At 31.0% G+C, this 69,740-nt stretch overlaps 2 protein-coding genes across 2 annotated transcripts; one reads left to right on the forward strand and one right to left on the reverse strand.

Moving 5' to 3' along the window:
* Positions 1 to 5,563: 5,563 nt before the first annotated feature.
* LOC132760167 (uncharacterized) lies at positions 5,564 to 59,831 on the reverse strand. The gene is made up of 10 exons (XM_060752083.1): positions 59,501 to 59,831; positions 16,708 to 16,856; positions 16,359 to 16,497; positions 15,470 to 15,988; positions 14,946 to 15,088; positions 14,493 to 14,638; positions 7,534 to 7,708; positions 7,298 to 7,400; positions 6,189 to 6,278; positions 5,564 to 5,699 (listed from the first exon to the last, which is right to left on the reverse strand). Exons 1-10 carry the CDS (start codon positions 59,829 to 59,831, stop codon positions 5,671 to 5,673), a joined length of 1,824 nt encoding a protein of 607 aa, XP_060608066.1. The 3' UTR covers positions 5,564 to 5,670.
* Positions 5,891 to 7,342, forward strand: LOC132760174 (uncharacterized). The gene is made up of 4 exons (XM_060752090.1): positions 5,891 to 6,049; positions 6,325 to 6,430; positions 6,621 to 6,736; positions 6,994 to 7,342. The coding sequence occupies exons 2-4, from the start codon at positions 6,358 to 6,360 to the stop codon at positions 7,192 to 7,194; spliced, it is 390 nt and encodes a 129-aa protein (XP_060608073.1). The 5' UTR covers positions 5,891 to 6,049; positions 6,325 to 6,357; the 3' UTR covers positions 7,195 to 7,342.
* Positions 59,832 to 69,740: the final 9,909 nt, after the last annotated feature.

Genomic DNA, 69,740 nt, shown 5'->3' on the forward strand with positions numbered 1-69,740 from the left:
GAATATGACTAATTAAAAGTAACTGTTACAGTCAATCTATCTTAAATTGGTGACTTTGAATGAATGAATGTTTGTCCAAACGAGATGTTAATAATATGGTATTAGTGAAAAATGATGATGGAACAGAAGTATATTTCAAGCTACAACAATACCCAACAGACCACTTAAGATATCTGAATAATAATGCTTTGCTATGTTAGTTTTATATCTTTAGGCTAGTTAAATGTATATGAGCTGTCATACTTGTGCTTTGTGAAAAGTATTTATAAGAAAGTTAACTACCATTCCAAAACAGAAAAAAAGATAAAAAAATAAAATATAACCTTGCTATGAAAAATAAATAAACAATTGATGAGAAATAAATTGTTATTTCATGACACGTTATCTCATTAGGTTTAATATTTACTAATTTTATGACGTCATGTTTCTGTTCCATTTTTCTTTAAAAAATATTTTTCGTATCATAAATTCACGTTTAAGATTAAGATGTGTGTACATCGATATCCATATTACAACCATGATAGCAAAATACAAATTTATCACCCTCCTGTAAGAGAACATTTTAATATTGATTTCCCGTTGTCAGGGGCCAAAATGAATACATCAATAACTCATTTTGTCCCTTTATTTGTAGCCAGTATACGAGTATTTTGTATTACTTTTTTTCCGTTTTTTGTTTGTTTTTTGTTTGCTTGTTTTTTTTTGTGTTTTTTTTAATCGCTCACCCTTATATAACCTCTAACCTGCTTTGAAAATTCTATAGTGAATGAGTTATAAAACAGCCCAAATACTGCTGCGTGGATCGTGACTACAATTTTCATTGATAATTCTTATTTTACGCCTCGTCACTTCTTATCTTTTCTAATTCACTTCTAATATCTAGAAATGTATTATCAATTAGCTTTGATGTATGAAGTACTTTGATATTAGAGGGCTGTTTAAATGCTTCTTCGTTATGATATTAACAGCGTGTTATTCCATTAGTTGTATGGTATCGTTAGTTTTTTACTGAGAAAATTTAGAAACATATAATTTCTTTGAACAAAAAAGCAATCAATAGTTTAACAAACGTTAAAGTTAATCATCTGAAAAACAATATAGTGATAGTGAATATTAGTGATTGGAACAGCCTATTGACTTAATGAACACATAAAAATTATGGGCTTTCTAGGAATATTTTTTTCTTGAAAACTGAATAACTGTTTACTACATCATTGACAATGATTGTGCTGAAAATTACAAAATTCTCTGAAGAAGCGATTGTATGATACAGAGCCACAAGATATATCTTCTAATCTTATCGCATGCATGGACCATGCTTGTTTGACAAGTTTTTTGAAGTAAAATCCCGCTTATATCTGTTAGCAAGAAATTGTCATATTGTTATCATACATTCGTCCGCCACTTTAATTATAGGGATAGCATCCATTCGGTTATCAAGGGGTCTCTGGTTCCATCCTTGGAATTAGGATGGGGATCAGGCTAGGCATTTTAGCCAAAAATAAGACCCAACCTCAAACAAATTCCTTCAGAAAAGATATTTGCATATTTGTTATCTACTATATATGTGTTGCTACAGAAAAAAGTCTTCAAAAAAATTCGAAGTATAAAATGCTAAAAATGTCATGTTTTGAAATCATGTGTTTTCAATTAGAAAAACCTGTGAAATTAAATAACCCAGATATTCTACGCAAATATGATCATTAACAAAGTAACACATTAATACACAAACATGCTTTATTTAATCAAAATCACTTCAACCAATGTTGATTACATTCAAAAAGTCGCAACACTGCATAATCTATACATCATCATTTAGACTGGTATAAAACATTACCCCACCCACTAATGATAAAATATTTTTTTTTTACTTTTAGTCAGATTCCATTAAATATTCTTACAAGATAGCTCTACCAAGAATAAAGTTGTATGAATCTATCTAAATTCATATTATAATTCAAAATTGCAATACATTTTACACGAATAATTATTATTTATATACATTGTATTTGCATTTGTGTTCTGAAAATCAATCCTTCAAGTAAATATCTTACCAATGCTAAATTGCACTTACTTTACCATGGAAGTTTTGTAAAAAAATTTATTGTAAAATGACATTTTAAAATAAAATGAATCTTCTGAATGTTAAGACACTGAAAAAACACAATGTTATTTCATCATTTTTGTCACCGAGGCCCGACTATCCATATAGTCTGACAACGCTACACATGTATATATACATATTGCCCTGCCCTTGTTCAATTCTCAACTTTTCGGCCGGTGCTGTTGAAACCTTTAGCCTATACCCTTTTCACAGAGACACATTGTTTTGCATCTGTAAAATAAATGTTACAACATAATATGATAAATAAAAATTCGAACTATGCATTCTGCTTTTATAATAAAACAACTTCATGTCAAACTGAAACTGTAGGTACTATGAAAAGCAAGATAGCATTGTGCTTTTAGATTTATATTTTTATATTGAATTATCTACAAATAATTCATACATTAATGAGACACGTTTAGCCTCAGCAAAAACTTGCCCCAGCTTTCTTCTTCAGAAAATAGGTTTCATGTATATTGTTATAACAAATTTAAAGCGTGTAAATTTCCTATCGGCTGAAAGAAACGCTAAGTGTGAAAAATCATAATGTGCCATATAAGTAGGAAACACTGAACAAAACGGCACCTATACTGTCATACAGATAACTAAATTGGAAGTTTTGGTCGAGTGATTAAGGTCACTGACTTCAAAACACTTGCTTCTTACGGTGTTAACGATGTAGGATGTAGGTTCGAGTCCTGCCGGGGTTTTGGAATCTATTATCTGACATAGCTATCCCAAACTGACTTATAGAATATTGGTGGTTCTATGCGCTAAAAACAATACCTATGTCACACTTTTTCCTTCACCAGTAAAGCTTGAAAGTTATTATATGACCTGTAAAGTGTTGATGTGACATAAAAACAAACAAAACAAATCTCTGATCTTAGTAATTCCGAGAATGTAAGAAAACTGAATTCCCTTAAGAAAAGTTATATATGCAGTAGCACACAAAATTGAATCTGGTACACCAACTGTGTATTAAAGATATAGAGGGTTTTTCTTTGATTTACCTGTAAATTGCTTTTCAAAAATGCTGGATCTTTTCAAAAATAACTCATTTAACCTCTCCGAACTTGGATATATGGAAAATTCTTGCCACATTCAATTAACGTATTGATTTATGTTCGCCAAAATATAAAAGGCTGGACTCTCGCTAAATATTGTCTTCTGCAATCAACCATCCCATACTATGTTTAGCCCTTTCTCTGAAAATAAGATATATAAAGTCCATAAATCATTATCAAAAAGAGATTAAAAAGAAATAGTATTGAAATGATATAATATGATATAACAGGGAAAACGCCTGAGAAAATGTTGGTATGAGCAAACTCTTTTGTATGTGCATTAATTATAATCATGCTGTAAAACAATGATGTAAATTTGTGTTGATATATCAATTTCTGTTGTATTAACAAACCTGAAAGACACATTCAATTAGATATATCTACGTAAAAAGCCATTTTTTCTCTCGCATCCCATTACCCCTTGTGTAGAAGTCATGTGTCTATCCATCTTCTAACTAAATATACAACAATACAACAACTGTTCTATGATTGCTGACAACAACATGGAAAACATTACTATAAATATACATACAACTGCCACTGGTATCATGAGGGTAGATTATCAAGCTACACAAAGTTATAAAACAAAATCATTTTCAACAGATGAATGCAATATTTGTATATGATTATCAGTAACTCTTTTTAAATATTTTTGGAAATAATTTACGATCTACGATATTATTTTCAAAAAAGTATTCGGATAAACCATACATATCTAGCATTTCTTTAACATTTGATACCCATTTTTTTCCATTTATAACAATCAGATAAACTTAATTCATATGTCATCCGTAAAATTTAATTAAAATATTCTTACGTATCAATTTATATACAATGGGAACGACCGAGTTCGCCGTATATACGAACATTGCTTGTATTGGCTCTAACATTTAAAATTATTTCACAATATTTCAAGTGAATACGCTCAATTATCTTTTGATTTGCTATAACCCCATACTCTCAGATGCATATGATATGATTGAGCCTACAAAAAAATAAAATAATTGGCATAATAATTTGGGTTTTTAAATCCATGTCTTCTGTTAAGAAGTAAAAATAATGTATAAAGTTCCAGTAACAACTTCCTCATTAATAGGTAATAGTTTTAGCTTGATTACACCCTATTGGGTGTAATATAACATATAACATGCTTGAATATTATCATTTCGCTTAAAAATGCATTAAAATGTATTACAAAAAACGTTGTTTACATCAAGTTAACATATTATTTGTTTTAATTATGATTTCCACAATTCAAAAAACATGCCAACTCTTTGAAATAAGTCAAATTTAACATTTTAAAAATATCCCTAGATTTTCGTGATTTTGGTCACAACACGCTTCCGTAGAAAGAAAAAATTACATAACTTGTGCATACACATTTTTTTTAAATACTCAGTAAGATGTGTGGTTAATTCTGTGTCATTTTAGACAATTGTACAAAAGGAAGCAATGTAGAACAGTGAGTAAAAGATAAACTCTTTTTTAAGGATTACTTCATTCAAAATTGAGTTTAAAATCGCGAAATTATATGACACATTTTGTCATCTGCATAATCGATTGATTGGTGGTCAATTAAATCTATCTACTGACATATTTTCCCCTAATCTATACAGAAGAATATAAAAATGACTAAAATTACTCACCTTTGCACTTTGAATGCTGGAATTGAATTAACTTCAGATCTTTCAACGAAAATGTAAAAAGTGAGTCACCCAACTTTCAAAAAGAAAGTTTGGTGAATTTAAAAAAAAATTTAAATATGATTTTTTAAATAAATCTTTTTGACGATTTTTTGGATTTGCAAGGGGAAATTTTTTGAGGACTTTTTCTCAAAAAGTAGTAATTTTTTCTTTTATTTTAAACGGAAAACAGTTTTGAAGGAAAGTTTTCCCTTAATCGCTGGGGAAAAATTTTTCCCATGGGTATATATCTTTGAGCTATAAAAACCCCTTGGGCTAAAAAAGAACAAAAGAAAATGTCAAAAAGTTTTTAAAAAAACGACACGAAAGCCATATCCAATATACCCAACTATCCGCCCCAACACTTGAAACGTAATTGGAAACATAGACTCCGACATTTTTGCGCCCACACTTTAAAAAGTTGGAGGGGAAAATTAAATTTACTTTTAAAAAAGTCACCTGCATCTAAATAACTCTTATTTCTTCGTTTCGTAACTTGAAATTTCACTGGAGCCGTCCCGGAAGTGAATGAAAAAGACCGAACGAATTATTTTTTTCAAAATATTTGTTAATCATAATCAGCATCTGAAGCCGTCTAAAAATAGTAACAAACGTACAGTGTGTGTCCAAAATAATTTCCAAATTTTAAATTCATTATTTCTGAGGATACTTGTTACACATTTTTTCGCCAAATAGCAATTCGGTATCTTAAATATTGACTACAACTACACGTGAATTTCGTGCAGCTTATATACGAGGTGTCCATAATGGTAGGTTGTGAAATATGTTATACCTTCTTCCTTTGGTTACATCGTTAAGAATTATCGTCCTCACTACTGTCATCTGAAATATTTAATTCTTTGTATTTGCTTCATTTATTTTACATTATATAGAATTGCTTTTTCCTATAACAATAGCATTTTGATTCAAACAAACACAACAGTATTGTTTTGTTTTTTATGTAAATCATGTGTGTAGAGTATTAATTTACCTGTAAAAAAATACGTTTATCATTTACAAACTTTGTTTACAATTTTAAGGGAAAAACGTTCAACCCAGGAAAAAATAAGGTGGGGCAGGATTGTCGAGCCAAACACCATCATACCGGTAAAATAGTGACAACAAATTATCTGGAGGATGGCTGTGCAAGATCGAATACATTGAGCAAAAGGTTAAAAACAATTCAACAAAAGGTAAACAAAATTATTGTTAACAAGATTATTCTGTTTTCTTACTACATTTGTTGTATTACAATACATAATTAGAAGAGGCTTTAACAACATATATTATGCCTTAAAATTATAAAGAAAAATTATAACAAAAGTTTTATACCATCGGAAATGTAATTTGAATCTGCCTTTGAACTTTCTATAGAAGCAACCATTTCTTTATAAAATTGAAGCATTTCTTGTTTTGGCCGACCTAAAATGAATGTTTCTTTTAAACGATTATCTTTGTTTATTTTAAGATTAAACAATTGTCCAAATTAACAAACACTCAAATGCAGCTAACATACAAAACAGAGTCGGGACGGCAAGGGTGTTTGAGAACTGACAACTGGGAGGATAGTATTGGTAATTATAACTAATTATTCAAAAACTGATATTCAATGATGTTGATGAGGAGGAGGAGCATAAACATAAATATATTTTTAACATAGTATTTTTTATATTTCATAATTACATAATACTCATATTCAAATTAAAAATAAACATAATCTCAAAAGTAATATGATTAATATTTATAAAATTTCTTTCCCTTTAGACAACACAGATGTATCCAAGGATGTGAATACTCCTTCAACATCTCATGCAGATATTGATTTTTTGGTGTATCCTGACCCACCACAATCTAACACCAGCAAAGATGATGATGCTAGTGTAAGGACTTTTTGGTTTTTAATCAAATATTCTTGTATAATATATACATATTTTATAAGTTGTACATGTACATTTAGAAATTTAGTTCACAATGCAATTTTCTGTATAACCAAAACTATTTATAACATTTTATATAATTATGATTGGTTAAAAATAATTATTTATTATCTATTATAGTGATATGATGTCGATGTAAATTTTAAATATATATAAAATAATTGATGTGTGATAAACAGTTTTCATCAATATATTATCAGGCAGAAGAGGAGAATTGTAAAGTCTGTGGAAAAGAAAATATGAGAAAGGGGAAGAAAGACATCTGGGTAAACTGCGAGTTTGAATCGTGTACTTACTGGTGCCATTCCATTTGTACCGGGTTTGTTGTCAAAAAAGAAAGTGACTTAGATAAAGTGAAATTTTATTGTCCTCAACATATAAAATCATTTAAGAAAATTTAATATGTAAATGTTTAATGCATTAATAAATTATTATGAAATTCATTTTAATTACGTTTGTATTAAATGTGATTTATCTTTGAAACTCTTAACTTAAATTACTTACTTTTAACTTTAATCCACTTATTTTTAAAAACATATGCGTCTTCCATGTTGCCGTTTTCTTCAATTTCCTTGAGATCTCTCTCGATGATGTCATTCAACTGCTTCTTTAATATGAAATAATTTCATAGTTTATATCTCTATTATTTTTAAACATATCTGTGTTGCATAGGAATTCCATAATTTGAATTTCAATAATAGAAGGAAACAACAATTAAATATACTTTCTATTACACATACCTTTGTTTTACGTTCAATGGAATGAAATGTTGTTCTCTGCAACTCCGTGGTGAAAACTGGTGTAATTTGCGGATTTTCATGACAATTCAGGAAAGCTTCTATATTGACATTTATTTGATTTTCAAACAAATAAAGCTCGTGGTCCAAAATTTCGCCATTAACAGATGTATGTCGGCTAAAATTCACAGTAAATAAACTATTTATTATGTAATAAACTTAAACAAATTTGGTAATAAAAGTGTTATGTATGCAACATATTACATGTATATAGATTATATCTGACCAGTTGGTATTTCCAATATTGTCATTGTTCTATTTTTAGAACATAAACTACATGTATGTACTAGAACGTTCTTAACTGTTGTGGAAAACTCATGCATTATATTTAGATAGAAAGTTCTGGAATGATCTTTATTGTTGAAGTTGCTAGATTATGATTACTGTAGTAAATGGAAGACTATTCTAGAAACTTCTTAGTTAATATATATAAGGAGACATTTTTCATAACTCTTATCTTTAAGTCATCAGTTACCATTTTAGTCATCAGTGATCTTTTAAGTCATCAATATATTTGGAGTATTATTCAACTTGGAAATTAAGTGATTTATTGGAGCTTGGATTATTAATTATTCTTGTGGATTTTATTGTGGGAATTTATTCTAAAGTGTTCTTGGATTTAACTTGGATTTAACTGTGCTATTGAAAAAGGATCATTCCAGGATCAGACTAGACATTTGTAATTTTTATTTGGACTTCAGGTATTTGTAAAGATAATTTGTTATTTTATTTTTCTTTAATAATTTTTCTGTAATAAATTTGTTATTGTTACAAGTTTGTTGCTGGCTTTTCTTTCTCGTTACGCCTGGCTCGTAACAGAAATTGGGGGCTCGTCCGGGATTGAATATTTCTTTTTGGCTACATTATTGGAAATTATTACCATTTATTTTACATTTTATTATTACCGTATTTACTCATCTGAGTTGATATCATAGTTGTTCTATTAAGTGTACCTTTCATTTTGAAATTTTTGAAACACATCACTTTCTGAGTTTAAAACCAGCAGCAAGCAGTCATGTCTTTTAATTTAGAAAAGTTTGTAGCTGACCCTTCCCAGGAGGTATTAGATTTGGCTAAGAAAACTGATTTGCTCGATCTTGCAAAAAAGTATAATTTATTAGAAATTAAATCTTCAATGCGTAAACAAGAAATTAAAAATCTTCTGATTCATTATTTTGTGGATGAAGATATTTTTGGAGAAGATGCACTTTCTCAGATTGTTGAAAAGCACTCTGAAATTTCTGAAATAAAGATAAAAGAGCTTGAATTACAATTTAAATTTGAACTAGAAAAAATGCAGTTTGAAAAAGAAAGGGAAGAAAGACAGTTAGAAAAAGAAAGGGAAGAAAAAGAAAGGGAAGAAAGACAGTTAGAAAAAGAAAGGGAAGAAAAAGAAAGGGAAAGGCAGTTTGAAAAAGAAAGAGAAGAGAGAAAATTAGAAAAAGATAGAGAAGAGAGAGAATTTCAGTTAAGAATGAGAGAATTAGAAATCAAAGAGAGAACAAATCAGTTTGAACATAGAATAAATTCAAAATTTGATGTCACTAAAAATATTAGGCTTGTTCCACCTTTCCAAGAAAAAGAAGTTGATAAGTATTTTCTTCATTTTGAAAAGGTTGCTGAAAATTTAAAATGGCCAATAGAGCACTGGACATTACTTTTACAGAGCGTCTTAATTGGTAAAGCTCGTGAAATCTATACACAACTTACTGTCGAACAAAGCTCTAATTATGATAATGTAAAAGAATTAATTCTGAAAGGTTATGAGTTAGTACCAGAGGCCTACAGGCAAAAATTCAGAAATTCTAAGAAAGAAATTGGTCAAACCCATGTCGAATTTGCAAGAGAAAAAGAACAACTTTTTGATCGGTGGTGTCTATCTAAGAAAATTAATAAAAATCATGAAAAGCTCAGACAGCTCATGTTAGTTGAAGAGTTTAAACGTTGCATTCACTCTGATGTTAAATCTTTCTTAGATGAAAAACAGGTAGAAACTTTGGAAGAAACTGCCCGTCTAGCTAATGATTATTCTTTAACCCACAAAGTCTCATTTTTAAATAAAGGGAAGTCCACACCCTCACATTTTAATTCCAAGTTCAGTTCTGGTAATTTATCTGGCTCATCTAGTCAGTCAAATACTCCCAGACCAAAGTCATCTGATGAACATAAAGGTCATAATCCCTTATCTCGTCCTACATGCAATTATTGCAAGAAAACTGGACATCTTATTTCTGATTGCTTTACCTTAAAAAGGAGGCAACAGCAACGTGATGAGGCCAAACCCACAGGTCTTACCACTTCAAGGTCTGAACCTCAGTCTTGTATTGATAACAATGCAATTTTGAAGGTCAAAGAACCCAAGTCTGATTCTATAATGGAGATTTATGAACCATTCCTTTCGGAAGGTTCCGTGTCACTTATCGGTGATACTTGCCCACCTACTCCTATTAAGATTTTAAGAGACACAGGAGCTTCTCAATCTCTTATTTTAGCAGATACACTGCCTTTTTCTGAGAAGACTTCTTCTGGATCTAGTGTCCTTATTCAGGGTGTAGAATGTGGTTTTTCTAATGTCCCTCTCCATAATATTTATTTGTCCTCAGATTTGGTAACTGGGCCGGTGGCTGTAGGTATAAGATCTTTCTTACCCTTTAAAGGTGTTCATTTATTGCTAGGTAATGACTTAGCTGGAGATAAGGTAGTGGTTAATCCACTTGTAACTGACACTCCTTGTGTGGATCAGATACCTGACCCCATTGAGCAGGAAATTCCTGACCTTTACCCTTCATGTGCAGTTACTCGAGCTATGGCTAAGAAGGCCATTCAAGAAGATAATTATTGTTCAGATATTGACTTAGCTGATACTTTTATAGGTCAGTCTTTTGATAATGAAATAAATTTTTCTCACACTCCTACTCTGCCTGAAACTCAGACAGATTTTTCAATATCTGACTTTTCTACACCAAGATCTAAAGATCAAGGTCATGACACGCTGTCAAGGTCACAGCTTATCCAGGAACAACAAAATGATCCTGAGATTTCAGTCCTTTTTCAAAAGGCTTTTAGTGAAGATGAAGCTTTACAAGTCCCTGTTTGTTATTATGAAAAGAATGGGATTTTAATGAGAAAATGGCGACCGCCCGATGTCCCTGCTGAAGAGGAGTGGACTGTTAATCACCAAATTGTGGTCCCTAAATCATATCGCCAGGAAATATTAAGCTTGGCTCATGAAACACCCATGGCAGGTCATTTAGGTGTTAATAAAACCTACCATAAAATTCTCAGTCATTTTTATTGGCCTGGCCTTAAAGCAGATGTATCTAGGTACTGTAAATCTTGTCATACTTGTCAGATGGTTGGAAAACCTAATCAGACAATACCTAAAGCTCATTTACAGCCTATTCCTGTATTTGATGAACCTTTTAATAGAGTTATTATTGACTGTGTAGGTCCATTACCAAAAACTAAATCAGGTTCTCAGTACTTATTAACTATAATGTGTGCTTCTACGCGCTTCCCTGAAGCTATTCCTTTAAGGAATATTAAAGCCAAAACTATTGTCAAGGCTCTTGTGAAGTTTTTCACATTTGTTGGTTTACCTAAGTCAGTACAGTCTGATCAAGGGTCAAACTTTATGTCTGGTATTTTCCAGCAGGTCATGCACGAGTTAGGTATTACTCAATATAGGTCTTCAGCCTATCACCCTGAAAGTCAAGGTGCTTTAGAAAGATTTCACCAGACTCTGAAAAATATGATTAGGTCATATTGTTTTGACACTGAAAAAGACTGGGATGAAGGCATCCATTTATTGTTATTTGCTGTAAGAGAATCTGTTCAGGAATCTCTTGGCTTCAGCCCTTTTGAATTAGTATTTGGTCACACTGTCCGAGGACCCTTAAAACTTCTAAAAGAGAAATTCCTGTCTGAAGATAACATTTCTTTAAATTTGCTTCAGTATGTATCAGATTTTCGAAATAGGTTGACTAATGCATGTGAGTTAGCTAGACTTAATTTAAAATCAACACAAAGTAAAATGAAATCAAGGTATGATGAGAATGCTCAGGAAAGAAGTTTTAACCCTGGTGATAGAGTACTTGCTCTTTTACCTATAACTGGAAAACCATTACAGGCCAGATACTTTGGTCCTTATACTATTGAAAAGAAAGTCAGTGATCTTAATTATATTATTAATACTCCTGGGAGGCGAAAGCAAAAACAAATGTGTCACATAAATATGTTAAAAGAATATTTTGACAGAGATAGCAAAATTAGTAAACCTATATCTTTTGTAAACTCTGTTCCACAAAATCAATGTTCAATTGAATCTAATAGGTGTGAAAATTTTGAAAAGTCTGATCCTGGTTCAGCGAAGCTTGAAAACTCTGATATTCTGAAAAATCTGGATGAAAAACTTGCTCACTTAGAACCGTCGAAACGAGATGAACTGAAACAGCTTATTTATGAATATGAACACTTATTTCCTGATATTCCCACACGAACTGACAAAATACATCATGACGTCATTCTTGAAAACTCTGAACCAATAAAACAGCATCCATATAGAACAAATCCTGTAAAACAAAAGTACCTAAGACAAGAAGTTCAGTATTTATTGGATAATGACTTTATTGAACCAAGTCAAAGCAATTACAGCTCTCCATGTATTCTGGTACCGAAATCAAATGGAACATATAGAATGTGTACAGATTATCGTAAAGTGAACTCTGTAACAAAAACTGATTCATTTCCTATACCAAGAATTGATGACTGTATTGACAAAATTGGAAAAGCAAAGTATGTAACAAAGTTTGATCTTCTAAAAGGATTCTGGCAAGTTCCACTTACTGATAGAGCTAAAGAAATATCAGCCTTTGTAACACCAGACGGCTTATATCAATATAAAGTCATGCCATTTGGTATGAAAAACTCACCAGCAACTTTTCAGAGGCTTATAAACATGGTAATATCTGGTCTACACGGATGTGACGCATACATTGATGACGCAATCATCTACTCTGATGAATGGGAGGAACATCTCACAACTATAAGAGCATTCTTCGACCGACTTAGTGATGCTAAATTGACAGTTAATCTTGCAAAAAGTGAATTTTGTCATGCAATTTTAACATTTTTAGGACATGTAGTGGGACAGGGTAAAGTAAAACCAATAGAAGCTAAGGTCAAAGCTATCTCTGAATTTCCTGTGCCAACTTGTAAAAGACAACTGATGCGATTTCTTGGTATGGCAGGGTATTATCGTAAATTTTGTAATAATTTTTCGGTTATTGCAGAACCATTGACAAATTTGCTAAAGAAAAGAAACAAATTCATTTGGAATGACAAGTGTCAAATGGCATTTGACAGCCTTAAAGCCATACTTAAGAGTGCACCAGTTCTCTTGGCACCAGATTTTAATAAAAACTTTAAGTTAGCTGTAGATGCTAGTGACATAGGTGCTGGAAGTGTATTGATCCAAGAAGACAACAATGGTGTTGACCATCCTGTTTGTTACTTTTCTAAAAAGTTTAATGAACATCAGAAAAATTACTCTACTATAGAGAAAGAGTGCCTTGCTCTTATTCTTGCTATTCAGCATTTTGAAGTTTATCTAACTTCTTCAAAGTTGCCTGTTGTTGTCTTTAGTGATCACAATCCCCTCACTTTCTTGCATAAACTTAAAAACAAAAATCAAAGGTTGTTGAGGTGGAGCTTATTTTTGCAAGAATATAGTCTTGACATTAGACACATTAAAGGGAAAGATAATTTGATCCCTGATGCACTTTCACGTGTCTAAAACTGTTATTTGCAGTATTTTAAATTTAACATTTATATGATATGATTGATTTTTTTTTGTTGTTGTTTGCTATTGTTTGTAATAGCATTTATATGATATGATTGGTTATGTTTTTGTTGTTGTTTGCTATTGTTTGTAATACACATATATATGAATGTATAAAATTGTTTAACATTTCTCCTATGTTATTTGTAAGTTACATTGTTTGAATTTATGTAAAAGAAATATTCATTTCATTAATATTTCTTTTTCTTGAAGAGGGGAAGTGTTATGTATGCAACATATTACATGTATATAGATTATATCTGACCAGTTGGTATTTCCAATATTGTCATTGTTCTATTTTTAGAACATAAACTACATGTATGTACTAGAACGTTCTTAACTGTTGTGGAAAACTCATGCATTATATTTAGATAGAAAGTTCTGGAATGATCTTTATTGTTGAAGTTGCTAGATTATGATTACTGTAGTAAATGGAAGACTATTCTAGAAACTTCTTAGTTAATATATATAAGGAGACATTTTTCATAACTCTTATCTTTAAGTCATCAGTTACCTTTTTAGTCATCAGTGATCTTTTAAGTCATCAATATATTTGGAGTATTATTCAACTTGGAAATTAAGTGATTTATTGGAGCTTGGATTATTAATTATTCTTGTGGATTTTATTGTGGGAATTTATTCTAAAGTGTTCTTGGATTTAACTTGGATTTAACTGTGCTATTGAAAAAGGATCATTCCAGGATCAGACTAGACATTTGTAATTTTTATTTGGACTTCAGGTATTTGTAAAGATAATTTGTTATTTTATTTTTCTTTAATAATTTTTCTGTAATAAATTTGTTATTGCTACAAGTTTGTTGCTGGCTTTTCTTTCTCGTTACGCCTGGCTCGTAACAAAAGTATATTATCAAGTAGTGATTAATTTTCACAGGAAATCAGGAAACATAATGTATATTAACAAAATTCTTAATATTATTTTGATTTAAATAACATACAATACCTGAATTTGTTTTACATAAGTCCATGAAAATATTCATCCATTTTATTTGGCTAGAAATTTATCGGTGACAGCCGTAAGAAATGAAGCAATGCTTTCAAATACCTTGATAACGTCTGTTTGTTGTTAAGATATCCTATTTTCCTCAGTCTCATCCGGTATTTCTCTATTTCATTTGATATATCTCTTTTATAAACATATGACGATCTGTCCTCGGTTATTGTACACTGTTGTAAAGTATTTTCACGAATCTAAAACATCATTTTATAATATAATTCATTCTTTTTTTATTAAAATGAAGGATAAATGACAATAACTTTTGGAGTATGAATTACAAAGAAATAAAGAAATTAAGTCCAAAATATTTATTATAATGCATGTAAATGTAGTACGGTGATTTAAATTGTTGGAATCGAATATTTCAATTGCGCAGACAAACACTTATGAACAGTCAATTTAATTTTTTCTTGAACAAAACGTGTTTTTAGAAAGAGGTGATCACTGTATATATGGCAGGTCTGCAAAGGGTTTACTTTATTTTTATGCTTATAAACAAACCTTATCAAGTATATGTGCAGTTCGACACACCTGTCGCCAATGTTTTTCAAGCGGTATCCCCGGGGGCAACCATCTTTGGATTTTCTTATTAATCGCTTCAAGAATGAAATCTCCACCTTCTCCTTTTGAAGGGTGTCCACTGACTGAACATAAATATATTTTTTAAATAATGATAAATAATGTTTTCATTCTCATAACTTTAAATAATAAACATATAGTGTTGTATTAAATACAGATACTTTTCTGTAAACAAAATTATAACGATTTTTGGTAACTATTGATAATGCATTTAAATCAATATTGAAATAGCAATAAAAAAATAATATTAAAAAAATATATATATCATATATCATATATGACTCTTATGGTGTACCATTAGGGCAATCGCAACTAACACATTCGCGCGCGAACACAAAAAAATTCAATTAAAGAACGAAAACATGGAAAACAATTGGACAGCGTACTGCATATTTTATTATTTATGTGTCTGTCGCAGTAGCCCTAAGGGAACACAGTAGATTTACCAGTAAAAGATTGGGTTTTCTGTAAGAAATGCTTCACTTCTGGAGGTGCTAGGATGTATGTTTTAATATCTTTCATAATAAGCTGCTGATAATTTTTCATTCTGCCAGAAAAAAATAGTTTAAAAAATTTAGCTTTAGCTGCAGATATATATCCGAAATTGTTTCTCCTAACACCGGCTCTATATAGAAATATTGGAAAAATAAAGTTTATTATTGCGTCACACATAAATCTATAATTTTTGTCTTTTGAAGATTTTATATAATCAAAAAAAGTGGCTATGTTAGGTGTTATTGAATTCTGCACACTATTTATGATAAAAGTTGTCATGATCTCCTGCAAAGCACTTTCAAACATTATTTCCAAAAGCATGTATGATTTGTGGTGATCAGTACACGATTGTGCCGCAACTTGTGCCCTTGGTGACTTGAAACCACATTCCTTACTTAAGTCCTGTAGAATGGGCTCCCACAGTAACTTAAAAGCAGCTTTTACCACATTCATCTCTATGTGCCCGTGTCCTTCAGATAAAAAATACCAATTTTAGAATACATGTTGCAATCATATTTTTTTTTATTTTCATATCGACATTTCTTACAATTTTCTAGCCTTGAGTAATTCACTGAATCCAAACACTGCATTGCAAATTTAAAATATTTTGATGCTATAATGATATTTTTATTAACATCTTTTTCAGTTGTGATTAGCGGTGATTTATTAATTTAATATTTGAAAATTTTTTAAAGTCACTTAAACATTTTGCAAAAAAATCATCAAATAAAATCAGAAACAGCCTGACTGATATATTGATATATTCATTCATTATCATGTAAGAATATACAAAACAATTAAAAATTATTTATATATGACAAAAATTGAATATAATATTACCGGGAATAAGTAAGATATTTTGCATATCTTTATTTTTTTCAATTAGTCTCGATCCTAGCGTATAGGGAAGGCCGTCGCATCCCATAATACACCATGTTTTTAAGTTATCTTCTGTCACTCCGCTAGTTTTTCGTATTTCCTTAAATTAAAGTGTTGAAAATTAGTTTTCAGCATTGTTATGAATGAACTTTATTTATAAGTTTTAAGAGATATAAGCATAAATAATCATTTTATAGCGTAGAAATTAATGTTGTATATAATAAAATTTTAATTGCATATTTTCACCCATTGGTTACACTAATAATAAAAAACAACGTTTAATTTTATTTTTTTTTAACATGTAACTTACTTTGATAACTCTTTTAACTGATTCATACGAACATGGATTATCCATCAAAATTTCACCAATTGAAATATCCGGCTCAGGTTCCAGGTGTTGATTTGGTACCCAATCGTAAGGTACTTTACTTTGGTCATTAAGAGAACAGACAGGTTCTCCTATTAAAAAAAATGAAAGATTTATCTAAAACAAAATGATATTTAACCTTAAAGCATAGATATTAAAATTCTGATCATCCTTTAAATTAATTTTTTAATAAATTTTCTCTTATAAGGTTTTATGAGCCCATGTCAAAGGCTCTCAGATTATATCACCTCATTCGATAGGTGAGAATATTTATATAACCTTACAACCTTTTCATTTTCTTTCGAATGCACACTTACACTTCTCACATGGAAAACATATTATTTCAATTTCAGATAATCGTGTATATAACCATTTTAACGATTTAGGACATTGATATTGAAAACAGCCGTTGATACAATATCATATAATGAAATAGGTTTAAATGTTTTCCAATATACTTTTCATATTTTGATGTATGACAATAATATTTTTTAAAGTCAGAATTGACCAATGAAGCGATACTTTACAACAGTGCATTATTATTATTATATTACAGAAGCAACCATTTATAATTAAATTTAAAGACCCATTACGTGTAATGAACGATTTAACTTCATTTTTTAAGATTTTTTCTTCAGGTATCCTCTTACATATTTCATATTACCGAGGTATAATGTGCCTTTAATATATGTAGCAATTACTTTTTATGAAAGGTATTATTACAATTAGTTGCAATGGGAAGTTATCAAATTAAATTTTATAGATGATATAAACAAATACGTTACCTTCTATCAATCTGCTAATTCTGTCCTTGAAAATGCCATTTATAAAAGTTGATTCCTCTATAATCTTTTCGATTTTTGATTGGAGGAATACATTTCGAATTTTTGTGCTTAATATCTCACGAATAGGAATGTTGGGGTCGCAGTTATACAGCCAGTTGCTGGGAGAGTACAAATTATTGTATTGCAGCTGTGATTGAAATGTTATATTGCTTGTGGTGGTTACAACACTTGCTTTGCTTTTGTAGTTATAATTAACTCTCCAGTTTCGTGCTAAAATTTGATTATTATCAAAAAAGACAATTGAATCTTTTTTCAACATTTCATTTTCACGAGACAAGGGTGTTGTGGCTATTCGTTTTAGCCATGATTGTAATGACCTGTAGCTCCCAGCAGGCTTGTGAGTATTATTAAACGAAACAACAGTTTTACTGTGGCTTATATAATAGGCCACTAAGTTATTTGCAAAAGCAAACGGCGTGACTGATTTCTGATTTCTCGCTTTATACACACTTTCAACGCCACTGGCTATACATACTACTTTCTTTCTATCAGTATAAGTGGATTTGGAGCAATTTAATAAGAATGATGTTAATATACAATTACGGTTTTTCAACCAGGCTTCCAAATTTAAAGATGTTAGGAATTCTGGGTTTATATAACTTTCACTAACGTTTACACTATCTTCATAAATAGAATCGGATACAAACTGCCGATTGCACCAACAATATCCTTTAGCTCTTCTTCACTAAAACCACCTTCACTTATTTGTTTAATGACATCAGATGCCTCACATGTATTTCGAATGCGTTTAACACCCCTATTATCATTTTCGACCCATTTTACACATTTTTCACAAACAAAGTTACAATATTTACTGATAAGTTCTTTCTGTCTTAAAATGTGAATGGTATCCTTTTTTATTTTTTTATTGCTTAGTTTAAAGATGGGCCCCGACTCACCATCATCACAAATGACATCATGTTCTCTGCATCCGCATGAAGGCATCTTAACAGTTGAAAAATGAATACACTGTATACAAAAATAACATTCCCTCCTTATAACCTTGTATTGACCTGTATATAGTAAATCACGGACTTCAACTTTGACCTCTACATTAAAACAATGATTGAGTTAAAACGAATTTTTTTCATTCAGTGGCCGAAAAACACCAAAAAAGTAAACAAACGGATATTTGAAAGAATTGAAGGAATAGAATATTTTTGGGCCACCCTTTACCATTTGTTACTATTTTTAGACAGCTTCAGATGCTGACGAAATGACAACATTTGCGTGTTCGTTCGTGTATTTTCATTACTTCCGGTACATTTGCAGTGTTGGAAAAAGTACGAAACGAAGAAATAAGAGTTATTTAGATGCAGGTGACTATTTAATAAGATAAATTTACATATTCTCCCAACATTATATGTGTGGGCGCAGCATGTCAGAGGCTGCTTGTGTTTACCAATGTCACGTTTCGAAGTGTTAGGGAACATGGAGTAGTTTAGGTATACTTCGGATATGCGCTTTCGGATAGTCGTTTTTTTCAAAGGACATTTGACACTTTCTTTTGTTCTTTTTATAGCCCGAACGGGCTATTATAGCTCAAACGAGCTATATAGCTCGATCGGCAATATTCCCCAGCCTGTTAATTTCTATTATGACTGGCCTACTGGGCAAAGTGACAATTGATCAAGGACGGTTAGTCCTATGGCCATTTGACCATCACTGCATATTATGAAATCGGAAGGATAAGTCGTCCGTCACCTGTTGAGTAAGCTGTTAATAAACGAAGAAATTTAACTTTATTAAGCATGACCTCCTTGGCCGAAAAGCTCAAACCAGCGAAAAACAGATAAAAAACAAACAAATGGTTCCATACACATATGAGGATGTATTTTTTGTGTGGCTACAATATGTTTGGCCATCAAAATTGGATTGACTGGATCTCTTGTGATATCAATATATTGATTCTCGAAGCCTTAAAACCAGATGTAAGATAAAACAGCTGATGCATCCACCAAGTGCATCGGATCTATGTCATACAATTCATTTACTATGCCTAGATGACCCTTACATATAGATATATCGAAAGTGAAAATCGTTATTGTTATATTGATAAATAATGTCAAAGAAAGTCTAAGGTGTAATATAATATTGATAATATATATATTATATACGACGAGCATTGACATGTGTTTTTGAAAACAACGAAGGTCCATTAATATCTGAAACTATTAATATGGTGATATACGCATTTAATACGTGATTAATATGTCAACATTGTGTTTTTGAAGAGCTTTTAAACTCCCTAGATCTAGCTTAACATGAAAATAGCATTGTTTTTCATCACATGACTCATTTATTGAGTGTATCGGTTTTATACATGTTTATATACAGAGTGACAATTTAAGCTTTGTTTTTGCTCTGTAAAATTATATAATTATACATGTAGATAACAAAAGAATAATGCATACTAGTGTTTGCCATGATTTGCCCTTACAACGTTTTGTATATGATTATGTGCTGACATAAGCACTGTTCGTTATCTTGTATTATGTTATAATCGTCAGAGCATCATGGGCTAAAGCTTTATTTGATTTTAATAGTTGTCTGTCATGAACTTCTCTGATATTTGACTTTAAGTCGTTAACAAATCAACACTGCAAATGGCAATGATAGGAGTATCATAGGCATGATCTGATAGCAACGAGAGACCTTCGATAGGTCCCAATGGCTCTTGTTATGACATGAATCATTATTATTTTAGGAGATTCTCTGTTTGAAAGACTTTAAAATACAAAAATAAATTATATATTGTTTTGTTTCTACTGCTGAATAACATATTTTTGTTACTTTCTCTTATAAGTTTACTATTTATATTTTAAATATCATCTTTGATGCTTATGTCAGCGGAAGTGCTTTAAAAATAAAAACCATCCCTTTTGACTCTTAAAGATATATTTTGTGATAATGATAAGCACATTAGTCAATTTCTTGTTTTGTTTGTCTTAATGTAAGCAGATTCTGTCATGCGGATCCTTATCTATCCTTATGCGTTTCAAAACAACAACATATCTTAATAAGCACCTATATAGTTTTATTATCGGAAGATTAATGCTTCCGAGGGATCACTTTGTTTCCAGAATTTTGTACTTCACAACAGCAGGTGTCAAGTGCCGTGTGGCAGCCGTAAAAAGTTGCCCCGTACTTCACTTCAGTGTTGTTATATTTTCTGGTCCTTCGGGATCATTGATGCCAACACTATAAAGTGTTAAGAATTGAGTACCGCTCAAGCCGGTGCTAGGGGGCGTGAGGGATGTTGCACTTATACATTATCCCTCATGTACAGACTCAATCAAACCGAGACTGCAATTCTTATGTTATTTTGTTGTGATTAATGCTTCCGAGGGATCACTTTGTTTCCAGAATTTTTTTTTTTTTGTTTGACTTGTGTCATTCGCTATAGGAAACATAGCAGACTTTATCTTTTTGTCTTTTATCTTTTTGTCTTTTGACGTCTTATCTGTGATACGCAGGCTTCACTTCATAACCTCTGATCCCCTTTCAAAATTCTATTTTATTTAGTTCCGCCCATTGTTTTCTCGTTTAGGGCGTAAGCTTTTTGTTACTTGGGGACCATACGCCGCTTTTCATGGAATGGCACGGAAGTGTCACATTGAAGGTTCCATGATAACCGCCGTATGAACACATCTGCGGATGTTTCAAAATTCTAAATTTTACTATTTCACGTTTAAATGTTGAATTCTGCTTAAGCCGGTGCTAGGGGGCGTGGACGGTAACTTGCACTTTCCAGTACCGTCCATGAACAGGCTCAATCAAACCGAGCCTGCAACATTTTCAATTTTGCCGTGTTGGGCCTTCTTTAGGGATTCTGTATTTTTCTATTATATTGCTTTAAATCATATGATGAACATATGTGCAATTCCGTATTATTGATGATATTACATGTATTTGGCGCTGTGGCCCTTCATATGTTACAGATAAACGGAATAATTTCAATGAATATGGCCTAAACCTTTAACACGTACGTATTTAGTTTGTTACACAATGCTTTATTCATGTAAAATTGTTTTTGTATCGGCATCACGGCAAATGTGTTCTTTTGGTTTATTTGGTTTAATTTTAGTCAAATATATATTCACACTATATTACAATAAAACGCAAAACTGATTGAGTAGAAAGCTAGAAGCTTTTGTAGAAACTCTCTCCTTGAAATGAAACAATAGTCATTAATGATGACATTCGTATGTAAACAAAATATTGTATGATTGTAATTGTAAGGGTTCAGTTTTTACCACAGTACAAAAGTTATCAAGTTATGAAACTAAAGAAATTAAGAGAGAGAGAGAGGGGGTGAGAGCTTTAGGTTGCTTACGGTATTGGATTGTGTGGGCCTATAAGAATCTCCTTGTCTGTTCTATATAATAGTGAATATAATCAAAGACCAATTTGTTGATTTGTGAGTTGTTACTTTCAACATATAAAACAAGAGAAAGTGTAGGGGTTGCATTTTCAATTGATAATGTCAATTTGCAGTGTCCTTTGTGTTTCAAATAGTAAACATCTGAAAAAGAAGTGATATGTAGTTCGATTTCACCACATATGCAAAGGGGACTATTTATGATGTTTTTGAGAATAAGTGCTCTTTTAATTGATGCATTTCGCTCTTCAAGAGATAGATAAACTTACATAAAATATATGTTTCTTTTAAGTGATATTATATTAAATGCTAAATGCTATTTATAATTCTGACAACGATTCTTTGGTAATTTATGTACAAGGGAATCATTTAGATTTATCTTTTCATATGAAAGACATATTTATAGATTTAACTAAGTGTAATATTAGGAGTGTTTGCTTTTAATTTATAGCTAACTGTCGATGGTTTATAATTTATAACTTATTATCACACGTTTATAATTTAGACCTCTTCGCACCTGTTACCTTAAAAAAGAAGACAAAAACGACCTTCGACCGACAGAAATGTTAAATTTGATGTTGGTAGGTAACTATGACTGGTTGTGTCTATGAAAAAAGATTTTTTTATGTGTAATCTTTTTCAAGTGAGTCCTTTTTCCTAGTTTATACAAATATAAAATAAAATCTTTATAAAATCTTTATCAATGCAGTGACATATAGAATTGTGGTCAAAGCATAAGTCATAAATGATTATTTACTTCCAATACCGAACGAGACTATAGGAGCCGATACTTTTATTTCAATACGGACATGTTCGGATTCAACACACTTGTTTGTGATTGGGAATAACATGAAATATCCGATTCATTTTTGCAAAATTATGATAGAAAAAAACAAAGAACAAGATTAGATTTTGATACTGTTACTATAACATATTGTGAAATTTAACGTCTTTTAGCAACATTAAAATCCATACTAACGAAATAAATAAAATGTAATTTTAAAATGATTGTTTAGAAAAGCTTTATTTTGAATTTGCTTCATTCTTAATTCAGTATGAAAAAGGATAACTGAATTTAAAAAAAGAATGGAATATAATATAATAATAATATTATTTGAATTGTACGTCATAACTTGCTTAGCATTAAGACGTTAATTCCACTACCTTCCAACGATTGTATACAACTATATGCTTACACTTAGCAATTTTCTGGCTCTTATCTTTCCTGACGGTAACAAAGCGTGACAACATGTGTATTGAATGTTCAAAGTAATCAAATAATACCAACATGACTGCGTTTGTATAACTAAAAATGTACGAAAATGAAATATTGTATTGAATAAATGTTTTGAAAACACGTTGAGTATATGACTGGCTAAATGATATATTTAGTTTGCTGATGGAAGTAAACTTAAAGCGGAATGAATATGGTTGGCATTCAAACGATTTGTGTTGTTTGAGTAAGTAAGAAAAGTTTAGACATAGACCGAGGTATCCGTCATTGCATCATTACAAGCAAGAGAGGGCACTTTATACGAAATATTGGCGTTCAATAAGCTTTCTGGATAGATACCTAACCGAAATAATAAATATCTCTGCAAGATCAAATAAAAAAAAAATGATATGGACTTAAGGTAGAAATAAAATGCAATATGTATAATTTCATGACTTTGATGCCCTAGTATCATTCAAAATTATTTTTTTTCTTGAACGATTACAGATAGTCCATTTCGTTTTGTATGTTCTCAACATTTGATCTTTCAAAATTACATTTTATTAACATTTGGCAACTGTTTCCTCGTGCACACACATTTTTTAATTTGGGGACTATACGCCGCTTGCTAATTATGCTAATTCATAGACATGTTGAAATATAGAATTCTACTAACTTAAGGCAAACGTAAGGGGACGTGATCGGTAGCTAGCAATAAACACTAACGTGAACAAAATAGATAAATACAGAATCCCTAAAGAAAGCCCAACACGGCAAAATTGAAAATGTTGCAGACTCGGTTTTATTGAGCCTGTTCATGGACGGTACTGGAAAGTGCAAGTTATTGTCCACGCCCCCTAGCACCGGCTTAAGCAGAATTCAACATTTAAACATGAAATAGTAAAATTTTGAATTTTGAAACATCCACAGATGTGTTCATACGGCGGTTATCATGGAACCTTCAATGTGACACTTCCATGCCATTCCATGAAAAGCGGCGTATGGTCCCCAAGCAATAAAAATCGTGTGCCCTAAACGAGAAAACAATGGGCGGAACTAAATAAAATGGAATTAAGAAAGGGGATAAGAGGTTACGAAGCCTGCGTATCACAGATAAGACGTCAAAAGAGCTTTATCATCATCGTGGATCATTTTAATTTTAGTGTGTTATTTTTTATTATTTACGTTTAGATGCAAAGGAAAAGAAAACAAATTTCGATGAAACTATGAACAAAAAATATGACTGAAAACAAGATTTAAATTAACAGTTTCATTGATAATATCGTCAATAGGTTAACATTTATTTTTACTTTGAGTTTGCTAAAAATACACAAATGTAATGTAGAATTTTATTATAGTCTATTTGCATATCTGTAAATTTATCTTATTCAAGAACTTGGTCACAAAAAGTTAATATTCGTTTTGAGTTGTACTACTATTATGTTCGATGTCCTTATCCGAACATTGGCGGAAAGGGCCACAAATGTTCTTAGTGTATACAGACAAAAGTACACGTTGTGTTATTTACACCACACATTTATTTAATACATATTTTACAGAATTTCCTTGCCCTTGAGAAAACCCCTTAATGTATATGAAATACTGTAACTAAGCTAGAAAATAGGAATAATATATGATGTCTGCGGCTAAGTTAACCTAGACCAAGTCTTATAGAATTGATCGACTACTATTAGCCTATGGTAAGGCATTAGACACTTAAAATTGTATCTATAACTAACAAAAACAATAATTAATCGCAACATTATCGACTCTAAACAATAAAATGAATGTTTGATTTTGTACTTTTGTAATCTAATTCAATATTGTGGTTTTTGTTGTTGTCTAAGAGTTGTCGTTGTTGTCGTCTTTCTTTCCATTCTTCATTTTTGTTTGTTTGTTTTATTCATTCTTTTAGTAGGGATGGGGTACTTGTATTAAGATATTAATAGATACTCAGAAAAAAGAGGTTGTACTTAAACTTAATATCTGCAATTCCTTTTGTTACTTTGCTTCTTTCAAGACAATGTTATAATCATTCGTGAACCAATTTTCTTAATGACAAACACTGCCAGAGCCAAAATTAATATTTCCTGTAGCATTAACAAATCTATAATTCACCATAATCACTGTCTTACAAAACATCTGTCTGTAAGTGATTAGGAAAGTTTTTATTCTGCTATTTTACCAGGGTTTTAACCGTTGAGAAATGATGATTCAATGTTCGCGCCATTTTTGTTTTAGGAATGTAGGAATTATATACACAAACTTATTTCATTCAGGATTTTCGGATTTTCTTTTTGAAGTAGTTTGTATATTTCATATACAGTGTGGCAGATTTATAGAATTAAAAAATGCCTGGTTTGATTTTCAATTGCAAATATTTTCATTCTAACAGTCAACATATTCATGCTATACGATCTTCATTTAACAGAAGAACAACGTAAAAATATTCGTTATAAACTCTTTTAATCATACATAAAAAATTAAAAAAGCAATATAATATTTACGAAAAATATGCAACCAAAAGTGTGTATGATTTACTCACAGTTTAAACGCAAGAATCGTTTACAAAATTTATCGGATGTCAAATTCTTTTAAGGACACCCTGCATGATATATATAGACCAAATATAGGTTTATAATGACTGTAGTGCAAATTACAAACTAAATAAAAACATTGCTTTCACACACCAATTATCTGTTCAAGATATTGTTCCAACGTTATAAAGGATGCATAAAACATGATCGAAATTTTATTAAAAGACAATCAATAGCAGACTATATACAGTCTATAAAATTTGTTTCAGGTAGGCAAGAAAGCATATAATTTAGTAGAGAGCAACCCACTTAAATATGACATTGTTTGACCTTAAATGTATTATGGATACTTTATGGCATTGTAATTTTATATTTGATTTATACACGCAATAATATTCTAGTCTTATATATACGATATATACTTGTCTGTGCGTTGCATGGTTTGTTTATGCTCGTCTCAGAAATTCTTAATTAAATACTCATATCATACTGTATGACAAATCCAATACTTGTCACTTTGTTATTTTGGTCATTTCTAGAACAGTAACGAAATATCACCATCACAATATTAGCTATAATTTATGGATTTCATAATAAATAAAAAAATCTTCTTTTCGTAAATTTATCTTATATTGTAGGTTATCAAGATATATGACTTACGTCTGAAAAGAATATTCTCTAATTATACTAATAACTATATTTATGTGTTGTGCTTGTGTTTATAAAATAGCTTATAAATTTATTTCCTCTGTTACAGTCCAAGAAAAAACAACATTCACTAAAAAAATAGATAAATAAATAAATAAACTATAATTAATCAATAAAAGTATATTATTATTTGTGAATTTCAAATATAGTCTTTTTTCTATTTAAATATCATATTGACGGAATAGCTCAAGCACTTTGAAATACCTTAATTTCAAATTGATTCGAGATTCGGTTGAAAATTAGGCAAGTAAAGTTTCAAATTGAGTGGTAATATATAGTTCTTATTTTCTTATGATATATGAACACATTTAAGTGCATCTTTTTCTTTGTTTTTCATTTTTTTGAACTTCGAACTGTTTTTTTTTTAAAGTGTGATACAACAAAAGTTATAAAAGAAACCTTTATTTTTAATCATGTCTAAATGAAAGTGATGATAATGACGAAAATATTGTTCATGGGACATCTGACAGGAGATGAGGCATCTGACAGGGGAAGAGGCATCTGACAGGGGCTGGGGTACCTGACAGGGGTAGGGGCAGCTGACAGGGGGTGGGGCATTTAATACTTATTAACTTTTGAAAACACAAACTATTTCTCGACAAAGGAAAGTCTCAGTGGAGCAGAATTGCATCTTTTATACAATGTTGCTTCGATGCAAAGCGTTCAGATATAATAATTTTTATCATATTTAGTAAATTTAAATAATATTTTTATCATATGAGTAGCATTATATTTCAATGTACAAAAAGCCTAATGATAAACAATTTAGAACTTTGCGATAGTTGTTTTTATTGACGCGCGGAAAATTTGTCATACGTTCAACAGCATTACTGTGCTACTTTTAATTTTTACAGTGAATTAATAATATTCGAATCGAGGAATATTCCATAAAGAACGAAGCGCTGCAAGTTTATACGCACGAATGGATAAAAGACTACGATGTATGGTAAATGATTAGGAGTCCGATTCCATTTCTACGTCGGGAAAGCCCAATTAAGCAAATGAATGTGATTCTAAAGTCAGTGACAATGTTCTATTGATTCCCCTGTCAACTACTGTGTGGATCATTGAGATTGCAGATATTTAAGCTATACAATCAATTGTTCTAATCGTAAAAGGCAGTTACTCAAAAAGTAGATGACGGTATGTAGTGTTTGCTTTAAGATGTCATTGAGGCCGAAACATTTAGTTTAACAACACACTTGCATCTTCACAAACTCTTGGTTAAAGTATATAATACAACGCATTGGTGTATCTAAATAAGAACGGTTAACAGTTAAGATATATTTGTTCATTTACGCGCCAATAGGAGCTTACAATGATGGCTGATTTGTGCCATTCGTGTTTTCGCTCCGCGACTCTGCAAAGCGAAAAGTCAAAAATTAACAAGTTAAAATAGCGGGGGCGCGGAGAGAAAACATGCTAATTAGCCTTCTTCAATATTGATCTATTGTCCTCTTAATAGACTACGTGATTTAAAGTTGAAGATATCATATTAAGTGTAATGTGCGGTTTACCAAAAGTGCTGGAATGAGACTGAATTTATAGTTTATGTATCTTATTCTTCTTAATATTTACTAAACTAAAGATTTTTCTGTAAAATTTTGTGTTTCGGCATACCCGGTATCGAACCGGTATTGATACATTTATTGGATGTTAAATGCATCTGCACTGCATTTCCCATAACATTGGAAGTAATTTTTCACTGTTCTGCTAAAAATAATTTAAGAAAACTCCCGTATCAGATTTTGTTACTTCTATTTATTTATTTTGCAATTTGGCAACAATTAATACAGCAAGCAATTAAAGGGGAACATTGTATATCAAAGCTTAATTGTGTTTGTTAAAACTTTATTTTCATGATTGAATTTATTAAAGAAAAATTATTATAATATTTATTTAGTAAAAGAAACACAAAATCAAAAACAAGTAAAAGTGTTTCGTTTAAGCTTAAAATCGTGTTGTTCTATAATATTGTTTAATGTTGACAAAGTTTACATCCTCATATACAGTGTACGGATAGAATATGTTCTCCCTGTTTTGTTCTGCATTTAAAGTTCATGACATTTGCTTATGCTGAAGCAAGATTGCTTTCTGAAAGTACACATATTTTATTATATTTTACTTTATATGAGAGACACCAAATTCATTCTTTCCAACAGTTTTTTCATATTGTCAATCTTAACTCTTTTTTGTAGATATTAGTGGGTTTTATTTTCTCTTTACTTAATAAAAACAAACTGTTACAACTTTACAAAATCAATCATTGAGTATTTACTATAGCATTTTTGTTTACTGAATCCCAATTTCGAGATTTCTAGATGAAACGTCTGGCGCCTGTTTTGAATTATTCTGATAGGAAATGTTACGAAAATTACCTTGGTTTTACTGACTAGTATCGTCGATAATGTTTCATTTAAAGTAATTAACACTGTTATGATAGTGATGTGTGACTGTGTATAATGTGCCACATTCATGTTATGTCCCTTTTGTATTGGTATCATAAAATTTCAGAAATTTGGTCAGTCTGCATCATTTCAATGTAGCCTATTATGCTCCCAGAGCATATGAATACTTAATATTTGCTTTGCCTTATACATGTTATAAAAAATATCAAAATAATTAAATTCAATAATTTAGTTTTTTAAATATTTCTCAATTAGTGTAATCATGTAGTAACGTTTTCTACATTTTAGAAACATTCATCTAAAACAGGAAACAATTTACCTGCATAATTGTTAATTGTTTTGCTTTTAGTAAAAACACTATACTTTCTTTAAGTTATATTTAAAATTATTCTAACAAATGAATATGACAAAAGTAACTGTTACAGTAAATCTGTCTTAAATTGGTAACTTTGAATGAATGAATGTTTGTTGAAACGAGACGTAAATAGTCTGTTATTAGTGAGAGTATGCTGATGGAACAGAAGTATATTTCAAGCTGCGATAATAACTAACAATCCGCTGAAGATATCAGAATAATAATGTTTTTTATATGTTTGTTTTATATCTTGAGGCTAGTTAATGTATATAATTTACTTTTATTCATAGATATAGAAACATAACCTTGATATGAAAAATAAACAATTGTTGACAAACAATTTGATATTTCATGACACCTTCTCGCATAAGGCCAAGTATCGACTAAGTTAATTACCCAATGCTACTTTTCTAACTTTTTATTTTGTTTCAAAACTTTATTATTATTTTAAAAGATATCGAAAACTCTACGTGTGAGTAACATGTGTGTTTCATCAAATCCAAATATCTATAGCATAATATAAATATATCGCCCTCTTGTCAGAAAACATTTTGATAGACATTTTAATTGTTTTCCGAATAATATCAATAAGCGTAATAGATATTTTGTTGATGGAGTAAGAAAACATGTAACAGAAAGATGGGCGATAATAAAATTGACAGACCACATCATGGCGTATTTTTGTTCCTTGATCAAATAAAAATGACAGACTTAAATAATAAATTTAAAAAGCCGTTTCTGGAAGTCTTTACAGATCATTATAAATATAGGTACATATCTCACCTTATAAACCTCTCAAACTATGATAAATAAGATCAACAAGGAAAGGCGGCGTTCAATTAACGCAACCCCCACACGACCTAGCAACAAGAACCAGAGACAGGAAGTCCAGACAGACCAAAAAACAACAAAAAAACTGGACATGGCACAAGCACGGACAGGAACCCTGATATCTAGGGACACAATGAATACATCAGTAACGAATTTGTCCCTTTATTTGCAGGTCAGTATATTTAGTGTCACTTTTGTTGGTTTCCTTTTTTTTTACAATCGCTAAGTCTCATATAACCTTTAACCTTCTTTGACGATTCCGCAGTGAACAAATAATAAAAACTCAATACTGCTGCGAGGATCGTTACTACAATATCTATAAAATTAATCTTTATATCTTATCTTACGCCTCGTCACTCCTTATCATTAGTAATTCAATTCTTATGTCTAGCAATGTATTAACAATTACCTTTGAAGTATGAAGTACTACTTGATGTTAGAGGGATATTTAAATGCTTCCTCGTTATGATATTGACGGCGTGTTATTCTTGTATGGTATCGTTAAGGTTTTCTGAGATAATTTAGAATCCTATTCTTTATTTGTTTTGAATGTCAGTGTTTTGTTACCTATTAACGTAATATTTAATATGTGTGAGCTGTCTAAGAAAAATATACTTGAAAACTTAGTAGCTGTTTACACAATTGATCATTTTTGTGTAGTAAAGATAATTAAAGATAATAATCGGTCGTTTGATAAGGAACACATATATGCATATATACCAAGGGATAGCTCGTTTTATCCTTTGACAAGGTAACTATTGATCTTTATAACATTTAGTCATATGGCCATTTGACTATCAACGCAGATTCAGAAAACGACTGGCACCAGCTGGGAAATTGGTAATTATTATTAAGTTACCGAATAAGTGAAGTTATATTATGCTTGACGATCGTGACCGAAATGCTAAATTCAGCGACAAAAAATAAACACAAACAAACAAGTGTTTCCATACACATATGAGCAGTGTTTTGCTGTAGCTATAATATGTTTGCCATTAAAAGCGGATTGACAGATCCTCTTGTAAATTTTATTTATTGATTCTAGAAGCACTAATGCCAAATGTAAGACAAAATAGGTCATGTACCCACCAAGGGAATTGAATCTATGACTTACTATTCATTTGCTTTGTCTAAATGATATTTTCATATAAATTTAACAAAAGATATATTCATAATTGTTCTATTGCAGAAAGCCTAAGGTATATATCATTTATGTACAATGAGCATGACAAATGTTTTTGAAATCAAGGAACGTCTATTAATATCTGAACTCTCAATATGGTGACATTAAGTTCCAAGCTGCGCTAATGACTTACAATCCGCATTAAAAGTGATTAATCTGTCAACATAGTGTTTTCGTAGAGTTTTATAACCGGCTCTAGATCTAGCTTAACTTGAAAATAACTTTGTTTGTTTTAACATTTAAGGCAACAACAATTGATTGTACTTATTTGTTGAATGTATCTGTTTTATGTATGTTTATATACAGTGTGATAGTTAATGCTTCGTGTCTTTTATGCTGTAAAACAATATAACATGGATACAAAAGAATTATGCATACTAGTGTTTGCCATGATTTGTCTTGACAACGTTTTGTATTTGATTATGTGCTGACATTAGCACTGTTCGTTAGTTTGTATTATGTTATAATCGTCAGAGCATCATGGGCTAAAGCTTTATTTGATTTATATATTTGTCTGTCATGAACTTCTCTGTTATTTGATTTAAAGTCATTGACAAATAAACACTACAAATTACAAATGACAATGTTAGGAGTATCCTAGGCATGGTCTGGCTATAACAAGAGAGACTTTTGGTAGTCTCAATTGTTCTACTGAAAGTATGATGTCAAACATCATGAGAATTGTACATTGCTATTAACCATATAATGAACATATTTGCAATTCCTTTTTATTGGTTTAAATTACATTTATTTGTCGCTGTGGCTCTAATATGCTACAGATAAACAGAAGAATTTCAATTAATATTCTACTCTCTATTCTGCAATAATCCACAAGCTTCACTGAATAGTTTTCTCAATCCAAAGAATAAGTTTTTTTTAATATATGGCATTATGACAATGGTAAGACTTATTAACAAATACCTTTTTTTCTATCATTCCTTATATATATTTCTTTTATAGCTAGTTGGGTTTTGCTTGTCTTTTACATAAATTTATTTATAGTATTATTACCCTGTAAATACACAAACAGGAAATATCTGTTTTGTAAGTGATATTATATAAACTGCGTATATTAGTATAGTTCTAGCTCTGACAACGATTCTTTCGTAAATTATGTACAAGGAAATTATTTAGACCTATCTTTTCCCACAAGTAAAAGCTTCGCGAGATGTCTTTTTAAATATCGATCAAAAGTTCATGACCTCATCTGTTTATATCCATTGTCATTGCCCTTTTCATGACATTGATACACTAACAATGAATCCTTTTGTTTACATTTAAATATCGATAAGATTGAGCTTTGACACGTAGTAGATCTGTGTTGATAAATTCTTTACGAGATGAATGACACTTTAAGCAATTTCTTTCAATAAGTTGACGATTTTTTTGAAAATAAGAAAACGACAAAACACAAAAGTCGCCCTCAACACGCTAGCAAAGTCGATGATTTTAAAAAGCAAAATGAACACTAACATGTGATATCTTTTATTAGGTTTATAGAATAACGTCTTAGTAAATGTTTGCACTTATTTATTCTTTTGATTAGATTTACTTAACATATATTGGTTCTCTTATTTATCCGTGGTGCTCGTTTCTGCCTCTGCGTTACCTTTGCTTGCACAATGTCAGTTGTGCATTCAAGTGTTAGATAATATACACAGTAAGAAAACTAACGGTAACAATTTCTACATCAAACTAAAACAATTATTTAAATCCTTTCAAGAAACTATAGCAAATTATTCATGACTTTACTCTTCAATTAACTGAACAAAAGGAAAAATACACTTTAATGCAACGCTACGTATAGTGGAAATTCGGAGTAATCCCCGAATGGCTATTCATTTTGTCATAAAATACTACAATTTGAACAAAAAAAATCACTTATCAAGAAATACAAAATCAAGGGTACACCGATCCTTTTATTTTTATATTTGATTGAAGAAGGAAATCTAAACAAATGTGTTAACAATATTGTAATATATTTAAAGAGGTTTGTTGTAATTAATGATGTAAAAACACTTGAGTGAACTTATATTTATGTACATGTTTTTTCTTCTAAAACCATTTCTAAACAGCCAAAAATATCTTAAATATGTATAGCAAATGCTTTTAAGCATTTTAAGTAATCAGTAAAATATATGAATTCATTTCTTATTGGAATATTTGGCTTAGACTTTATCGGAAACTAATTTCAGATTACCTCCCTTTATTTACACAAAATATACATTAGGTAGCTCATATTTATGATATTAAACTATACAAGTTTGAATTACAACATCTTTAAATAACAAATATGACATCCAAATATATTATTCGCAAACAAAGAATTATCGATTTATTAAACTGTAATTCTAGGCAGATGTTTTAATCTGTCAGAAGAGTTTAGCTCAATATTTACTGATGCACTACCAGAGAAAGAAAACAGAAAGGAAAAAACTAAATATTACCATTAGCACAGGAAGATAACATCCGGTTGCTCCCCATGACAATATCATACATTCTAATGAGATTTGTGTTATAGCTTTCAAAGTATTATGATTTTGTCTGATAGCTCAGATGCATTAATAGAAGTTTTGTTAAAGTATTTGCTGATTTTGGTACGTGGGTATTTAAATTTTCCGATGAAACTTTAAGTACAAATAAAATATAACTTAAGGTATTTATACCATTGAAATTGTTGCTGTATTGCTTTATACTGTGAATGAATCCAAGCCCCAGTCAAGTGTCTAAAAAGGATAAAATTGGAATCACTTAAGAACGCCCAAAACAACAATATTGACAATGTTGTAGGCTAGATTAGATTCAGCCTGTTCATGGACTATCCACGCCCCCTTGAAACAGCTTAAGCAAAATTCAACATTTAGTCCTGATAATGGTAAAATTTTGAATCTAGAAACATCCTGAGATGTCTTCATAATCCACAAAGGCGGTAGTGAAGAGGTCAGTGAATTCAACCTTAACTAGCAAGCCTTTATTTTGGAGAGAAATCAGCACTGTGGGAATATGTTAAACAGATCAAAAGTTAAGGTCGTCCAAGATAATTTATGACGGTCTGATGTAGATCTAATGAATTAAGGACATAAGGATACTATTAAAATGATTTATTAGACACAAGCTAACAAACTTGATATATATCATTTTCAGCACTACGTGTTGGTGGATGATAGTTGTGTGCAATAGATAGTTCATAGAATGAATTTCAAACACCAAAATTAGTGTTAAATTCATGTATATCAGATCTGTGATATAAGTTTATGCGTTAGATTTTGATATCCAAAGAAACTTCACACCAGTCACATATTTATTCGTAAATTTCAGTTTATGCAATATGTGCATGCTGAAGATTATCATGTCTTATTCAGAAATTAATAGTGTCCGGTAGTTTGACGAGCATAAGAGTTTAATCCTATAGATTATGTTTAAAAATCACAAAAATAAAGGCTATCATATCCATAAATTTCCAGTGGTGTTAATTGCATTTAATATGTTTCTTTTTTTCAGTTTGGACCCATTTACCTTAATAGTATAAGTGATAATTATAACCTCAACCAGATGATCATGACAAACATCGATTTTTCTGCCTAACAATATATTGTGACAAGGGTATTATTAATATTGTTAAATGTTATGCATATAAATGTGGTAAGGATATTATTTGATTAACTATATAAACCTCTTATAACTAATAAGGATTCGAATTAAACATATATATTAATTTCATTATAAACCCCTTAGATCTAGCTGAATTTGAAAAGAACATTGTATTTCTTTATATTTAAGACAAAATAATTTGTTTATACTTATTTATTGTTAATATCTGTTTTCTACGTATTTATACAGTATGATAATATATGCCTTGTGAAACATTTAATAGGCAGAAAAGGTGACGTCAACATTTATGCCTGCTACATAATGCATCATTTCTGCCAAAGGTTGTCATTCTCAAGTCAACAAATACGTTTTTCGAAGCAAGTCCCCTGGTACTAACAAACTTTTTCCCATAATAAACATTGTACATGACCACTCATCTAAGATTAGTCATTGACAGCTCGTTAAGCTTATTTTTCACTTGTAACTGTAAAAGTGTAGTCGTACCCAAGATTTTTTTGCATAATCAAAATGTATAAAAAATCTGGAGCATGCCTTTTATGTTATCAACATTTCCTTTAGTTCGGTCATGCATCATGTATGATAATTCAATAAAAACATATTTTCTAAAACGAAGACCAACGTATATAATCAATGTCAATGTGCAAATAGGTAAATATTAAAAAGCAAATTAAAACGAAATTTCATGTAAAATTATTTCATGAAAGCATTGTAGGAGCTATTAGTAATATTCTACAAGAAAAACTCTAATCAAAACTCTAGCGGATAATATTCAGACGGTATGTGGTCCTATCAAGTAGTAGATGACATAATTATATATTTCTCTTCAAACGTCCATTAAAGAATATATGATCAAATGGATTCAACAAATGTGAATTATATATTTATACAAAGGAACTAGGGCTTGCTTCCAGAATGTGGAAATGAATGTCATCATTTTTTAACGAAACCACAGCAAAAGTTCATACTCAAAATGACTAAAATATGACTTTAAAATAATTGTTCAGAAATCCTTTATTTTTAATTTGTTTCATTATTAATTTAAAACAAATCATAAAATATTATGAACTAACTTGGACGTCATGACTTGTCTTCACTAATTTTAATGCCTTTCAACAATGTGATTCGATTGCATTCAGCTGAATGTGTTTCACATTTCTGGTTCCTATCATTTCATTGCTGACGTTAATAAATTACGACAAAATGTGTATTGTCCAAAGTAATCAAATAATTCAAATATGAATGCATTTGTATTACTACAAGACGTTTGTACGAAAAATAAGAATAACAACAATGAAATATTGAATTGATCATATTTTTGAAAAAAAAAAAGTTGATGGCCAGCAATTTTTGTGTGTGGCAAGAAAACAACATTTGAATTTATGCAAATTCGTTCTCTGTATGATTATGACCTGGATAATTGGCCGAATGTGTTGAGAAAATTAACTTAAAGCGGAAACTTGTTCACATTTAGAAGAAATTTTGATTTCAATATAGTTCACGAAAAACATTTACATCATCTCATAATGATAGTATAGTAATAAAAATGACTAGTTTCCTTCAGAAAACTGATAACCATATCAAGCACATGTCCTGATCATTGCAAATTTATTTCTGTTGATTTCAAAAGATAACAGATTGGAAATATAATGATTTTTAATTGAATTGCTAAAAACAAAAACGGATTCTGATTTATCCTGCCTAGCGATTATTATTAGAGAGGCAAAATATCTATTTAAAAAATGATCTCGAACACTACGACTAATGGGCCAATGTCTGTTTCCACTTATCACTGGTCAAAAAAACCGATTATGTGAAACGACCAAATATTGGTTAAAATCGTCGGTAAACATACAATTAGACACAACACATCCTTTGAACGTCATACACAATCCCTTGCCACATAATCGCCTTTATATAAAGATAGAGTTAAAAGTGTTATACACATATAAGTCTAAAAATAACGAAAACTAGTAAAGAGAAGGCAACGCAAAGGTCACTAAATAACATATTCAAAGTAGAAATGAATGATGATAGAAATATCTTTAATGAGGTTTAAAGAATTATGTCTATGTAACTGCATTTCTTTATTTCTCTTGATTTGATATATTTCAAAATATATTGTTTCATTTTCTTATCGTCGTATTTTTTTAGGGATAAAACTGCACAATTCTGCGTTTATTTTGCTTGCACATTTCTAGATCAGTTGTTCATTCCTGAGTTAGATTATATTTATGTTCGGTAGGTCAACTAGCTTATAGATTAATCATTTAGATTCTGTTTGAAAATTACAAACAAATTAACAGAATAATATTTTAAGGATCTGTTACAACACTATCAAATCCATATATTTTCAATGGTGTTAATTACACTTTATATTTTTCTTAATTGCGATTGCGAAACAAGTTTTTGCAACTTATAATCACTTTTTTTCCGTTTCCTGTAACAAATTAGTCATGGTGACATATGAATAAATATGGTCATGGCCCGATTAGGGTTCGAACCCATGATCCATGGGTTGGGAGGCAGACCTCTTAACAATAAGGCCACCGCTCCCCTAGGACTCATTCTCCTATAAATTAATGATTATTATAACCTCAATATGTTTAGCACGACAGACATCGAATTTTCCCCTAAGTACATTTTATAAGAATATACGAGGACATCAGTAATATGGTTTCATTTTATGAAGATTAAATGTAGTAAGGATTTTAGCTGATTAACAACATAAACCATTTGTAAGTTATTAGGATTCATATTAAACATCCATATACATCTCTCTCTATAAACCCCTTAGATTTAGCTTAATATTAGAATAACTTTGTTTTTCTTCCTTACATTTAACTTAAAGGCAAAACAATTGATTATACTTATCATGCATTATGCTGTTAATAATGTTAGTCTATATAACATGTGCCTCTCGTGTAATGATTTCAAAACAGTACAACATTACATTGCAATCCTTGTGTATGTTTATATCGACATACGTGCACTGTTCGTTGCCATTGTATTTTCAGATTTCCATGAAATAGTTGAAATACAATGTTTGTTTATCATAAACTTCACTGTTATTTGGTTTAAAGTCATTGAAAAATCAACACAGTCAAATGACATTTGTGCAGTGTCATAGGCCTGCATGAACTGAAAGCCTTCGGGGAATAGGGTAAAACTTAAACAAGCCACTGTGATAGCCTTTTCCAGAAGTTAACCCAGGGAAAATAGCAAAACATGAAAACACAGGACAACCGACAAGATTGTAAATCCAAGGTGATAGAATTATCTAATAGTTCTGACCACGGTGATAGCCTCGCAGAATACAGTCAAACTCACACAACCCACGGTGATAGCCTCGCATAATACAGTCAAGCTCACACAACCCACGGTGATAGCCTCGCGGAATACAGTCAAGCTCACACAACCCACGGTGATAGCCTCGCAGAATACAGTCAAACTCACACAACCCACGGTGATAGCCTCGCGGAATACAGTCAAGCTCACACAACCCACGGTGATAGCCTCGCGAAATACAGTCAAGCTCACACAACCCACGGTGATAGCCTCGCGGAATACAGTCCAGCTCACACAACCCACGGTGATAGCCTCGCAGAATACAGTCAAGCTCACACAACCCACGGTGATAGCCTCGCGGAATACAGTCAAGCTCACACAACCCACGGTGATAGCCTCGCGCATAATACAGTCAAACTCACACAACCCACGGTGATAGCCTCGCGGAATACAGTCAAGCTCACACAACCCACGGTGATAGCCTCGCGAAATACAGTCAAGCTCACACAACCCACGGTGATAGCCTCGCGGAATACAGTCAAGTTCACACAACTCACGGTGATAGCCTCGCGGAATACAGTCAAGCTCACACAACCCACGGTGATAACCTCGTGGAATACAGTCAAGCTCACACAACCCACGGTGATAGCCTCGCGCGGAATACAGGAAAGTTTACGCAACCCACGGTGATAGTCTCGCGGAATACAGTCAAGTTCACACAACCCACGGTGATAGCCCTATTTAATACTTCTTATTTCAAACAATACACGATGGCAGAGTTAATTTATACAGTAAAGCTCTTATACCTCTTCCTTATATTTATTTTCTCAAATTAGTACGGTGATAGTCTCAGGTTATACAATAAAGCACACATAGCCCTCGGTGGAAGCCTTAACTAATAATTATTTTCTCAAAATGAGCATAGTGATAATCTCATGATAGTGTATCATTTTGCTGCTGCCCTATTCGATATGATTGCAATACTGTTACATGTACAAAGCAGTTCTTCATATTATGGAATGTCCAATGTTTATATTTAATTTTTTGTTTGTTATTGAACGTTACTCAATTTTGTATAATTATAAGGCTAGATTTAGATATGTTGAATTCAACAATTAAATATATGTATCTTAATTCTGCTGATTATAATGATTAAAGAGGGAGAATAGTATTTAAAAAATTGTAAGATTCTTAATATAAATATAATACATACAGGTCACCGCTTTAAAATGCTTATCAAATTTATTAAAATGTCATTTTTATCAAATAAGCAATTTACGGTACATTCTATGGTAATAAATTAAATAAAATCGGTATTATAATTCACACGCGTTCAGTGGAACATTTTGCCTTTGTAGCTACACTCAATGCGTATAAAATTGACATAAATAAATTGAATAGAGATATGATTTCCTAAATGTATAGATACAATTATTCGAATGTTTGTATATTTGCTTTCAAATTGTTTCATTTGTCGCAAGAATATCGACCTACGCGATGTATAGACCATTAATCATATAAAAATATCTCACATCATTTTTATTACAAAATATTCACGTGTGTATTTTTGTATTTATTTACGGAAATATGTATAATAATATTTTAATGCGCGTCATAAATGTATGTGCTTTACCTATGTTTAAACCATGACCTTTGTTTACTATGTAACATGTAATGAACACTATATTTTTTCTATTATGTTTAAAATCTATGAAACAGGGAAATAAAGTGTTATAATAAGACAAATATAACTTTACACATACTTGACATAAATGTGTATGTAAGATATTTCAGTACTGTGTAACAGTTAAAAAGCTGAGATTTCCGTATCGGTTATATGATTACATATACTAGTGTGCCTTAAAACAGTTGGTTTTAACATATCTTTATCCAATATATAAACAGAATATAAAAGCCTTAAAATAGTTGAGATCTGTTTTTTAAAAATAAAATTGGCAATTACAAATAACGCGACAAAATTAATTATAAATGTAGTATTATGTAATTTAGAATATAAATATATTTTCAGAATAAATTCGTTTATTACAAAATACGTGACATTTTAGTATATTCGTCTATAATAACATCTATCTGTAAAATATCTGACGTCTTTATTATGTATCATTCATCTTATATGTTTCCATTTTCTATTTACAAAGAATAAGACTATCCTATTTTTCCTAATTATTTTCAACTGAAATATCATTCAGTACAAGTAAATTGGTAAACCTTGATAAGATTGTTAATTAACAGCTGCAAATTCATAATTAACTACAATGCACTATAAATAGTTGATGTTACTCCGGGATTCTTAGATAAGGTTCTTTATTATCGGTTTCATATTCATCTATTAAACATATATTATACTTTTGGCCAGATAGGTCTTAAAAGTCCAATTGTAAACACTCAGATAGTTAATGGATTAAGACATCCGCACCATGATGCACGTGTTTTGACAAAATACAATTATTAAGTAGAACTTCACCGTATAAAATAATAAAAGGTCTATAAAAAGTACAACAAGCAGAAGGCGGAAATTAAGTAGTTAATGTTAAATATGGATAGGTTTAAGATAATTTATTAATTACTGTTTCTACAAGGATTTTGAGTGAATGGTTTGCAACAGTAATAGCCTGATAGTTATCCTTTGATCATCTATATTACTGGTTGCCACACGTTACTGTTCATGTAACGCTTACAGAATACGTATGTAGACATAAAATAGACTGACAGCATTTATGTCAATATTGGTTGATTGCATACGTTAAGATACAAAAGGAATAAATAACATATTTCGAATATCAAACGCTGAGAACGACAAGCAATACCATGAGACTATTTCAATATACAGTTCCCTTTATTTTGTAATAAGAACTTAAAAGACATGGAAAAGCAAAAGGTTAAACTTCTCTGGAGAGAAACACAAATTGACTTACGTAATTATCGTCTGAAATTATTCCTCGTCTGACCCTCAATTATTTGAGAGCATTTAGAAAATGTATAATATGTAGTACTACATTGATTGTAGTCCTCCTGAATAGCCAGCGTCAGTTTCAATTAGCACGAGACAGATTTATACTATGGCCTTTGGAAATAGAATCAATTGCAAGGTGATTTGAAGGATGTGCGATTTTTCTAACACATTTTTTATCTTGCGTATATTTTTGACGTATAAATACTTTTTCTTGAAAACAGCATATATGTAAGTTTTATTGAAATATATAATAAATATATGGGCTGGAATTAATAAATACACAATTATTAGGATTTTAAAGCAGCACGCCTCAATATTCATGTTTATTTTCATGAAAAGTTTGGAAATGTATAAATTTATGTTTTACTTTTACCACGGTACATGTTCCTCCTTGTTAATTTGTGTCATCCTCAGTAGAGTTAAAATACAAACATAGAAATTCAATTGATAATGTCTGGCAGAGCCGTCTTTATTGTCTAAGAATAGAATATGATATAATCAAAAGATTAATCAGAAACTTCAAATACGCTTTCATATAGAAAACAATTGTAGCAAACGTTATAATAGATGACACAAAGTTAGACAACAAAAAGCACCAAACTGTCCAACCAAGGAGGAACGACAGACCGTGAAAAGCAACGAAAACGAAAGAGCGACAATTTAAATTCTGACTTAAAGATTACAATTACAATTTACAAACAAAAATATGCGTGCATGTGCATGTGCAATTCGCTCATAGGCCAATAAACAACATTTTCGTCTACCTTTTTTTGTCAGGTATTTTGTAATATTTTATTTCAAAATGCATTCTATAATTTTTTTTTACTACATGCAGCCTATTTAGAGCTTTGTACACGTTAAATAAAAATTTGATATAATTTAATGTTAACATGTAAAGTTATATTAAAAAAATGAAATAAATAAAATAAAAAAATAGATAAAGCAATAAAGCTAAAATTAGTGTCACTATCAACATATCTTATCTCATCTCGTCTCATCTTATCAATGTATTAAAATTTTATCACAAATTGTTCATAAGTAAAAATAAAGTTTAAAATAAATTTATGACCAATGTATTAGTAATGCATAGTTAATGATGACTCTTGTGTGTTAAACTACAAAAACATTTTGATTTGTTAAATTGATAGATTAAATTCAATATACGAGTTAAAGCTATAATGAACATTTCAGCGATACATGTTTAACATATACTTCAATATTTTGCACTAGTGTCCAAACTGGGATTAAATTTATCAAGACATTTTATAAGTAAAATGAATGCATAGTTTGTAAAGAGCATAATATTAATTTATTCAACGAGTACAATAAATTCAGTAATGAACTTACACGAATTTAATATTCTATTTATCACATACCCAAAATAGAGACCGTTTAAAGTGAAATAAGAGTCATTTCTCATTGACGCTCCTATAGTATAACGCTAACATTTAACGCGTCTTTACACTATGTTAGCATAGCGCTAATGATGTCACGTCAAAATATATGCACGGCCGTGCCATACCATATTTACGGAGTCGCAAAATCGGCACGGGTGTGTGATAAATGTAGTTAACATAGTATATAAAACAGGGATTGTTTTATAAAAACATATTTATAAGGTACATGATGCAAAAAAAGGGTATATTTACTTTCATTGATATGTATAACAACTATATGTGTTAGGATTAAAAAATCTAAGCAAACTGTAAATATTGCTCTGATGATGCGCAAAAAATCTTATATTTTCTTGTTTCTTCGCCTAACACATTAATTACGTAAACAAGTTTTGTATCTTTATAATGAACATTTTGTTATTTGAACTTGCCTGGGAACGGCCTTCACTAATGTTGGTAAAACTTCTGGCCCAACCCATTTGCTTCAAACTGTTAACATACATGTTTCCTTATTGATTTCGTATTTATTGTATTCTGTTTTGTATTAATGTAATCTCTATGTTACGTGTACATGTTTCGAGCAATAAAATATGATAAAATCAAAAGGATTAACAAATATATATTTCATTTGTATTTTTAGGTGTTTGGAGCTCAACTCCTAAGTGTCGGTGACTTTAACGTTAAAAAAAGACATAAATGATATCGGGCCCACCGCACTGCGTTGCAATCGAATCCACCGCCGTCTGCGATGTAATCAATTTTTGTCAATTCTTTTATTAAAATGGTAATATCAATTTCCAAAAGTTCCAAAGTATGGTTGTTTTGTGTAATTATCATAGAAGAAGAAGAAGAACGTTTATTTCACTTAAACTACAAGTTTCTCGTGATTAACATATATACAATCATACATATATAATGACATGAAAAATACAATGACATGAAAGTAAACATAATAATTATATTGGATAGACAAAACAAAATAGAGATGACACAAATATTAAAGCATAATGGATATTACATACACAGTAGTATACACAATAAAACTTTTCATTAGTTGGATCTGTTAGGTATACATAAAAGTAGGTTGAAATACATATCTAAGCATTAATAATCTGATATCTTAATTTGAAAGCTACATTAATATATTTACAAAGCATAATTGTTTCTTTCTTTTTATCAGTTTTTAATAATTGAGTAAACTTAAACATACTTGGTCTATTTCTATAATAATTCTTAATATATATATTTCTTAAATTTTCATATGCAGGACACTTAAACAAAAAATGGAACTCGTCCTCAATTTCATTTGTATTGAAAATTAAACAATATCTTAAATTACGCTCTACTCTTTCACGTGAATATCTACCTGTCTGTATTCTAAGATTATGAGCTAAAATACGCAGTTTTGTCAAAGCTATTATTAGTTTTCTTGATACAATATTTTCTAAATAAGGTGTCATTTCAAAACTGTCCTTTACTGATTTATATAAAAATAATACATCATTGCAATTAATACTAGCTCTCCATTCTTGTAAAGATTCATCTATTAATCTCTGTTTAAAAACGACAATAAAACAATTTTGATTAACGCTTAAAGGGTTTAACCATACATCAAACGATGCGATGCCAGTGTATCTAGGGGTAGTTTTGAGTACATATGTAGTGTTATAAACAAAATTAGGCAAAAGTGGCGTCCCCTCGTCAAACTGTACAGAAGTGTTTGCATAACTGGTCATGATTTGCACCCCATGCGTGTAATAAGTTAGAAGAGTACATGTGTGGGCTCCAGTCTCACTAGGTGTTATCAGTAGAACATAAAAATATAACGTACAAATAAGTCATATACTTACCGACACAAGCAAACTCAAACGGAAATGGGTCGATGATAAATTGCTGAAATACTTTTGGTTTTTATCGTTTGTAAATCGGAGCTAAATCGGGCGTAGCGCTGATTAATCGGTGTTAAACAGCTAGTCATCAGTGTTTAAACACTTTCCGTCAGATATGTCCGGTGATTCATATTTGGTTATCTTTGTCTGATCGGCGATATCGGTGATTAAGAGCTTGCATATCTCGTGATATAGGTTGCCGTCGGTTATTTTTAAGATATTTTCACCGATCGAGAATTTTAAACGTGTTTAAAAATCCCAATCGGTAATTTTTCACCGATGAAACTTATCTTTCCCCAAAAGCAGTTCATAGGATGAAATCAGGTGACCAATAGGTGATATCGGTGTTAAATTTTACGTTGTCATCGGTTCACTCCATAATTTGGCTAAAAAAACCTACCGATCAATCACCGATGGCTCTGTGTAACTGGGGTGTTAGGTACTACTTGTATATGCGGCTGTTATGTTATCATCCTCGATTATATATTTAACAAAGCATTTTAAAGCAACAATAAAAAGCATTTATATATATTTTTTAGTTCTTAATATGTTTTATTTTCAAACAATACCGAAATAATATCGCACACACACTAATGCCACAGATTTGATCCATATCAGTGAATAAATATTTTGACAAAAATCTTCGTGGTCAATTCATACGCATCAAAACTCCAAACCAGTGTTTAAAAGCCGATCAACACCACTTACACCGATATTATTTGTTAATTATTATTGCTTGATTGTCAAATTAACACTATTGCTGTATAATGTACGTGATAGTGCTCTATATTTATTGTAGCTATATATGTTTTGTGTAGTGTGGTGTCATGAAAATGAAATAAAAATGAAATATCAAAAACAATGATTTCATTCGATATACCAATTATTTTATATTTCATATTGAAGTACAGTAAAGACTGCTTACAGTGACCTTCGATGGGAGACAAGAAAAAAGGTCATTATAGACAGGGAGTCACTGTGGACAGTCTCTACATAATTCGGATATATGAACATGTCATACCAATATTTTGTTGAAAAGCAGGATAGTATCATAATAAGGGTTTAATTATTTTTTTATTGATATTAAACATATCAAATATCATTTATGAAAAACAAGAGAGTATTAAAATTGCATGTTAAATTGGTTAAGATTATAAACTACACCATAACATTAGTATTTAAAAGTTACATATCCATTAAAATGTAATTTATATTGATAAATCTGTTTGTAAAAAAATGTTTAATTTTAATTTTACTAATGAGATGTTACTGTAGAGACATTTAATTTTGTATAATCAGCCTGTTTATTTTACGGAGTTCAATGTATTAATAAAACATTAGATACAAATCTTCACATAATTTCTACAGATAAGTGCTCCGAAAAAAATTAACAATCGAGCTTTCAAACATAACCACACCTTTAAGACGTTTGGCATTGTTTATCTTTACTCGCCAAAACACCAAGCAATTATGTATATGCAGGTGTCTTTAATCATTCTATCGGCGAAAATTGATAGAATCTGTCGCCATTTTGTGTAATTGTCAACAAACAGCCACAGTGTATTAGCGTGTCACCGATTGGTCAATGCAAACTGCCGTAGATAAAACGCGCGTTCTGATTCGTCAATCGCATGAATACGTAATGATAAAGATAAACCTAGTGAACTCTTGCCTTGCCGCGTGTATTAAACTTTGCTGATGTTGACACGCGTTCTTAATTAGCGGATTAACTGTAATTAGTTGTAATTGAGAGGTAAACAAATTGTTAACAGACCTAGCGGCGTAAATAAGTATGACGGAAAATTATAAAAATCGGGCGACTTCAAAATCTTTTTGAAGTTGGTTTTAGGCAAAGTCGCTGATCCGAAGGCAACTTCTTCGCCAAAGTCGTCACCTAGTCCAAGCCTTGCTCCCCTTGCAAAAGTCGCTGTTCACGGCTCAAATACCGTAACGGGTGACTAAATCATGGTCGTTGTACGGACTAGACAGGGAGTCGCTACATACAGACCATTTATATAGTAAATACTGTTCGGCGCACCTAACTATGTTCACTAAAGACAGAACGTCGCTATATACAGGGGGTCGCTAAGACAGTCTTTACTGTATTATTATTCATACTTAGTCTAACTTGTTTGCAACTTTCCTCCTTTTTATATGTCTAATGTAAACTAATTTTTTTAACAGATATGAGTTTACTTTACATAGTTGAGTGTAATATTGAATGCGTTTCGTCTCGTCAAATAAAGGTTTATAGCTGTGATCCAGTTTAATAGAATGAGTACAGTATGTTACACAACATGTAACTCTTTATTTAACACTACCGATTCCAATGACAAAAAAAAAAAATTAAGGAGACACTCAAAATCAACAGTGTTTTTGTATTAATTCATATAAGAAATAGAGTAAGTTCGACTACAAAATGGATTTAATATGGAGCATTTGGACTAAACAATAAAAACGAGGATAGATAAAGTGCGATGTGTAATTGATACGGAGTGTTTTGAAATGTTTTGAAATCGAGAACTCACAAAGATTCTAAAATGAGAAGATTAAGTCAAGTAATAATTTATTATTATTTGATTTTCACGTTGTTCAAATGCTGGAGGTCGTTGGTACATTTTATTAGGTGTGAAATTCATCACATATTTATGATATACATCGTAAATATAAACATTCTATACTATATTGATTAACATAATATAAAAACATAGAAATATTGAATCGATTATTTGAATACCTTAAGTGCGTCCATTCACTTTATTCTATTGGCATGATTTGAATTTCGTTCTGTGTCCTTTTTCATGTGTTTAATTGGTTACAATTATATGATAAGTTTCAAATTATTTTATTTGTATTTTTTTTCCTTTATGGAAACTATATGCTTTTACGATTTTTTATGTACGATTATAGCATTATTATTAAGCAATGATATTACTTTTAAATGCATATTAAGTATTACTTTTCCAACATTGTAAAGATGAAATAAATCAAACACATTGTCTTCTCTACAAGTTTACAATTAACTAAATTCCATCAAAAAAGATTTTTCAAAATGGTTTTTATTCTGTTTATATTTATCTCAAAGTGACTGACCATTAAGACCGGAACAATATTTCCGGCCAGTAGTCATGACAATTTATTAACTGAAATGAGTTTTTCCTTAAACGTTCAAGGACCTATCATTCTTCCTTAATGATCAGTTAAATATCAAACTTTATATATACAGTTTACTTCCGGAAATGTGTCATTTTCTTACTTCTTCGTTTTGTCATTGTTGCTGTGCGTGGTTGGTGCTGATGTTGTTTGTTCCTTTGATTGTTTTTGTTTTCATAACCTACATTGACATACGAAGCCAAAATAGAATGAATGATCTGTTAAATTGTAAATTAGACTGAATATCATATCAATGAAAAAATAAAAAACTTCACAATCACATGCATGTCTACAACAATTATTAGGACTTCGGTTACTTTTAAATTTGAAATTAAGAAACATAATTTATAACCGTGTAATACATTTTTTTTATAATTATTGGTATCTTTTTGATTAGATTACATTTTTAAAACATGTGAATAAATCAATATGGATTTGAAATGGAGCATTTGGATCCAAAATATGAAAACGAGATTAAAAGGTGTGCAATATGCAGTACTCTTGGACAATTTCCTTGCTAAATATTGCTTACCTTTGCACTTCTTTCTGGGTCAGATTCAAACCTGCAAAGAATCTTTATAAAAAGTAACCGAACGCATTGTAATCTATTGAATTTTGTAGTCTTGTTAATGATAGGATTATTTTTCCCAGCAATAACAAAATTACGTCATATATAAAGGGTGATGCTGCTTTCCGGCTGTCGCTGGAAAACTTAAATAGGCAACTCCAATTAAAGATTATCGGGTGGTTGACATGGTGTTTGGAACATTAGATCTAACCCATCAAGATAGCGTAAAAACAAGCAATGTCCAGCCAGGAAATGGTTTCAGAGACAATATCAAATCATTTAAATGCGTTCTGTTGTAGTTAAAAGTGTCTAATAAATGAATAATTAATACTATTTTTATGTTATCAACTGAAAGAAATCAATCAACTAGTTCAATTTAGATATTAAGTTCTATTATAAATGTATTTTATTACACTTAGTTTTACACAGTGAGTCGAATTTCTGTTTTTGTTTCCTTTTCTTTCTGTGCTTAAAAGGGCATATACTTTCAACAATCGCTTATGTAAAGATAGGTGGTATTGCACCCTTTCCATGCATTAATGTCTTCAGAACCAATCAGAAATATTAAAATATTAGACCAGAGGGCTCGGGCTTCAAATGCTTCGTTATGCTCTGGCAGATGTGAATGTTAATGTAGTAATATTCTTTTATTAACTATACGTCAGATTTCATATCACAATTGTCATATAACATCGCATAAGCATGAGAAAAACATGAACATTTTGTTTCTTTATACGACAAACAAATAGCAAAAAAAGGAAGAAAAAGAATTAAAATAAAACTAATCATTTTTCACATGAAAAGCGGTAGTGCACTTTTGTACATTATTATCTGCAGAGGCATTTGGATGTAATAAATCCTTCTGTTTGAAATACGTCCTCGTTCTTCTGTACGACAAAAGCTACAGTAACCCTATTAAAATGGTCATACACCACATACATGCTCAACTCTTGGATACTACACAGGTTTCTTATTTATACCACTGCATTCTCTTCATATCATGTTATATAGCAGTTATAATGTACCAGTCGACTGTACGGGAATAATAAGAAGGCAATTATTAAACAAAGCAATATGATAACCGACAACAATCGTCTTATTTAGCCAGTGTCCATTATCATAGCTGCAAGCTTTGTTTAACACATTTCTCGCGCAGATATCCAATGAGAAGTTAATTTGAACTACTGAGATAAAAGAATGTTGTTTTGGAAACAAATACATTAAAAAAATCAATAAAAGATTTATATTGCAAAGAAATTATTAGAGTAAGTCTTAAAAAGAATACAATTTACCTGTGTGTTGACATTGTATGAATCGTTCTATCGTTTTATTATTTTGTTTTTATTATTACTATTATTATTATAATTATTATTATTATTATTATTATTATTATTTTTATTATCTTTTGTATTTTGTGTGTGTGTTTTGAGGGCACAAGAAAGTAATGCAAATTTTAAACAAAATGCCAACAGTATACGAATGTACATACTACTGAAGTTTATTTATTGTATGTTATACAATAAAAGTAACCATACACGTCAACTGATTTATCGAATAAAACGAGACAAGAACATTTTTTGTTTCTTTTTTTCTTTACAAAACAACATGAATGTCATTATCAATGTTTTTTCTTCTTTTAAAACATGTTATATTGTTTAATATAAATTATATACATGTTAACATATTGTTGCATTTACTCCTATTAACTCTATGATATATACATCTACATTATCATGACATTGTAGCTCACTTTTTCATTGTCGGGGTGGATTGACAGTATATTACAGACGATTGACTGTTTAGTGATAATGACCAACAGTTGATACTGGAAATTGTTTTGGGTAAACTATTAATCTGCCTAAAATATAAAACAAGAAGTATCTTTAATAAGACTCGGACGAAGTAAAACTGGTTAACTTGCATAATAAGGAAGGTTTGTAGTTTTCCACGCAAAGTCATATAAAAATGTAAGCATAGCTTGTATAACAATGGCATAATAATTTCTTGTAGGGTTATTAATCTTTAAAATTGGAACACTTTAAGTTGTATGTGTTTCAAATAACCCTGTCGTGTTTCGGTAAGTGAACTCAGTTTCTAACACCAACATCTATATGCAGTCGGTAAAGCAATTATTTATATAAAATCATGTACTTGTATGGTTTATATGCAAAATACATAAATGTTTTAAGCATTATATCATCTAGACTCATCAATATCAGACACTTATGCTTATTTATGCTACTTATTTATCGTGAATGCGAATCTTATTATAAAATTGAGAAGAATTATGGGAAAACGTTAAGTTTAAATAACTGATTTTGACTTTCATCTGTTCACTTGAATTGACATAATGTCACTTTAAATAAATGCATCATCTTTTTTCAGTCAACTTAATTTTGTTTTGTGTCATTTCTCGGCCTTTTTACCATTTGACAAATGCTAATCTAATTAAGTCATAATTATAAACATATGATTGAATATCTGTATCGGTTTATATACAGACTGAATGTTATTATATATAAGGGACGATCAGACATGCCAAATGAAGACATATTTGTCACTGATAGCATTTGATTCGGCATGGCTTTAGCAAATTGCATAGAAATAGGAATATTATTAACTAACTTTAAAAATTGATTTGACAGAGGTGTTTATTACCTGACTATGCTTTATATAGGGTTAACGTCTGCAGAGTCCCGAGGAACGGTTGGTACCGGGCTCGGGCTCCAACAGTTCTGAGGGACTCTGCAGACTTTATAACACGAAATAAACGTGCGTTGACGCTATTAAGGCATAGCATTTTCAAACAGATTCGTGATGTGTATACAAAACACAAAATTTACATTAAATTCTTGTGCTTGGACGGTATTTATCCGATTCAACATGTTTTACGTATGCGTCTTATTTTTCCCGGGCCAACAACTTGGAAATTCTCGGAACCAAAGAAATTTTGAATTTTAATTGATTTAACAAAGCTTGGCCTTTGGAGATTTATGATCTCAAGAAAAAAAACACGTTACATTACTCTACCCTCAACCCAAGACAAAACATGACCCTCAGAAATTCTTAGCATGATTTCAGATTGACGGTAGAAAAAAGATCAGTGACATCAGAATCGGTTTTTTAAGCAAACAAGTGTATAAAAAAATCAGGCACTAAGCATTATTCTCTCAAAGAAACATAAAGAGCATTTATCAACATTAACATAAATAAAAACATTTTCTCATATTAATTTTGTGTTATCTAGTTTTGTAAGTTAATCGGAGTGTTAAACTGAATGACAGGTAGATTCTACTGTTTTTGTTTACATTGACAACTGTCCGTTTCTTAGAAGGGCGACAACCAAGATTAGCACCGATGTCTATACGCCGTATTTCCGGCATAGTTACTTGAATGTGCGATTGAGGCCCTCGAATCAATAAATTTCAATATAACCAGAGCGCATGACTCTTTGGCAAACAGGCCAAATCGTCATTTTTTGTTTGTTAACTGGGCCCTGTATGTATTGCGCATAGGTGAAACCGGGCTATAACAAGAGCGCGTGACTTTGTTAACACATGGTTTTGGTTCCGTTATAACATGGGCAAAAGAGGGGAAAAGAGCCGATTTTATGCTATAATGAGGTTCATTCGCCCTTTCAGGAACAAAATGCAGCGCTCACTGTCGAGTAAGGACCCCGGACATTTCAACAGCACTTAGAAAGTTTACTTTAAAGTAAAATGATGCACGTGAGAATTTACGTCCATGCAACTCCCTAAGATATGAATGTATGCCACTTTTGACCGTTTGCAAGACTTCTACGCCTCGTACTTCATTTATTTCTGTAAACTGTCACTTTTATTCGTTTAAGGTCATAAAGTGTTGTTTATAATTTCAACATTGTTTTATGGTGTATGTCGTTGCGAGAAATGCATTATCAATTATCAAATCAATAACTACTAACATTGTTGTGATTGTACGACATCTCCTCATAATAGCGGTCTTAGTTGTCATGTGTTCTAAATTTTCATAATACTAGTTCTATTATTAAAAGCTTCATATTCAAAACGCATGGATTTATCAGCAAAAATAATCATTATGAGTGTATATTCAAAATCTGCAGTGTTCTTCACGTTGTCGATTAACAAAAGTTACCATGCATTTCATTGGCTGAAATTCCCAGGAACATAAATTTAAATTACACACTGCATACAATCACTTGAAAGTGATCAGTTTTATTGATATCAAATAGGTCTTGCAAAACGTAGCATGTACTAAATTTAGTACATTTAAACCATAAATGTAATACTATGTCAGATATTTAAATTTGTGAACTGTTCGGTAACTTTGTTGTACCTTTATCGCTTGAAATAATTCTACAGATAATTATGCCAAATCTATATCAAAGTCATTTATTAATACACATTTCGTGAAAACAACGAATTCCATGGGAGTTCTTCCGCGAACGATGATAATATAGTTGACATATCCATTAAGTGGAAATGCTATAAGCTCCAATGAGTGCTGGTAGTAATTTTATGATCTTAGCACGATTCAATGCAGCTAATGCCTAGTGACTCTTGAAATGCTTTCATTGAACCTTTCTACGGTCAATGAAAGGTCGATGTTTTTCCTAACTGAGATGAAGCATTCAAGACATATCTGTATTATAGAGACTCCACTGAGATTCAATTATTTTTACGTGATGGGAATTAAAAATTATTTTTTTTCGAGATTTATGAAGAATTAATTGTAAGTCTTTACCAATAGCTTCTGTAAAATAATCCGATCATGCAACCTGTCACATCTGGGATTTTGTCAAGTATAATCATTTTTATTGTTCAAAATGACCATAAACACGAAACTATTTTATTAAATACTATTTACTCACTTGCAGTTAGAAGCGCACAAAAAGAAACCGTTATTCAAGTTCAACAAGAGTTTACTCTTCCATTCTTTTGACTTAAGTTCCCCAGTAAATATATGTATAAAATCACATCTTATGTTTAGATTACCTAAAAAGGCTTCGGCACCTCGGTAGAGCCCCTTTTAACGTTCCATCAAGGTCCTCGCTCTATCAGCGGTAATGGACTTCTCATTACTGGTTTACCTTCCTGTTACGGTTACAGCTCGTTATCTGAACTTCAAATGTTTCTTAACGTATAATGATGAAAACAATAACAACATCAATGATGATGATAATTATGGTTATACTAACAATAATAATGATACTAGTAAACTCTTTATTAACCGACGCATCAAAGATAACATAAACGAGTATTATGCGAAATCTTATTTTCAACAAGGCCTTCAATAAACTAAAAAACGGAGAGAAATGGGCAGATTCATTAATTTTGTAATTTTTCTGAACTCATTTGTGTTACATAAAATATTTATTTTTTTCACCTTGTTATGGTATTTTAATATTAAAAACAATGCTATGTGCCATATTATTTTCTATCTTTGATATTATAGATTCTAGCCTTATATTTTATTTCCATGCATTACATGTGTAAGATCAGGTTACTTAGGACACGTCTTTTGGGATTAGCTTTGTAAAAAAATATAATTCTATACATATATTTATTTAAATTTTTCATCATTGGACATTTTTATCTGACAAACCAACCCATGTTCCCTTATAACCACTGATTTCATTGGCGGGCTACTTTTATAATCTGAAATCTGTTTACTTCAGCATAGCAAAGATATTTTTATATCAGACGGAACAGAACATATACTTTATTTCTGACTTGGACTCAACACCCATCATCATAACATACATATATTACAATGCATGCATCAAGAATCATGTTATAATAAAATCAATCAGTTATATTCAAATATTTATGACATAGTTAAACAAGTTGATTGAGAATGCCAAAAATAAATTACTATATTAAAAACATCATATTGATATGCTAATCTACCAAATAATCTCGTCAATACAAAATATTGCTAATTTTCTAATAACCAATTTTCTATCTGCGTTTAACAATTGTAAGAATTTATAAGCACTAGGATTCACAGTAAAGTACTAGAATCTTGAAATGTACATAGTTCTAAAATCACTATAAAAAGGACATATTAATATAAAATGAAATTCATGCTCTATATCCCCGGACTTCTTTTAATACCCCTGTGTCTTCCAGATTCAATATGTACTTTATGGGAACTTAATCTAATTTTTGCAAGAATTGATCTATGTTTTGCATTTTCTAATAAATAAAGATAAGTTTAACTATATCAATGGGAGATTAAACTGAACGATCTATTTACGACTAATATGATATAGTTTTCTCCCTTGCAAGCGATAGTTTTATTTTTAAGTACATGTACTCCATTAAATATACAGAATTTGAATAAAGTGGGTGTCTGAAGCAAACATAAACATTATCTTCGGATTGTGTACTAGTTGGCAGCTTACCAATTTATTTAATTGAGTCACTGGAACAAATTTCAAAATTGAGCATTTTTCTTTAAAATTTAGCTGAGGAGGGGATGTTTTGTTATGCTTGCATTATTTTTCTTCACCCGGCGATTTTATTTATAATAAATATTTATAAAGTAATGTACATGTACTAAAGAGCTTTTTCACATACTTCCTTCCTCCAACTTTTGTTTGTTATTAAATTAATATGTTTAAATTTTAATTATTTTGTTTTCATATTTCAATATAGCTTTCTTTGAAGTATAAAATTTAAAATTTCTTTCATCTTATATGTTACAGAATGATAATACTTCGTTTTGCAATGTGTCTAGATGTATCGTACCAATTTATTCAGGGAAATATATATCCATACATGTTATGTTTTCACATATATCAACATGCATAAAAACGATCATGTATATAAAAATATATAAAATTAAGTAGTATGTATTAGTAGTGAGTTATTTTTACAAATTCTGAGATATTTATATGATAAGCGATAATAGATTTATATTTCTAACTGGTAAAAAACATCGCTTTACCTAACAAACAAAGAAAATTATAAAATGATTTAATGAGATAAAGGTATGGAAGCTTGAATTGACCCCCTAGAAGCAATATCCGTGTTAACTCGTGTGTCGGCATGTCGACACATGTAAATGCGACATGACGCCTTCTATCATTGTTTTGTGGGATATTAAAGACGTCTTTGCAACATCTGTTTCAACATATAATCTTCTCCATTATGGAGTTGATGAGAATTGCGAACAGCTATGTCAACCTGTTTCCTCTCGACAAGCCTTATAATATCTCTGCTTTTGAAAAATATCACATCATAACATCATGGATACTGTCAGAAAGACCTTATTAATATTTGGAAACTAAATCCCTCCCACCAAACCAAAATGTTAATACATCGAATGATTCATTCTTGAAAGAACGTTTCTGTAGTACTATTCGCTAGTTACTTTGAAAGTTCATTTAATCTGAGTATGTGATTGTTCGTATATGCATGTTTATCTAACTAGGAGTTTTACCAATTAAATTATTTTAGCCAGTGTTCGCTAAACAGCACTCTATATTTTATATAGGTATAAACAATAATAATAAGAAGAACGTTTGGATACCTTTAAAAGTACATTTCACTTTTTATTATTGTGCATATGAAACTGAAAGCTTACCAAAAACTTTTTGACAGGGGTTCAAATGTAGTTAGAATAATACAAAACGAAACAAAATATGTATTGTATGTTCTTTTGATTGTTTTTGTTTGCATAACCAACATTGACATACCTAGCCGAAATAGAATGAATGTTTTGTTAAATTATAAAGTAGAACTGAATATCATATCAATGAAAAATAAAAACATCACAATCACATTCATGTCGACAACAATTATTAGGACCTAGGTTACTTTTAAATGTAAAATGAAGAAACATAATTTATGAATGTTCTAATAAATTTGAATCATAAAGTAGAAATGAATTTCATATCAATGACAAAATAAAAAAACATCACAATCACTTGCATGTCTACAACAATTATTAAGACTTCGGTTACTTTTAAATGTAAGATTAAGAAACATAATTTATAACCGTGTAATACATTTTTTATAATTATGAGTATCAAGTGAATAAATCAATATCGATTTGAAATGGAGCATTTGGATCTAAAATATGAAAACGAGATTAAAAGGAGTGCAATATGAAGTACTCTTGAACAATTTCCTTGCTAAATATTGCTTACTTTGGCACTTCTTTTTGGGTTAGATTCAAACCTGCAAAGAATCTATATAAAAAGTAACCGAACGCATTGTAATCTATTGAATTTTGTAGTCCTGTTAATGATAGGATTATTTTGCCCTGCAATAACAAAACTACGTCATATATAAAGGGTGATGCTGCTTTCCGGCCCATCGCTGGAAAACTTAAATAGGCAACTCCAATTAAAGATTATCGGGTGGTTAACACGTTGTTTGGCACATTAGATTTAACCCATAAAGAAAGCGTAGAAACAAGCAATGTCCATCCAGGAAATGGTTTCAGAGACAATATCAAATCATTTAAATGCATTCTGTTGTAGTTAAAAGTGTCTAATAAATGAATAATTAATACTATTTTTATGTTATCAACTGAAAGAAATCAATCAACTAGTTCAATTTAGATATTAAGTTCTATTATAAATGTATTTTATTACACTTAGTTTTACACAGTGAGTCGAATTTCTGTTTTTGTTTTCTTTTCTTTCTGTGCTTAAAAGGGCATATACTTTCAACAATCGCTTATGTAAAGATAGGTGGTATTGCACCCTTTCCATGCATTAATGTCTACAGAACCAAACAGAAATATTAAAATATTAGACCTGAGGGCTCGGGGTTCAAATGCTTCGTTATGCTTCGGCAGATGTGATTGTTAATGTAGTAATATTCTTTTATTAACTATACGTCAGATTTCATATCACAATTGTCATATAACATCGCATAAGCATGTGAAAAACATGAACATTTTGTTCCTTTATACGACAAACAAATAGCAAAAAAAAGGAAAAATGAATTAAATGAAACTAATCATTTTTCACATGAAAAGCGGTAGTGCACTTTTGTACATTATTATCTGCAACGGCATTTGGATGTAATAAATCCTTCTGCTTGAAATAACAGTAACCCTATTAAAATGGTCATACACCACATACATGCTAAACTCTTGGATACTACACAGGTTTCTTATTTATACCAGTGCATTCTCTTAATATCATGTTATAGCAGTTATAATGTACCAGTCGACTGTACGGGAATAATTAGGAAGCAATTATTAAACAAAGCAATATGAACACAGACAACAATCTTCTTATTTAGCCAGTGTCCATTATCATAGCTGCAAGCTTTGTTTAACAAATTTCTCGCTGAGAAGTTAATTTGAACTACTGAGATAAACGAATGTTGTTTTTGAGACAAATACATTAAAAAATTAATAAAAGATTTATATTGCAATGAAATTATTAGAACAGAAAAGAACAGAACAGAACAGAATATTTATTTTGACTTAAGCATATACAGCTTATCATCAATCATGAAAATATAATACATGTGCATTCAATCGCATGCAAATGAAAATGGCAAAACAAAGTGTCAGTTGCATAGAAGGAAGATAATATACAATGTAATCAGTAAGCATACTGATCTACTAAATCAAATTAGCAAATATATATAACACACATGTCAACATTTGATGTAATTAAGCTTCAAGATTAATGTGATTGTTTCTTACTTTCAGAGCTTTTGAAATAAATATTGAAAGTCTACACAATATTTTGAGATTATTACAGTCTAACAGTTCAATAAACTTAAACATGTTTGGGCGATTTCTGAAATAGTACGGAATATATAATTTTCTCAAGTCCTTATACTTCTCACATATACAGACAAAATGAAATTCGTCTTCAATATTGTCTTTGGTACATATAACACACTTTCGTTCACTTCTTAACTGGTTTCTATGGCGACCCTGCTCTATGGCTAAACAGTGTGAAGAAAGTCTAAATTTAGCCAAGACATTTCTGAATTTGTTATTATTAAGTATTGTCAAGTATTCAGACATTCCAAATGTTTGTTTAATTTCTTTTTATAGAGTCAATGCCGTTGAAATGTTAACTGCCTCTCTCCATTGTCCTATATAAATGTCTTTAAGCCTAAGCTTAAACTGTGTAATAAAGCACTCTATGTTAACAACAGATGCAGGAAAACACCAGACATCATTAAACCCCGTCTCTTGCAACATAGTCTTGACATTTGATAACCAATTGTTTTGAAAATCATGTGACTCAAATAGAAAATTATAAACAGAATATAAAATACAATTCTTATCATGTGAATCTAATAGTTTGAAAAAATATTTCATTATCTTTACTTTTCTGTTTAAAATGAACGGAAACCGTCCCGTTTCACCATAAAGTGCATAACTGTTCGTACTCATTTTTACATCCAATGTCCATTTAAGATATTTTCTATGAAGTCGCTCTAATCTTTCTGCTTGGCTAAATCCCCACAGTTCAGCACAATATGACATTATAGATGTTACATAAGCATCAAAAAGGTTAAAGTTTATATGTAGTGGTATTTGCATCCCTCGAGTGATGTTTTTGAGAGAAAACATTGATTTAAGAGCTTTATCTGCTAATGCATCTATGCCTTTTCGAAATGAACCGCCACTGCTCATTACAAAGCCTAGGTAATTAAAGTTTTCAACAATGTCTATGGTCTGGCCGTTATATGTCCAAGTTTGATTTCTTGGTAATTGACCACCCTTTCGGAATACCATAATTTTAGTCTTTTCAACGTTAACTGTAAGGTGCCATCTTTTACAATACGCCTCTAATTGGTTAAGATTGGTTTGAAGAGCTTCGGGGGTTTCGCTAAGCAATACACTGTCGTCTGCGAAAAGGATTAAGTATATAGATAACTGGTCTAAAGTTAATCCACAGTCTATATTTTCCTGTAGACATACTTCAAGGTCATTCACGAAATGGCAGAATAGTAATGGCGAAGTTAGCTCCCCTTGGAATAGTCCATTATCAATTTTAACACAAGATCGGACGTCACTATACATGGACCGTAACAATTTAAGCAATTTTCCATCGAAACCTTCCTTTATTAGTTTGTACCAGAGCCCGTTTCTATATATAGTATCAAAGCACTTCTGATAGTCAACAAAAGCAGCATACACCTTTTTATTTTGTGAAGTATACTTCTGTATGATAGTAGATAAAACGAAAACAGCGTCAGTAGTACTGTGACCCGACTTGAACCCAAACTGTGCAAGAGAGCTTGTCATGATTTTTGGTCCAGACTTTCATTCTCTCATTTATTATTCCTGTAAATATTTTACCCAGGCAACTTAGTAGCGTGATTCCCCTGTAATTGTTTGCAATGTTAGATGGTTGTTTTTTCAAAATAGGTATTATCAATCCCTCTGACCATTGACTCGGGAATTCACCTGCGTCGAGAATTTTGTTGAATATAAGTAACAACGGTTCGGAAAGGATGTCGATACACTCTTTAAAATATTCATTTATCATATTGTCTAATCCAGCGGCTTTGTTTCTGTTTAAAGAGTTAACAACTTTACGTAATTCATTCTCCGTAATTGGCATGTCTAATTCCTCGAATGTAACTTCTTCCGTGTTATCACAATTATTGTCAAATTCGCGTAGAAACTCTTGTACATCGTCGTTATCATCCACTTTTGCGTCCAGAGATTTAAAATGATTATAAAAGTCATCTAAAGTAACACTCTCATCGACTGGGTTATTACCCTGCTTAAACATTTTCCAAATTCTCTTGGCTTTTTACGCCGCATTTCATTCATTTGTCTCCCTTTGTCTATATTATATAACGCCTTTGTTTTTCGTACGAAATATTTGTAGTCTTTTTTAAGGCGTTGAAAATTTTCGAAATTAGCTGTATTTCTGTCACAATTGTACCTTTCAAGGGCCTCTCTATATCGCTTCCGTTTATTTTCACATTCAATATTAAACCACTTTTTTCGCTCGGTCATTTCACTGTCGAGAAATGTTGAGTTTTTTACCTTTATAGATTTCTTAAACAATGGTTTTGCCTTTGAATCAATGTAGTCTGTGAACATTGTAACAGTCTTACCAAGTGCTTCTCTCCCTTGTGCATCACTATTTTTTAAAGAGTCTATTAAATTGTTCATTCCACTTGCCAGTTCCTCTTTGAAAAGATGTTTCTCATTATCATTCCATTTATAAAAAGACCTTGTCTGATTTTGACTTATACTACAATGCAATCAATATCATTTCGTATCAGCTTAACACCCTTTCTAATACTGTCCTTTATATAAATAATAACACCACCACTTGCTCGTTTCGCCCGCCTATGTTGAAAGCTTCTAAATGAGTGAATAGGGTTGCTATATCCACTTAACGAAATGTTCGTGTTTCTACTGGTGAAAGTTTCATACAAACATATGACATCGTATTCCGAGATAAAATTTGTGAAATCCTCGCAAGACCGTTTCGCTTTCGTTAATCCTTCCAAATTCCATGATATAAATTTGATACCATTTTCGGTCAAACCCTAGGCTTGAGGCCCTGGTACAAACTCTACATCGTTAATATATTAGAGTAAGTCTTAAAAAGAATACAATTTACCAGTGTTTTGACATTGTATGAATCGTTCTATCGTTTTGTTATTTTGTTTTTATTATTATCATTATTTATTATTAGTTTTATTATTTTTGATATTTTGTGTGTGTGTGTTTTGAGGGCACTAGAAAGTTATGCAAATTTTAAACAAAATGTTATACAATAAAAGTAACCATACACGTCAACTGATATATCGAATAAAAAAGAAACAAGAACATTTTTTGTTTCTTTTTTTTTCTTTACAAAACAACATGAATGCCATTATCAATGTTTTCTTTTAAAACATGTTATATTGTTTAATATAGATTATATACATGTTCACATATTGTTGTATTTACTCATATTAACTCTATGATATATACATCTACATTATCTTGACATTGTAGCTCACTTTTTCATCGTTGGGGTGGCATAAAAAGTGTTGTAAAGTAGTGTCAGCATATTACAGACGATTGACTGTTTTGTGATAATGACCAACAATTGATACTGGAAATTGTTTTGGGTAAAATATTAATCTGCCTAAAATATAAAACAAGAAGTATCTTTAATAAGAATACTCGGACGAAGTAAAACTGGTTAACTTGCATAAGTAGGAAAGTTTGTAGTTTTCCATGCGAAGTCATATAGAAATGTAAGCATAGCTTGTATAACAATGACATAATAATTTCTTGTAAGGGTTATAAATCTTTAAAATTGGAACACTTTAAGTTGTATGTGTTTCAAACAACCCTGTCGTGTTTCGGTAAGTGAACTCAGTTTCTAGCACCAACATCTATATGCAGTCGGTAAAGCAATTATTTATATAAAATCATGTACTTGTATGGTTAATATGCAAAATACATAAATGTTTTAAGCATTATATCAACTAGAGTCATCAATATTAGACACTTATGCTTATTTATGCTACTTATTTATCGTGAATGCGAATCTAATTATAAAATTGAGAAGAATTATGGGAATTAAGGGAAAACGTTAAGTTTAAATAACTGATTTTGACTTTCATCTGTTCACTTGAATGGACATAATGTCACTTTAAATAAATGCATCATCTTTTTTCAGTCCACTTTATTTTGTTTTGTGTCATTTCTCGGCCTTTTTACCATTTGACAAATGCTAATCTAATTAAGTCATAATTATAAACTTATGATTGAATATCTGTATCGGTTTATATACAGACTGAATGTTATGATATATAAGGGATGTATCAGACATGTCAAATGAAGACATAATTGTCACTGATAGCATTTGATTCGGCATGGCTTTGGCAAATTGCATAGAAATAGGAATATTATTAACTAACCTTAAAAATTGATTTGAAAGAGGTTTTTATTACCTGACTATGCTTTATATAGGGTTAACGCACGTTTTCCCGTGTTATAACGTTTGCAGAGTCCCGAGGAACGGTTGGTGTCCGAGCCCGGTAGGGCGAGGGCTCCAACAGTTCTGAGGGACTTTGCAGACTTTATAACACGAAATAAACGTGCGTTGACGCTATTATAGCATAGAATTTTCAAACAGATTCGTGATGTATATACAAAACACAAAATTTACATTAAATTCTTGTGCTTGGACGGTATTTATCCTATTCAACATGTTTTACGTATGCGTTTTATTTTTCCGGGGCCAACAACTTGGAAATTCTCGGAACCGAAGAAATTTTGAATTTTAATTGATTTAACAAAGCTTGGCCTTTGGAGATTTATGATCTCAAGAAAATAAAACACGGTATATTACTCTACCCTCTACCCAAGACAAAACATGACCCTCAGAAATTCTTAGAATGATTTCAGATTGACGGTAGAAAAAAGATCAGTGACATCAGAATCGTTTTTTTTTTCAAGCAAATTTCAATATAACAAGAGCGCATGACTCTTTGGCAAACAGGCCAAATCGTCATTTTTTTGTTTGTTTACTGGGCCCTGTATGTATTGCGAATAGGTAAAACCGGGCTATAACAAGAGCGCGTGACTATGTTAACACATGGTTTTGGTCCCGTTATAACATGGGCAAAAGAGGGGAAAATAGCCGATTTAATGCTATAATGAGGGTTCATTCGCCCTTTCAGGAACAAAATGCAGCGCTCACTGTCGAGTACGGACCTCGGACATGTCAACAGCTCTTAGAAAGTTTACTTTAAAGTAAAATGATGTATGTGAGAATTTACATCCATGTTACTCCCTAAGATATGAATTTGTGCAACTTTTGACCGTTTGCAAGACATCTACGCCTCGTACTTCATTTATTTCGGTAATCTGTCACTTTTATTCGTTTAAGGTCATAAAGTGTTGTTTATTATTTCAACATTGTTTTATGGTGTATGTCGTTGCGAGAAATGCCTTATCAATTATAAAATCAATAACTACTTATATTTTTGTGATTGTAGAGCATAATAGCAGTCTGAGTTGTCATGTGTTGTAAATTTTCATAATACTTATTAAAAGCTTCATATTCAAAATGCATGGATGTATCAGCAAAAATAATCATTATAAGTGTATATTTTAAATCTGCAGTGTTCATCACGTTGTCGTTTAACAAAAGTTATCATTTCATGGGCTGAAATTTCCAGGAACATAAATTTAAGTTACACATTGCATACAATCACTTGAAAGTTATCACTTTTATTGATATCACATAGGCATTGCAAACATAGCATGTACTAAATGTAGTACAATTAAACCATAAATGTAATACTATGTCAGATATTTAACTTTGTGAACTTTTCGGTAACTTTGTTGTCCCTTTATCGCGTGAAATAATTCTACAGATAATTATGCCAAATCTATATCAAAGTCATTTATTAATACACATTTCGTGAAAACAACGAATTCAATGGGAGTTCTTCCGCGAACGATGATAATATAGTTGACATATTTATTAAGTGGAAATGCTATAAGCTCCAGTGAGTGCTGGTAGTAATTTTATGATCTTAGCACGATTCAATGCAGCTAATGCTTAGTGACTTTTGAAATGCTTTCATTGAACCTTTCTACGATCAATGAAAGGTCGATGTTTTCCTAACTGAGATGAAGCATTCAAGACATATCTGTATTAAAGAGACTCCACTGAGATTCAATTATTTTTACGTGATGGGAATTGAAATTTTTCTTTCGAGATTTATGAAGCATTAATTGTAAATCTTTATCAATAGCTTCTGTAAAATAATACGATCATGCAACCTGTCACATCCGGGTTTTTGTCCAGTATACTCATTCTTATTGTTCAAAATGACCATAAACACGGAACTCTTTTATTAAATACTATTTACTCACTTGCAGTGAGAAGCGCGCAAAAAGAAACCGACATTTAAGTGCACCAATATTTTATTTTTTCATTCTTTCGACTTAAGTTCCCCAGTAAATCTATGTAAAACATCACATCTTATGTCTAGATTACCTAAAATGGCTTCGGCACCTCGGTAGAGCCCCTTTTAACGTTCCAAAAAGGTCCTCGCTCTATCAGAGGTAATGGACTTCTCATTACTGGTTTACCTTCCTGTTACGGTTACAGCTCGCTATCTGATCAGTGCGGACATAACTTCAAAAGTTTCTTAACGTATAATGATGAAAACAATAACAGCAACATCAATGAGGATGATAATGATGATTATAATAAAATAATTATGATAATAGCAAAGATAACATATAAACTGCGAAATCAAATTTAAAAAAAAGCCTTTAATAAACAGAAAAAAGAGACATTGATTTTGAAATTTTTCTGAATTTATTTATGTTCTATACAATAAATTAATTTTGTTTACACCTTGTTATGGTATTTTAGTATTAACAACAATGCAATGTGCCATATTATTTCTATTTTAAATATTATACGGGAAACGACACTAAAAAGCAGCGTTTTACTTACATTGCGTAATTTTTGCCGTATGAATTATCGTTACTTTACGCTTACGTTTAAACTTACGTAAATCGTAAGTGCGTTTCACAAAACTTCCGTAAGATTTTCCGTAGACATACGTTAACATATTTCGTAACTCTTCAAAGTGTCAATAAGGAGGCGTTTTGGTAATGACCGCAAAACATTTCTTTAAAAGGCTAAACTGGTGTTTCGTAGAGTCATCTACGGATACTCAGGAATGTTGCTGAGCAATTCGTATATTTAAGTGCATATTGTGCCAACGGCCATCCATCACACAGGGGTTCTCTTGATTTTGAATGAATGCATTTATAGAGTAGAAAGGAAAATCCTATAGGATTCATCATGGAAGATATTTAAAGGGTCTTTGTTTGATTTGAGAAGTGAAAAAGCTATTATGCCCGTAAGTGAAAATGCAGATTTATCTAGTTTATACCTTTCAATAAAGGAAACCCCTTGATTTTTGAAGATTTTACACTAAAACTTGCGTAAAACATGCGTAAAAAAGATGACACAAAAATGCCACATGCAAACAAAAGATATTAACGATTCTACTCATCATTGCAGTTTCTTTGTGAAGTAATGATGTCTGAATATTTGCTATAATAAAGTGCAACAGATAATTTATGTACATTTGCAAATCATACAAATTAATGGGCATATTAAGTTCATCATCATTTTGAGATGCTCTCCTATTCCGTCTTCATTTACTTGATACAGTATAAAACAAATGAAATTTACTGAGTTTCAGTTAATTTTATATGCCATTTGTAAAATTCTCAATAAATCAGCATCAAAAGTAAAATAATATAAAACACTTAACAACTGATTTATACTGCATTGGGTCAACGTCAATCACGACTAAGGGCGGTATGTGATACCAGGATATTTTTGGACAAGAAGATAGTGATTAAAAGACTTTCGTCTTTAAGCTGATAGGACGATTTCCATATTCGTATATTGTTTCACTAAATTTAATTATTGATAAGTCCGTAAAGCCACATTATCCTTTCCTTACTAAGACTATACATTTCTAGAGCCCCTTTCACCATTGAAATATATTACCAATCACATCCGTCTCTAAAATTCTCAATTTCCTGCTCTGCCCTTATTCATAGATGATATCAGTCTTACATACGTATGTTTTAAGTCAACAAATTGTAAGCGTAACTTTACGTAAAAACTTACGAAATTCTTACATACGCAAATTTTTAGTAAAACGCTTTTACGTAAAAAGTCAGACGTAAGTTATAACTTACGCAAATCTTAGGCGTAAGTACGTCAGTAAAACGCTGTCTTTAGGACACATCTTTTGGGAACAGGTTTGTAAAAATATATATTATAATTTCATAAATATATTTATCGGCTCGTTCAACAGTAAAAAACATAAATTATAAAAGTAATAATAAGCCAAGACTCTTGAGATTTTAATCCCACTATAGCTATACAATGTCTTTTGACTATTTAAGGAACATTTGTATCCGACTACCCAACGTCAATGGTTTCGAACTATATTCCCTTATAACCACTTTCGAATCCCAAAGAATACATTGGCGGGCTACTTTTATAATATGAAATCTGTATACTTTCGTATAGTTAAAGATAGTTCGCATTCATTTTCCTATTACACAGATATAAACAGTACAGGAAATACATATATCAATCATTAGAGATTATACCGAACGGCCAATTTACGATTAATATGAGATAGTTGTACTAGTTGTTAGCTTACAAATTTATTTAATTGAGTCAGTGCAACAAATTTCAAAATTAAGAATTTGAACACAAACTTGCAGAGGATGGTTGTTTTGTTCTTGTTGCACTGTTTTTCTTCACTCGGCGATTATATTTAAATATGTATTAGTAATTGTACTAAAGAACTTGTTTACATACGCCCTTCTTCCCAAATTGTATTTGTTTTAATAACTTTAAATTCATTTCGTTTTCATATTTCAATATAGCTTTCTTTGAAATATAAAATTTAAAGTTTTTCTCATCTGATATGTAAGTTACGCAATGAAAATAATTCGTTTAATACGATGTGTCGTATCGATTTACTCAGGGAAATACATATATATTTATTACCCTTCCAGATGTTTTCCGCCTTTTTGATTGGATATTGATCACCCGAACGAAATTGATATTACCGAGTCAGACGGGTAATATACACACTAAATTTCCCCGTTGGGTACATTCTTGACGATGGATAAATCTTGACAGGTAATATATCAACATATAGCACTCCAAAACTAAAATAACATATAATAGACAAACACATGTTATTTGTCACATACATCAACATTCATATAACATACACCTATAAGCAGCAAAAAAGATATAATTAAATAGTATGTATTATGTTACCCAAAGATTGGCTATTAAGCCAGAAACGTATGTCCCTTGTACATGTATATGAAATTAAAATATATGAAATAATGTTTCCAACATTTATCAAAACACATTTATCGACATGATGAGAACGCAAATTAAGATAAATAAAATTCCGTATTAACTTATAATCAATTCCGCATAAACTTATAACAAGTCCCGTATACTTATAATAAATTCCATATACACTCTGCCGTATAAATTGATAATAAATTGCCGTATGAACTGATAATAGATTCCGTATAATTTGTTAATACATATCATATAAACTGATAATAAATTCCGTATAAACTGATAAAATGTCTGAATAAACTGATAATAAATTCTGTATTAATTTATAATAAATTCCGTATAAACTCGTAATAAATTCCGTATAAACTCGTAATAAATTCCGTATAAACTTATACGCAGCATCAACAAGTCAAACATTATCACATGTGTAACATTCTATAAACATTTTTTTCTACTTTTTAGTCAATTTAATTATATTAGAACAGTATATAAATAACACATGGGTTTGTGGGTAACAGTAAAAATATCATCCCGAGGAAAATACTGTTACCCGAGGCGTAGCCGAGGGTAACAGTATTTTTACGAGGGGTGATATTTTTACTGTTAAACACAAACCCATGTGTTATTTATTTTATTACCCCCGAACAAAAATACTGTGATGATCTGAAATTGTCAACTAAATCTAACTGTAACAAAAATAAACCAAGAGTAACAATAACTAATTTTAAACTGTCCTTACCTTTTAAGTTTTAAGTGTACTTTAGGCCTACTTGAGAAGTTCTCTTTTTCTTTTATTCTTTAAGCAAATGATGACATCTACAAATCATAAACATACAATAAGCTAGGTTTTATTAGATAACAAAACACTAACCCATTTATAAGGTTATGATCTGTGAAATCTGATCCGTCTGCATCCAGAATATTCTTCGCATGGTTTTTGACAAAGTGCATTTAGAAAATAACGATGATATCCTACTCATAGGTAATCGGCGCGTTGATTGGTCACTACCCCCGCACCCCCTCCCCCCTCACCCCTCACCCCCACACCCACTCTACAGCCCTCCTACCTCTCAAAACCATGTAAAATACAGTATTTTTCATTTGAAACATGTTTTAATATATGGTTTATGCTTTTAATTCAATAACCTTCATTTCCTACAAAAAATAAAAAATTGATACATATATATTTAGTAAAGGTATGCAACTCGCCGCTCAATTTTCAGCACTCATCTTAATATGAACTCCATAACTTCAACATTTTTTCACCAATTTTCAATATTTTGGTACCAAATGGTAGGGAATTGATTACTCTTAAAGGAATTAAAGTTGTCATTACAATCATTTCAAGTTATAAGAAGATATGTAATCTCGAAGTCACCGCAAGTGTAACTCGACAGTGATCTGACCGCTGGGTTTTCTTCAAAATTACCCGACTAAACGGCAGTTTATTCGAAATGAATGCATATTTCATTGTATTGCGCATATAAATATGATCAAATTATATTATTATTTGTAATAACTGTTCAATCAAAACAGCTAATAAAACTATAACAAACCTTTTTTCCGATATGCCAAATTCTCCAATCCAAAATGAAAGTACACATGTATAAACGGAAGCATTCGTATGGAGTATTTTCATTGGTCGTATGAAAACCTTAGACCAATGAAAATACTCCGTACAAAAAATGAAGGGGAGAGCACTCTGTAGAACTATTACTTGCATTATAATTTGGAATTTAACATATAGGAAAAAAGGTTTGTTATAGTTTTATAAGATGTTTTGATTGAACAGTTATTACAAATAATAATATAATTTGATCATATTTATATGCGCAATACAATGAAATATGCATTCATTTCGAATAAACTGCCGTTTAGTCGGGTAATTTTGAAGAAAACCCAGCGGTCAGATCACTGTCGAGTTACACTTGCGGTGACTTCGAGATTACATATCTTCTTATAACTTGAAATGATTGTAATGAGAACTTTAATTCCTTTAAGAGTAATCAATTCCCTACCATTTGGTACCAAAATATTGAAAATTGGTGAAAAAATGTTGAAGTTATGGAGTTCATATTAAGATGAGTGCTGAAAATTGAGCGGCGAGTTGCATACCTTTACTAAATATATATGTATCATTTTTTTATTTTTTGTAGGAAATGAAGGTTATTGAATTAAAAGCATAAACCAAATATTAAAACATGTTTCAAATGAAAAATACTGTATTTTACATGGTTTTGAGAGGTAGGAGGGCTGTAGAGTGGGTGTGGGGGTGAGGGGGGAGGGGGTGCGGGGGTAGTGACCAATCAACGCGCCGATTACCTATGATCCTACTGATGTCTGTCCACCAACTCTATCTGTAACGTTTCACTGGTTTAAATTGTTAATTATCCTTTGATGCATGCTTTAATTGTCTGCATATTCCAGTTTGACACAAAATTATTTACATTACAATTACTTCCGTTGAAAACGGATGTTTCCGGTTGACTATTCAACAAAAAGATATTTTATACGCGAAAGGAACTCTAGGGTGCAAAGAACTAAATTTTATGAGAGTAATAGTTACTTCGGCGATGCCCTATCGTCGAAAATAAAAATGAATCGAGAACAAAATGGCGGCCATTTTATTTCATTTTATTTAGAAAATAGACCACGTGACCAGATTTTATACTGTTAAAAAATACTGTTACCTATGTAACAGTACAAAATTCTTAGTCACGTGGTACACTTGCATTAGCAGTAAGAATAACTCCCAGAGGCCTTTGGGAAATTAACATTACGAAAAAAGTGAGGGGTAAT

Source organism: Ruditapes philippinarum, unplaced genomic scaffold, assembly GCF_026571515.1.
Source record: "Ruditapes philippinarum isolate M1 unplaced genomic scaffold, ASM2657151v2 ctg68_1_1_1_1, whole genome shotgun sequence".
NCBI classification, from domain to species: Eukaryota; Metazoa; Mollusca; class Bivalvia; order Venerida; family Veneridae; genus Ruditapes; species Ruditapes philippinarum.

What these genes read in the sequence shown, in the direction of transcription:
- LOC132760174 (XM_060752090.1), top strand. Translation starts at nt 6,358, where the DNA reads ATGCAGCTAACATACAAAACAGAGTCGGGACGGCAAGGGTGTTTGAGA. An exon ending in CAACTGGGAGGATAGTATTG is followed by an intron (nt 6,431 to 6,620) that starts GTAATTATAACT and finishes CTTTCCCTTTAG; the next exon opens with ACAACACAGATGTATCCAAG. An exon ending in GCAAAGATGATGATGCTAGT is followed by an intron (nt 6,737 to 6,993) that starts GTAAGGACTTTT and finishes ATATATTATCAG; the next exon opens with GCAGAAGAGGAGAATTGTAA.
- LOC132760167 (XM_060752083.1), bottom strand. Translation starts at nt 59,831, where the DNA reads ATGTTTAAGCAGGGTAATAACCCAGTCGATGAGAGTGTTACTTTAGAT. An exon ending in AAATATCTTACTTATTCCCG is followed by an intron (nt 15,989 to 16,358) that starts GTAATATTATAT and finishes TTTTATCTGAAG; the next exon opens with GACACGGGCACATAGAGATG. An exon ending in TTCAAATTACATTTCCGATG is followed by an intron (nt 5,700 to 6,188) that starts GTATAAAACTTT and finishes TAAATATTTCAG; the next exon opens with ATGACAGTAGTGAGGACGAT.